Source organism: Leiobunum rupestre, chromosome 6 (genome assembly GCF_980474605.1).
Source record: "Leiobunum rupestre chromosome 6, qqLeiRupe1.1.hap1, whole genome shotgun sequence".
Taxonomy (NCBI): Eukaryota; Metazoa; Arthropoda; class Arachnida; order Opiliones; family Sclerosomatidae; genus Leiobunum; species Leiobunum rupestre.
Genome location: NC_143389.1, coordinates 66,708,621 through 66,780,709, shown reverse-complemented (window position 1 = coordinate 66,780,709; position 72,089 = coordinate 66,708,621). Strand labels below are relative to the sequence as shown.

Here is a 72,089-nt window from a genome sequence, read left to right as displayed (position 1 = left end):
TACGTTCAAGTATCTTTCGAGATAAGCGTAGATAAATGAACAAGTTGGCCTGGACACAATATGTTGATATACGGGAAAACAAATCGTCGCGAGAAATACCCTAAATACATTGACTTTTGGACGATTTTACCCTCATTTCACCCCTTAAATCCCGGACCCCGATCCCGAACCTGACCCCGACCCCGGGATCGGAGTGCCGACCTCACTTTCCTTCTACTAAAACCAAATAATTTGGATCGCTTAATGCACGGCCAACTTTGATCTCGCGCTATAGCGGCCAACCCATTCGTTGAAGTTTCTCCGTTAATCTGCGAGCAAAAGATATCTGTATGGATATTATTTTTAGAATAGTTTTTGCATTGAAGCCAATATAAAAAACTGAATTTCGGCGAATGGGTTGGCCGCTATAGCGCGAGATCACAGTTGGCCGTGCCTAATGGAGAGGTAAAATTAATTTGACCAATTTCTATTTCACTATGGGTGCTCGTATTGCTATAGGGCGAGTATATGGGTTATCTCAGTGGTTCCCAGAGTGGGACTGACCACGTGGGCAGGTTTGAAAAATCCCAAGAGGCGGAGACAAAATTTTCGCTTTATTAAGGCCTAGAACTCAGCTCGAGATGGCAAAAAATAGGGCCGTTGGGTACGACATGTTGGCGTCAACAGTTCGAGCCTGCCGGGATTCCCAAAGCATTTTCCTCGCGGAACCCCAATGTTCGGTGGTCTGAGGCCGATAGGTTATTCACCCGCTATAAATTTGCCAAAATTGGAACCACTGTGATACCTGATAGTGTTGCAAAAATTGGGGACACATTTATTCATAGTTAGTGCTATTAAGATCATGTTATTTACGTTTTTCTACTTGTATAGAGTGGTTAAATTTTATTCCAGTGTGGCAAGTCGTATTTGAATCACCAACTTCAAAACAATGGTATCCCTGTGTTGGTTTCTTATCTTCGTTGGATCCGCCTCATTTTTAGTAGCGATGGTATCGGCGTCATCGAATCCACTGGAAATGGTTTGTGTCATATATCCATCAAAATTGTTACCATCAAAACTAAAAATTGAATGCCTCAAATTTTAGCGTAAACTACCTTATATCACAGGAATATAACTTGCCTAAGAGGTTGCTAGCAAAGTTTTCTCGCTTTTACCAATAAATATTTTACTAAATACTAATGACTTAAATTAATCCATCATGAAATTTCATTTAACGCAGATAGAAATGCTAAAGTCGGAGTGCACCGTGTTCTAGTACTTAGCGTAGCTTCCTCATCGCCGTGCGAAAAGGGTTGGGATACAGTAGCGGCGCTAAGGTTTTTTCACAGGTGGGCTAATTATTTTGTGGCCTTTAGCGGGAACCTAGGATTGACCATATTTCGTAAAAATGGTGAAATCGAAAAAACCCAAGATTGAAGCGAGAAGAGCAAGGTCGTTTTATTGTTGCGGCTCTCGTCGCGTTTTCTGGACCCCCTACTGACCTTGTATCCGACCTGGAGGGGACACGTGCAAGCCGGGGATATTTCCTTAAATTCCCTTAAGCCCTTTTCTTTTCAACTTTCTCTCAATTTCCGCTCCCTACTATCTTTTTGAGTAAACGAATTGATTTTGAAAAATTTTTTCCAGAAAAACGTTTCTTGGCAATAAAACAAATTCCTAAAGATAAACAAAATTCATAAATTAAAATATGTGGCCTCTTAATTATAAACATGTGGCTCTTTTATTATAAATATATATTACATATGATGCCACGTGAACCAACCGCTCCCTAGCCTCCCTACACTCACTAATACCGCTTACCTCCCCCGTTCACGTTTTCGGGCGCTGGCTTAACCTCTCTAATAATAAGAAAATTCTGTTTTAGGAGAAGACGTTTTCCATTCATTCTATGGACAAAAGAACAAATTTACGAAATCGTAAGTGTTGCAATCTTTATTTGAGCAAACCAATAGAGTAATCTAATACCGTTTATCTTTGGGCTTTTTTTTAAAAGCTTTGTTTCGTAAGATAATTTTGGCTAAAATTTTAAATAAAGACTAAGCGAAGTTTCATAATTCTTGCCCGATAATAACCCAAAGCGAAACGCGTCGACTTTCGGAGCAGACCAAAAGAAAAACGCCATTATATTGAACATTTTAAATCAATTCTTCTTTAGGAAATTGTCAAGATTTGTATCTTTAATTTTGATAATTAAAAGCATTCGTCACGACAAAATTCTTAACCGTACCAATACTTTAAAATAGCTTGTATCCCTTGTCAGACTTATCTTACTTCTAAAAGCGCAATAATGAACTTTTGCCACTTGTTTCAAATTTTCTCGCTTATCTGATAAAAAAAATGATCATTTTATGAAAACAATTTTGTTCAGGTCAGTTTTACTCTTGTACGGGATTTTGGGGTAGTTTTTGGAAGCCCATATCTCTGAAACGAAGCGCTTTGGACCCATCATGGATTAAACACTAAAGGATGTTCCACGAGCTAAGATTTCAATGCTGAGTTCGCGTTGGCTCGGTCGTAACGTGTTTCCTCCCCCCCGCGCTTAACTCCCCTAGGGGCACCGGATATGATTTTGTAGCGCCATCTCGTATTTTTTTTAAATAATTTTGGAACTTCGTGATTTTCGTCTGCTCTTTTAGTTGAAGATTATAACCACATGGATCAAAACACGCTTCTTTTATCAATCTTAAATTTCGTTTAAAATTACAAATAGTAAATAGTGAAAAGGTTGAATCTGCAAAGCTTCAAATCCTAAAATACAGATCTTTGGAAAGTATATAAACGAAGTATCATTGCACGCCCTTTTGTTTGCCCCTGGATAGAAAACAATTTCCGGTTTGCAGGCTCGCGCCGCTAAGTGGCAAGGTTACAGAGTATTTTTGCGTTTTTTCGCTCGTGGAACATCTTTAGTGTTTAATCCATGGACCAATGCAGGTTCATTGGACATATTTTACTGATTAGAACCCATAGAACACGCCCTTGAATCTTTGACATACTTACCCCCAACATCCTGTATATAAAACATAATGGAATAGAATAATGTTTATTGTACAATAAAACAGTTTACAAAACCAACGAGTGGTTATTATATTATTTATTTCCTTCAGAGAAGAATCTTCGCATTCCCCTTCCGCATATTAAATTCAAGAACGAGATAAACCGCACCGTCGAAGGAAAATTGCTTGAGAAAATTGAGTTAGTCTGTGAAGCGCACGGATTTCCTATTCCGGCGATTCGTTGGCTTAAAAATGGAGATGACTTTGCTGATTGGCAATCGTATTCGCCTTACAACGAAGACGTAAGTACATTTGCCACAACAAACAAAATGAAGATATAAAGTAGAAGTGGCCGTAGCTTAAGAGAACGTGAAGGCTTAGAAATTCTCGCCACTATACTCGGTTGCAACCGAGGGACAGGTCACTCCTCTTTCGGGTGCATACTTAATCTGATTAAATACGATTTAATGTATTAAATCGCAATTTCATTTTCAATCCGATTAAATCACGATTTAATCTTCTAATCTTGATTTAATCTTCTAATCTTGATTTAATCTTCTAATCTTGATTTAATCTTCTAATCTTGATTTAATCTTCTAATCTTGATTTAATCTTTTAATCTTGATTTAATCTTTTAATCTTGATTTAATCTTTTAATCTTGATTTAATCTTTTAATCTTGATTTAATCTTTTAATCTTGATTTAATCTTTTAATCTTGATTTAATCTTTTAATCTTGATTTAATCTTTTAATCTTGATTTAATCTTTTAATCTTGATTTAATCTTTTAATCTTGATTTAATCTTTTAATCTTGATTTAATCTTTTAATCTTGATTTAATCTTTTAATCTTGATTTAATATTTTAATCTTGATTTAATATTTTAATCTTGACTTAATCACAAGCTAATCAGCTTAATCGTGATTTAATCGACTTAATCACGATCTAATTTTTAGAATATATTTTTTGATCGAGATTTAGTCAACTTAATCGTTATATAATGAGCTTAATTGTGATTTAATCATCGTAATCGTGATTTAATCATCGTAATCGTGATTTAATCATCTTAATCGTGATTTAATCATCTTAATCGTAATTTAATCATCTTAATCGTAATTTAATCCTGATTTAATCTTGATTTAATGATCTTAATCATGATTTAATTGGATTTAATCGATCAAGGGTGCAAATGTAATCATCGAAGTGAACTGCCCCTCGGTTGCAACCAAAGACTATACTATGTATATACGCTTCGCTAAATAGGACTGACGTGTTCAATGGCTCAACTTGCATACGATAGCAGACGCTGGTTAAAATTTTCCCCACGCTTTAGCCTCTAACGGCTGGTCAAGGCTTCTCACGTGTTTCGAAAGTGTTAACAGGTTTTTTGTATGGAGACGACTGTCTAGTAAGCGAAGGGTATATATAGTCTTTGGTTGCAACCTTAGTAATGGAAAAATCGAAGCAAAAAAAGTAAAATCGAAACACGCACCGTTTTAGGATCGACGATAGCCTGGAAAGCAAAACGTCACCGGCGTGCGCTTTAATGACGTCGGATGACGTCAGTTGTAGAGAACAAATGATATAGCGGGCAGATTTGATTGTTATTAAGAGGCTTACGGTTCGAGCACGACGGGGGCCTGCGCCGGTACACGTTTCAAGAGAATAACATTAGCAGTGTAAGAAGATGAATACTTATCTCTATGAAATATCTTCGTATTTCTTATAACAAGCAGTTGCCTTTATTTACCCGAATTCAGTTGACAAGAGCAGGCACATTGTTAAACAGAAACAAATTCGAAAATTTACATCTTTGCCCCAATTGTACTAGAAAATTTACCTTTCTCGTTTGCCTAAAAGATAAGGCAAATACAATATATCAGAGACGCCTTTGTACCTCTTAAGGTTCGTAGGTTTAAACCATCTCTCGCCTTAGGTTATTACTTTTATCTTATCAAATTAATATTAAATATTAATTTATTGACATTAAATTAGTAATTGTGTAAATTTATTTGGTTTACTTAGTAAACTGATAAATTTCAAAAAATATTTTAATATTTAGGAGTAAACTGAATACAAATACATTCGAAACGACACCAAAAAGGCTATAATAGGTTAATTACTTTATCATAAACTGTTACAATTTGTTTTCTAGTAGCGGTGCCTACCCTAGATTTTCAAAGAGGGGCCCCTAATCCTACGAAAGTTAGCCTAAGAAATGAAAATTAGCGAAAGTCTTTAGAGGATAACTTTTTCATTAAACTGAAATTTATTACAGGGAGAGTAGAAATTGAAATTTTGAGAATGAAACAGCGTATTTTTCTAGTTTTAGGGAAAAAAGGAACCCCATGTACGTGACATACCCCACCACATCCTGGAGCCCCACTCTAGTTTTTCCAAAAAGGATCTTCCCTTTAGCCTCTAGTGATAAATCTTATGATTATGTCAGTTTTTAAGTTTTAATTTTCTTTTACTTTTCACATTAGGTAGCTGAAAAATTAAACGAAACGTATATCTCTGAAATCAAAACGTGGAGGCTAGTGCGCAAAATCACAATGGGGATGGTAATGTCCAAGCTGACTATCGAATGTTTAACTGTCGCCGATGCAGGAAGGTACACGTGCATCGCCGAAACGCAATTTGAACGAGTGAAATCCGATTTCAGAGTTACTGTGGGAAACAGCCCTTCAAATATTTTAATCGGAGACCTCTCGAGCGAAGCTGCCAGTTTATTCTGCCCAAAAGGTAGTTTTTATTCATAGTCCGGCGTAAGCGAAGTTTTTCATTTTATTGGGACTCATCTTAAACATAAAAACGACAGCTATTGCGTAGTGAAAAGACATAATTTATTTATAAATACGCGCCACTAATAGTTTCGGAACCCTTCGATTCCATCATCAGATGATGGCACCCGAAACTAGTAGCCTCGCGTATTAATAAATAAATAGACTACAAGTTATAGGGAAATTTTAAAACCACCAACGTATTCATGACATTTCAAATATGTGAATTATCAACATTTGAGGTTAATTTTAAATACTTATCATTAAATCAGTAGATATCAGATAATTTGAATGACCACTTGTAAACCCTTTGAGAAGGGCGAGACCAGTCCTAGTTGGGGCAAGAGAACGAGGGGTAGTAGCGGGAGCCAGAAAGAAAATTGAAGCATGACAAAGTAAGAGGGTAGCATATGGGGCCAGAGAGAAAGAGGGGCCAGACAAAGAGGGGATAGAGAGTAGAAGGAGGAGCCAGATAAAAGGTTGGGGCAAGACAAAGAGGGGGTAGAGAGTAGAAGGAGGAGCCAGATAAAAGGTTGGGGCAAGACAAAGAGGGGTCAGGAGCGGGAGCCAGAAAGAAAGTTGGGGCAAACATTGGGAACCAGAGAGAAAGAGGGCAAAGACAAGGAGGGGATATAGGGGAGAAGTTGGGGCATGACAAAGTAAAGTGGTAGCATTGGGAACCAGAGAGAAAGAGGGAAAAGACAAGAAGGGCGTATAGGGTAGAAGTGGGGGCATGACAAAGTAAAGGGGTAGCATTGGGAACCAGAGAGAAAGAGGTCAAAGACAAGGAGGGGGTATAGAGTAGAAGCAGTAGCCAGATAAAAGGTTGGGACCAGAAAAAGAGGGGTCAGGCGGGAGCCAGAAAGAAAGTTGGGGCTTGACAAAGTAAAGGCGTAGCATCGGGAGCCAGAGAGAAAGAGGGGCAACACAAGGAGTGGGTAATATCAGCAGCCAGATAAAAGGTTGGAGCAAGACAAAGAGGGGGTAGCTGTGGCAGCCAAAATTAAAATCTTCCTATCCAGAAGGTAACCAAAATTGAATCTAATTTTTAAAATGCGTGAGGTCAGGATTGTGTCGGAAACAGTAACGGTTCTAGAATATCTTGACAGGGCGAGTGAAAAAATATCTCCATTATAGGGGATGGCAGTATCCTATGTCCCAGAATCTAATGAAACTCAATTACGTTGATCATAAAAAACACGTTAATACTAGGATTTTTGATCTTTTTATTTAATTATTTTATTTTAATTATGTTTTTATTTCGTAGATTTGGATACATTTAAACCCATTTTGTTTCTTAACCAAGTGAAAAATAATCTTAAATTTCCACAGCTGCGTTTGAAAAATCTCTTGATAGCAGATCCGGCCAATCATATTCTGGAATTTTACAGCTCTATTTCTGGACCCCACGTGGAAAACTAGCTAAATTCAAACATCATTCGGCCCTTTAATTAAATTAATTTAAATTATTACTTGTAATTCTATTTCTCTGCATTGGCATTGACATTTTCACAAAAGCTATTTTCTACATTTTCATAAATACATTGCAGTATAACAGTAAATTTAAATTATTTAATAAAAAAAAATTAATTTCCTCCAAATCGATTGCCTATTGTATTTAAATAGTAGATTTTTATTTTTACTTATTTAGATGCGGTAGGCAGTGTTCCAACTGTCTTTTCGTGGACGCGGAATATGCTGGAAATTCAAGGTCATACCGTGGTTCTGTTTTGCCGATTTTTCGATGGAAACGAGCACGAGACGACTTGGTTGGGACCGGAAAATGAAAAGATATCGAACTCTGAGAAATACCAAGTAAGTTCTCTAATGCTCATTAGAGCTCACTTTACTCGAGATCACTGTTACCTTCGACCACTACCAAAGGCGGGGATTTTTCGGTCTTCGCCGTAAATAATGTCCGCTAAATAAAGTTATGTACGTGAAATAGTATTAGATTAGGGTAACTTGCAGGTCCAGGCTGTTCGACACATTACTTCTTGGCGATTTAATTGAAGATGTTTTATTGAAGGGCCTATTTTTTCCCTAGTAGCCACAACGAAGAGGCGGCCTTTGACAATGGAAGGGGGGAAAGGAAAGAAAAACGTTGCCAATATGGCTGCGCACAGTGTGTCAGAATTTATAGCCCGGTGTACCTAGTAACAAAGAACATACCACCGGAGGCCTATCATCATAGTGCCCTACGCCAGCGTCCCCCTAGCCCGGACAGGTGACAAATCCAGCATGGGTAGCAGAACCCTACTACTGATGGTCGCACCTTTGACGCAAGCCACTCAACCCAGCAGAAGGTGCAGCAATGGGTGAACCAATCCCCACTTCGCACACAGCAGTGGGATTTAGAATGGATGCTATAGCAACTCCAGCCGACACCCTACCTACGTAGGTAAGAAGCCAAACCCTTTGGAGAGAACTCCTAAAGGGGAACGACGAGCACACAGCAGCCCAAGTAACCCGGCACAGCTGGCACCGGAGATCCCGGTGGGCCCCAAAAGGCCGGGAAACAGGACCGCCGGGCCCGCATATGGAGGCCCGCCACCCCACAGCAGGCTACCCAATCCGCCGAGGCGGCCAGTTTGCCTGGATCCTCTCCGATAGCCTTAACCGAAGTTCAGTATCCAGCCCAAACCTGACCGAAGTCGGAGGTGGAGATAGGACCATTTGATCAGAGCTAACATCTCCCAGTGCGCCACCGCCCTTATGGGTTACAAGAGCCGGAACCTGACTCCCGGTAAAGCCACCAGTTATTGCACACTAACCCATTTAGGGCCATATATATACATATATATGGCTGCGCACAGCAAATTTCGAATTAAAGGGAGTATGAACTGAATCGAAAAATCGTCTGTTAACACGCGCTATGACTAATTTTTAACGTAGCTAGCGCCAATCATCTCTAATTTCTGTTAAAACTGGTGGCAGAAATGTTAAATTCGTGGATCCAACATTAACACGAAAGTTCATATTCCCTTTAAAGGGAGAGTTTCTTCTCCTGAAGGAAATAATAAAAACATGCCCAGCAATTTCTAATTGAGAGGGAACAAAAATAGAACTTTCAATGGTACATTGAGCTCGCATACATATTGTTAGTGGAAGACGACTCATTCAAAGAAGATTCCGTTCAACAACTCACTGCGTAAACCTAATTCGGGAAATCAGATTCTCCTATCGCACTATCCTGAAGTGCAGATTATTCAGCGTGTGAAATAGAGATTGGAAATTAATATCTGCCTCCCAGAATTGCTTCCCCAATTTTCAAAACACGTGATATTTCCTTTAAAGAATCTATGAAATTAGTTATATTATTCGCTGTTTGCTCGTAGCGTCATCGGCCTACATCGTAGCTAATCCTCGCCTTAAAACAGCCGCCATGACATTATTTTACGTCACAGATCACGTGGAAAACAACGCACGCAAAATAATCACCTGACCATCATCGACCTCCTAATGTCATGGCCGACATAAAATAATTACCGCAGCCACGAAAATAGGTTAACCTACGAATAAATTTTTATTTTTCTTTTAGATAAATGCGATTGGAGATTTATCCATTAAAAATATAGTTTGGGAAGACATGGGTGGATACAAATGTCTGAAACGAAGAAGCGCCACGTTGGCAATCGGAGTGGTGTTTCTCTACCCTCTCCTCGTAAGTTATTTTTGTTCGCATTACCGCTATCTTTTCATAAGTAAATTATAAAACATATCTATTGTTTTATTCTATTCAATATATTCCATAAATTTTAAAGTAAATGAGCTCAAATTATTAAAACACTATATTTTCCATAGGGAAGTATTTTCTCTAGGGTACTGTCTTTTAATTTTTACACGATACGAGACAGCCTTAGGCAAAGTTTTACTGTCGCCACCTAGCGATTTTTTGCTAATATAAACTCACAATCCCATGATGCAAAATTTCAATAACTTGAGTTCATGTACTGATATATATTTTTCATTTTCAAATTCGCAGACTTTAACCCATAAAAACGGCTGGAAATAGCACGGATACTATTTTATGTATTTAAGGGGGTTGAGAAAATACCGATAAATATAAATAATACAAATTAGAGTACGAAGTATTATAAAAACCAAAAATAAATTCCCCGACTTTTTTTCTAGGTCTTAAAATGTCTTGACTTTCTCCTGACCTTTTTACTAGTTCTTAAAATAATTACCTGACTTTTTACTAGTTCTTAAAATAATTACCTGACTTTTTACTAGTTCTTAAAATAATTACCTGACTTTTTACTAGTTCTTAAAATAACCTGAACTTTTTACCTGGTTCTTAAAATAACCTGACTTTTTTCTAGTTCTTAAAACTCCATGACTTTTTATTGACCATTAAACTAGTTATTAGTACTCCATGACTTTTTCCTGACTATTAAACTAGTTATAAAAACTCCATGACTTTTTCCTGACTATTAAACTAAAAGTAGTTTTTATATTCCCTGACTTTTACCTAAACGTTTTACAAGTTCTTAAAATTCCCTGACGTTTCCCTGATTTTTTTACTAATTTTTAAAATTCCCGGACGTTTCCCTGATTTTTTCACTAGTTCTTAAAATTCCCTGACTTTTAGACCCATTTTAAAATTCCCCGAATTTTCCCGTTTTCAAGTATTTTTAGGTTATTGGGCAATCCTGTACTAATAGATTAGTCTTTGATTATATTGTTTTTAAGTAGAGACACATTTGGACTAAAGCTGACGATGATAATCGGTTTTTGTTTTACCTTCGCTAGTTCAAATGTGGCGCTTTCCAGTTTCTCAACACTTTCCGCGACAGTCCAACTTAAGACCATTTATAAACAACCGGACGCTACTCGAAATAATAGTCACGGCATTTTGGTGCCACCACTTTGTCGGCTGAAGGGAGTATAAACCCAGCAGGGAAAGTCAAGATTCTGTCAAAACTCACTCGTGTCGCGACACTCTAGAATTTAGTAGAATATCCTGCTGTTGTATATTTTTATGCACCTCGCAGAGGGATGGGAAATTGAAATTTTCTAGTATGTTCTAGACTGAATTTTGACAGAAGTTTGACTGTTTTTGCTAGTATTGTAGTTCCTTAAAGTACATTTTTTGGGTTTCCTTTTAAAAATACTTATCCACCCTAGACAAGTTAAGCCACCCCTCGACAGCGTGTAGGGAAAACTTGTAGCTGAGTGTAGACGTAGCTTCATTGTGAACAATCTACACTCCTACAAGGTCCTCCTACACGTTTTCAAGAAGGTGACTTAACATGTCTAATAACTCATAAAATATTTAGCGTTTAAACTAAATATTTATTTAATAAGAGCTTCCAAAGCTCTTATTCATAATTTACGAAGCACCTTCAATGCTGATAAAAATTGATAAAATATGTTGCATTACTCGACTTTAAAAAAAAACTGTCGACGTTTCAACTATGAGAATTTCTCTATGACTGCATAAAATAATAATAAATGTTCTGAAGTCCGACAAAGGGTGGTAGCTTTATTATCTATGGAAAAAGTCAATTCTTATTTCATGTTAAAAGACCTTGTTTCGTAACTTTTCTCGTTTTTCTCTTTGTTTTCGTTTAGCCTGAAAAGGAGGAAGTGTAGCCATTTTCATATTGACTTAAGTTGTGTATCTTTTTTAAATAAAATAACTTTGCTATAAATTAAAATATAATGCGAATCATGTTTCTTTCCTTTACAACTGACTAATTGGAAATAAGTTTAGATAATAAATAAAAATTATAATCAGCTAGGCACCACCTTAGGCCCAAGTCAATTAGCGACTTTTAGTGCCATGCATTTGCGAGGTAGCACCTATAATCTAGCGTCTTATATAGAGTAAATTAACTTCGTAGCTTTGGCTATGGCCGCCATTTTGTGCTGGTTTTTTTTCTCTATACGAAAAAGCATGGATAACGTCGTGTCACGTGAGACTAAAATCACTGAATTGTGAAATTATAGAAAAATGCCCAAATCTGGGCGTAAATATTGCTCTCTACTACCATGGAGGAAACACAAAACAGGTTAAAATATAATAAAATGCAAATTCGAACCTTGCCTAGCTTCACAATAGCCATAATTTAGAGGAATTTGAAACTAGCAATGTTATTTTTATATTTGTTAACCTTGTCTTTAAAATCGTGCGTCGAACTAAAAATGAAGGGATTGGGAGCAACGTTATTAATCGTCTCAACATGTAGTCATTCTCTCCAAGGATAAATAAATAAATTATGGCTTAAGCTTTACAGGAAAAAATCTTCAAGTATATCTATAAAAATATAAATAGCATAAACGTTTAATCGGTCTTTGGAGAGGGAAAACAATCGAAGCAAAGCGTGTCGGTTGAAAGCTCTAAAAAATGATAAAAATTTACTTTGAAACTTGATAAGAGGTTATCCATGGTTAGCGTTGCGCTTATAAAGGGGGTTAAAGTGATTTCGAGTGAAAGTGACGTTCAATTTTAAACTTAATTATTAATTATTAGGAAATATCAATTAAAAACGTATGAAAGTTATTAATTATATTTCTATATATATATATTAAAATTAATACACTTTAGACTGAATTACTCAGCTTTATTAGTAAATATCGTAATCAGCTTGTGAAACTAATGAAACCATTTTGTAATTAATTAGGGCATACGTATTTAAATTTGTAGTGCAACGGGTACTTGTGATAGTGAAAGGTATTTTTCAGTGCCACTACTACAAAATCTGTTTTGAATTCAGTGGTGCGCAATTCAAAACAGATTTTGGGTCTATTCGTCAAAAACGTAAAATCAAATGAACCTAGAAGAATGTTTCAGGGTTACACTAAATGTGGCAGATAAGATAATTGAATTGAGGGTTGAGGGTGCTGTATTTCGAGGGAGTTGCTCTTTTTAAGTTCCACACTATAGTGTTGCTTTCATAGTGGGCTTCCATACATTACGTAATGAAAAATATATTCATTTTCAAGAAATGGCAACCGCAAGACTCGATAAATTCGCTTTTCAGCAAGACGGCAAGGCTGACATGTGATTTTAGTTCTCTAGCCCATAATGGATCCGCATATCATTTGACCGACTAAAAATAAACACCTTTCATTTGACAGAATCAATCCGAAAACACCTATTAATACGACTATATTAAAAGGTGGGTAAAAATGATGACACACCCTACGAAATTTTAATTTATATGTTTCGTGTTTTCGGTTTAAAATCTATGCGTTTCAAACGACTTGTAACGAAATAGCAGTTTCTTATTGGTCTTTCATATAAATTCAAATTTCGCTGGTTGAATCGTCATTTATTCGAAAAGCAACAAATAGAAGCTATACACGTTAAAGCGTAATAATACGAATTAAAATTATCGGAGAATGAGTATCAAATGTTAGCATGGAAACCAGCCAAAAAGGTTTTCCACGTAACTTTCCACTATATGTTTCAATATGTTTGAAAATTGGTATATAGTTTTATTACGGCCTTTGGAACATGGTTACAAAATCTTATGTATCTGCGACTCTTAGAAAATGGCGGACTGCAATGCCGAATTTCGCATTCAAAATTGAATGATATAGTCCGATTGTTTTTAAATTTGAGAACACTATTACAAAATCTTAAAGGTATCTGACGGTTACTTCGTTCGCCATCTTGGAAAATGGCCGTCTGGAAAATATTCACCTTGTCGATAGCATTCTTATAACTATTTCGAATCACTTTAGGGTTAGATTATTAGCTTTTAAAATCTGGAAAATGAAAACCGGTGATACAAATGTATATGTATATATAAATAATATAACTCATTTAATAATAATAATATAACACATTTAATTAGGAAATGCCCAAAACTATTTATATATTCTTAAAATATTCAATGAAATATTTATCAGTTGCTGCAGCTCGTACCAAGAAACATCCATCTTTCTTTGTCCAAATAATAATAAATGTCGTTGCCCATCTCTCTAGCAAGACATTTCGAAATTAAAACACACCAGTTTATATATGTAGATATTAAAATTTAAAATCTATTAGTCGTTACATGAATAATACTTTGCTAACTAACCATTCTGGATTAATATCAATTTTTGTGAGCTTAAATTTCTTTTAAATTACCCCTTTACGAATGAGCGTTTGCCTGTAAAACACGTACACACATATTCACACTCATTTCGTGTAACTGTAGAACGACTTGCCCTAAAAACTGCGATTGCAAAAGATCTGGTCTCGTTTGCTCTGCAATGTGTGGTATGATCTGAAGTATCCCTTGGAAATATTTGATTGAAGAAGACGACGAGATTATAATTTGCGATTTGTAAATATTAGGAAGTAGCTGGGGAGCCCGACCTTCGACCGCGTCCCACATAGTTGCATTGATCGTATAATTCGTAAAGCCATCAATTTAATCACTGATATATTTAAGATTTTGTATCTCCATATATTTTCTCATGTATAAAACGACGATACTTATCGTACACCGAGGTAAAGGATTGCACCAAAATTGATACACAATATCGCGCAGTTTCCTAACAACGATCCAGTGGCGCACCCAGGATTGTTTTCTGGAGGGGCCCCGTGAAGATCAAAACTCTTTCGATTGCTTTAGTTGTAATAATTAGAAAAAAACCGAGTTTTCTAATTGTTCTTGGAGGGGGCCCGGACCTTCTGCCCCCACCCGCGTGCGCCACTGCAACGATTTGAAGGATCAAAATGGCAGGATTGAATAAATATGATTTTTTTCTGGTTTAAATTTAATCACTGATATATTAAAGATTTTGTACCTCCAAAAATAACCGTGTACCACTATAAGAAACACATTTGATCGTTTAGAACCGGTTTATTAGATTGTATAACGCCTTTACTCTAAAATTTCGAAGTACTCCTATAGACTCCTCTAAGAAACCTTTTAGACTGCTTTAGAACTCGTACTCATATCCTGCTGACCCCTTTAACGTCGTGTACCGTGTACCTCTATAAATATCAGTGTACTCCTATAAGGAGCCCCATGAACCTCTTTAAACTACCGCCAGAGCCGTGCTATTTTTTTTTGGGCCAGGGGCAAATGTTTTAGACCCCGGGCTCCACTAACGTTTTCAAAATGTTAGTGACTTTCTCCCCCTCCTTGACCTAGGGGCCCCAATCAGTACCTCATGGGCCATATACTGCCAGGACCCGGGGATATAGACCGTTCTCTATTAAATTAAAACACGTGGCCTGTAGAGAGAAAGGAAAGCTCATCGACAGTTCGAATATAAATGATGAAAAACGATACATCGCCAAAGAAAACATCATGTGCTTATTATATAGTTAATTACACAGTTTTGGGCATTTCCCAATAAAATGTTTTCTACAAATAAATGTGTTATATGTGTATCACCGGTTTTCATTTTCCAGATTTTAAAAGCTAACAATCTAACCCTAAAGTAATTCGAAATAGTTATAAGAATGCTATCGACAAGGAATATTTTCCAGACGGCCATTTTCCAAGATGGCGAACTAAGTAACCGTCAGATACCTTTAAGATTTTGTAATAGTGTTCTCAGCGTCATAATCAAAAAATTTACCAAATTTGAAAACAATCGGACTATATCATTCAATTTTGAATGCGAAATTCGGCATTGCAGTCCGCCATTTTCTAAGATGGCGGACGAAATAACAGTCGCAGATACATAAGATTTTGTAACCATGTTCCAAAGGCCGTAATAAAACTATATACCAATTTTCAAACATATTAAAACATATAGTGGAAAGTTACGTGGAAAATCTTTTTGGCTGCCATTTTCCAAGATGGCGGCCAAAATAACGGTTGTACACCAAATAAAAATTACAATACTATTCAGAAAGCCTTAAATGTATAATGTACCAATTTTTAACATTTTTGAAAACTTTCATTTAATTTATGACGTCCGGCGTGCTTGGCGGCCATTTTCCAAGATGGCGTCTGAAGCTCACGTTCTAGAGGTGGGGACTTTTAGTATATTTTTTTTGGGGTCCAAAACTACCTATGTACCAATTTTCATCTTTATGGGAAAATGTTCCGGGTCAAACCGTATCTGTCCTGGGCTAATCACCGACTCGCTGTTTTAACTTCGGCAACGCGAGAGCTATACAATTTCGGACATACGAGCGTAGCGCCGTCGTAAAAATAGGCGGAATTTTTTGTCTCTATAAATTTTGCCTACTTTTCATTCTATTTACAAGGATTTTTGTACAAGTTGAAACACGAATATTCTACCTCGATTCTACGAAAATAATTTCGGAGATGTTCATTTAATTTGAAGACAAAATAAATAAATCTTTAACACGATTTTAAAACCGGCACGCATTTCTAACCAAGTCCCAACGAACACGCGGACGAAATTTTGAATACCGTGTCCGCTAGGTGTCTCTAGTACCTTATGTCCGAATTCCCCACATTGCCAGGCCTATGAATGCCATATTTCCATCCTCCTAGATTAGACGGTTTACAAGAAAAATTAAAAAAAAAAAATTTAAATGAAATAGGCCCCGAGCTTAGGAAAGAAAGCGCCTTCTACATTCAGTCGTGTTAACTATTCTTTTGAATTTGGCAGACGACTTTTGAATTTTCCGTATAACATCGTAGTATTGCATTCACATGGTTATTTTCAAACTCGGCCAGTAGGCGGCGATACTTCTGCCTAAAAGTTTCTCTACGCGCGGGTCTATACTTAAAATTCTTAAAAATTATCCTTTAGTCAAAGTATAAGTGGTTTTACCGTTAAAGGAAAACCAGTTAAACCATTTTAACCTCACCTTAACCAATTTAATCTTTTCCAACACAGCATAACTCTCCTAATCAAACTTTATCCTCTAAGCTCAAATAACCTAGACAAAATATTAATGAATCTTTCAATATATGCCGAATGAAATAGATTATAGCATTCATTATATAGTAAAAATTTCCAATATCCAATTTTTAGTTGCCTTATTTTCAGGAAAAACGGCAATGTAAAATAATTAAAGGGCATAATCACCGATCTTTATCCTTTAGAAACTTGGGAGAAAGATAAACGAGTTTTGTTTTTTTCTTGATGAAAAAGACGATCCAGGCATATTGGAACCAATATGCCTGGATATTATTACAAATGAAATAAATTGATAAAATATCAAATGAAAACTAGTTAGTTTTTGCGTCGTCCTCCACCTAATGTTAAAACGGGCGCTACTAGCTGACGATAGCGGTGGCGCCATCGCTTATCCGGATACAAAGGGCCCCAAAAAATTACAGCTTTTTGAAAGAGATAATTATGTCTCTCTACACTCTCTGGCTTTAGGAGTCAGAAAATGGAAAACTATATCTGTACATGCGCGAAAAATGGGTGAGCCTTGATTAAAGCAATAGTCGGCTCTATCATTGCCACCTGACAATGATAAGGCCTTTATTATTAGAAATGATTCTATCCGATTTTTCGCAAAAACGATTTTACTGGAGAGCGTGGTGCCATCTATTAATGGAAAAGGAAGCTAAAATTCAAAATAGCGAAACAATTACGTCTTCATAGAAACATTGTAGAGTATTATAATAGACCTTCAATAAAACATCTTTATGAAGTGTTGTTGAAATAATGAAAACTTTTCACCCGTAAAGAGAACGCCGTGTTTTTGCTAAGCATTAATATATCAAAAGAACTACCTGGTTAAATGTAAACACTTGTTGCATAACGTACAAGTGAAAACTTTCCATTATTTCAACAACGGTAACTTGCAGGTCCTGACTATCGGAAATATTACTTCTTGGTAATTTTCTTGAAGATGTTTTATTGAAGCTTCTATTAGACAACTTATACTCTGTAGCGGCGCTAAGATTTTTTCACAGGTGGGCTAGTAATTTTGTTTCCCCTAAGAATTTTGTGGCCCTTAGCTGGAACCTTGGATTGACCATATAAGTGGTAAAATCGAAAAAACCCAAAATTTTACAGGAAACGAGAAGAGCAAGGTCGTTTTATTGTTGCGGCTCTCGTGGCGTTTTCTGGACCCCCTACTGACCTTGTATCCGATCTGGAGGGGACACGTGCATTCCTGGGATATTTCCCTAAATACCCATAAGCCCCTTTCTTTTCAACTTTCTCTCAATTTCTGCTACCTTCCTCCCGAATCTATATGTTTATGGTCTACTACCAAGAATGTATTGAAGTTACTAAGAATATTTCAGCATAGCATTAACCATTGGTACCATCCTCACTGGTGTTCGTACGGGGTCAAAAAAAAGTCGGGGTTGGGGTCGGGGATGGAAAATTCTTTGTATTTATTAAGAATAGAAAAATTATAAAAATTCCCCAATTTTACTGGTTAAGATTAGATAGTGTATCTTGTGTAAGCCAGCCTCTGAGTCTAGGGACTATTAGTAATAGATTTAGTCGATAGCTACGCCGCAACATTTTCGTTTTGAAAACGAAAACATTTGAGAGAGTTGGCCGTATTCGATCTATCGAAATCTGGCAGCCTTGCCTTCCTTCCGGCCTGTATCTCCATACCGAAAATGGCCGACGATTACGCCGCCGAAAATATTTTACAAAACTGATCGGCGGTATTTTTTACCGTTATTTTGAATTACCGACTAGGACTATAGTAAAAATAGATAAGATAGGTAGATTTTAAAATAGAGGTCTATAGCTTAGGCATTACAAGAATGTATTTATTTATACTCAGGGAGAATGAATATGTCGAGATTATTTCTAGCGTTTCTCCAATTCCACCCGTTGGGCCCCCCAGTATGCTGCTCCGTTTTAATAAAATCAAAAATACTGCAATCTCATTGGTTCTTAAAAATTACGTTTTTCGACGCGATTAACGCGGCTGCGAGGACGCAAAAAATAAGACCGCCTCCTTCCCCCCCCCCCCCTTTAGCGTGACGGGGTTAGGGGCTCAACGTGTCCGTTGATAGTTTCGACATATTCATTCTCCCTGAGTATAAATAAATACATTCTTGGCATTATAATTGTTTAAATAAGTTGTTTTATAAATTCACAAGTTATTTACAAACGTTGTAACTCCACACTCCTTAGCTGAGACTGAGAGAGTCCGAAACAATGGCAATTATGAAACTAAAACTTAAAAAGTTACTCAAGTCGGAGTCAAGCGTCAGGCGAGAGCTACGTCAGCGGCATCAGCCGAAGGTCATTCGGATTATTCTATTGTCACCCACGAAAAAAGGGAGAGGAGGAACATATGTATTTTATATTTTTAGGATTTTAGCGGGGTGCGTCGGCGCGAAAATTAAAATTACACTACGAAAACATAACCCCGAAAAATGGAAAACCCCGACTTGATTTGCGACAGTCGGGGTCGCGGTCGGGGTCGGGGTCCCCGTACGAACACTAATCCTCACAGCTTTTGTGGAGAAAGTTCGTCTGCATTTAAGGGGCATTCAAAGTCATACCATATAACAAACTTGAATGGGAAAGCAGACGAATTTAAGCTACAAAGGCTGCGAGGGTGGGAATCCGAATCCTGTAGTGCAATATTCTTAGTAACTTAAATACATTCTTGCTACTACCTTTTTGAGTAAACAAATTGATTTTGAAAGATTTTTTCCAGAAAAACGTTTTTTGGCAATAAAACAAATTTCTAGAGATAATGAAAATTCATAAATTAAAATATGTGGCCTCTTAATTATGAATATGTGGCCCTTTTAATATAAATATGTGGCCCCTCTCAGAAATGCAGGGGGGCTAAAGCCCACTTCAGCCCACCCTTAGCGCCGCTACTGCTTATACTCTACTTAGTGGATTTCAACATAAATTGTAACCCGGCCACCTGTTTAAGGCATTAAAAGTCGCTAGATGACTTGGGTATTAGCCTAGCTGATTATTATTATTAAAAATTACTATAATTTAAGTTATTGTCAAATTTACAATCGAGTTAATCAACGCAAAGGGTACTTTTATGTCCTGCCTTTCGGAGCAAAATGTAGCTTAAACATCTTATTGGTTTCGACGCAGCGACATCTGGCATGCAGGGCTTGCCACCACCCTCCTACGCATTGTAACCCGGCCACCTGAATTAAGGGCTCAAAAGTCGCATGATGACTTAGGCCTAAGGTGGTGCCATGGGTATTAGCCTAGTTGATTATTATTAAAAAAGCCACTTCACTCCGATTTTCGCGCTTGCGCAGATACAGTTTTGCATTTTCTTGCCGATAGAACGCAATTAACAACAGTTTTTATGTTTTAGCTGAACCGCAATATATTTGTGCGTTAATTACTGCAAGATGAGATTTTTACGAGCCGGTGACACTTGGTGACGCCACATCTCCAGGATTTATTTTTGTATGCCTACTCGGTAGACACTCAGGGATGCCATATTGGACTGAAAAGCAGCCAATTGGGCTTCTTTTCAAGAAAATTGGCTGGAAATAAAAGGGTTGGATGGTGGCGGGAAATTGGGATTTTCGTTTTTTTTTTGGTGGGGCTTTTTGTACTGAGAAAACCGCCAAAAACCATTAAAATTGAAATTACATAAAATAATCGTTCATCTTCGTCAAGAAAAGCTCCTGCCACTTTCGAGCCTGCCCTTACTTTGCCCAAAAAAGCTTTATTTATCAGGTCTAAGTCATGTAACTCCTACGCACATTAAAAACAATTTCTAATTTTCGTGGTTGATTTTTTGGCTTAATTTTAGGGGTTTTCGGTTGATAATCTGGCATCCCTGTAGCCACTGCAACCGATGATCTTGATCGCCCACTAATAAAGTCCTTTTGTTTACTTTTTCTCTTTCATCAAGACTAATTGCTAGTTAATTCAATAAACAGTTAAACATAACCATACATCATGCTGGAAGATTTATACTCAGCGCTCCAGTAATTATTTTCGGTTTTACCCATGGATGGATTACGATTTCGTCAATCTTTGTTGTTCTCGGGCAACGATGCTGCGGCGTGGCCATTTTATATCAGTTATTCGAAATTTATGAAGAGGCTACATCTGTGGTAAAGGCGAGAACCAATAAACAGAAGATTGCTTTGCTATTAAATGTATCACGGGAAGCCGCTATAGATGTCTTTTCACCTTCTTGACAGGTAATCCCAAAACGTTCACAAACGTAAAATTATGGACGAATTTATGTTGTTGCTAAAAAAGAAAGTGAGATCCTGTAATTTGTGAGGTATTGAAAAGACAATGATTAGGGATCAAATGGTGACTGGGGTTCACCGTCAGGTAGAAAGAAATTGTTTTGAAGGGGAAGAGCGGTAGCCTTTTGCAGCAGAATGTTGGCTGTACATGTACAAACGGTCGGTCTAGTTAGTGACTACGTTATTTTCAGAAGTCTTGTGCGCGCAATGTTTTCTGATGTTTTTGTGGTTCTTTGGCTTCGCCGGCTTTTCCCACTACAGGCGCTCTTCGATAAAGGGCCGTGACGGGTTTTACGTCTTCAAGTTTTTAAACTATGGAATTCCCGCGCCGAAGGTAAAGGTAGTCGGTATTTCACCAGTGAAGGAATAAAGTAAATGTAATAAGGTAAGTTCTTGAATTAATTAACGCATAGGCATATTTCGGGCTCGTAGTAATTCCCCTCGCTCTCGGAAATTCGTGTGCTAATGGAGCTCTATCGGGAAAGATTGGCGTAACAATGTGTGCGCGAAAAACTGGGGTTATTTTCAGTGACGGCGATCCCGTGGGGCTCGAGCCCCCACAGGGAAAAACCAACCAGGGCAGAGCCCGCGCCCCCCACAGAAATAAAATTGAGGAAAAATAGCAATCAGCTAAAAATTTATAATCTCATTGCCTTTATTTGGGTCCGAATTCAGTCTTTTTCAGAAGCTATTTTGAGAATTCAGATGGGAGTAGCATTAAGATGATATAACCGTAACATTGGTTTCAATAGATTCGTCCAAACAGAAAATCGCTGCATCCTGTACCCTATTTTACCTAAAATACCTTTGTAAAGTATGTGGCGAAGAAAGGCTTAATTATCTAGCCATGTACCAAGGTTCTTACAAGCGGCCATGTACACAGATATTTTTCGAAAGAAATCGACTTAACATTTGTTATCAATGATTCATTGACGGATGAGATATAAGAAGGAACACTTTCAAAAAAGTTTATATAGTATTAAAAATTTAGAGCTGTACATTTTCTTGCTTAGGATTTAAGTATATGAATTTTTGGATAAAAATAATGGCCCGTGCCCACACTGAAATGTTTTCCGATCGCCGCCGCTGCTCATTTTTTTTCTGGTAAATTGCGCCACCCGTTTTTTGCGGGAATGTTGTTGGGTAAAATGTGAAAACGTTTGGCATTTTAAGCCTCATATTAAAAATATTCTACAGGTTCTCCTTAACATATAGCAAGAGTTTTAGGCGTATAACCTAAAACAAATGGAAAAAGTACAGTCTTAAGTATTTTCAATTATAGACACACACACACACACACACCCTTTTTTCTGGTAAATTGCGCCACCCGTTACAAATTTTCGGTTTATAGCTTGCGGGAATGTTGTTGGGTAAAATGTGAAAACTTTTGAATTTTAAGCTTCAAATTAAATATATTGTACTGGTAATCTTTAACATATAACAAGAGTTTTAGGCGTAAAAACTAAACAAATGGAAAAAGGATTATAGACAATATTTTAATTATCGCATAAGCCTAATTGGTATTTAATAAGAGGAAAAGGAAATGCATATTTCCTAAGTGTAACAGTGATTCAAAACTCGGAACAACTCCTTCTGCGTTGAGTTTGCAAGTTCTTTCCCCACTGGTTTAAGCGGTTTTCCCCCGAGCTCTTCGGTTTCCCCTTCCATAAAAACTTGTTTATGGTAATAGTTAGTGTAGGGAGCTGTTGGCCCGCGTGGCATGAGGGCTTGCCACCACCCTCCTACGCATTGTAACCCGGCCACCTTAATTAAAGGCTTCAAAAGTCGCTAGTGCCTTGGGTATTAGCCTAGCTGATCATTACTATTTATTATATGTATAAGGATTATATGACCAGTGTTACCTTTACACCATTTCCTAAACCAAAATCGGACTACCCAAAATAAGTAAATAGAGCAGCTAAGAATACCATGTTTCATGGTAAATCATGTTTATTCTAAACGATTTGTCGGACGTAAGGGTCCTACCGAACAGTGTTGCCAATGTTCAAGACTCGAAAATCCCACAGCTCCCGGCAATAAACCACCCAATAGCCACAACCATAGAAATCTTATACTCCTATCTAGAATGCTCCCGTCTACGGGAGAACCTGACGCCAAGTCATTTTGTAGCAACGACTAATGAATATATAGTCTTTGCTTAAGCTTCAGCCAATCAGCGGCCATTAATTGACTACGGCAAGCCGCTAGCGCCATAACATGGCGGTTAAAAATAGTAGAAGCTCAGAGGATTTTTACAGGATCCATCCGATCCAAGCTCGCAGAATTCCCATAGGTTTTTGCTGGAGTTTTTCACACGAACCACTTCAACGTTTTTGGATTTTTATTTAATGAAAGTGTTAAGATTTTTAGTTTTGTTTTCATATTTACTTATTATAAGGAATATTTAAATGCCATTGTGAGGAAGATAAATAAGATTTCTTTTTGGTTCGCTTTGAAAATATTTAAGCCTAGGCCTGGCATAGGCCTAACTTTTAAAATAGCAGGCAATGTCAATGGCAGTGATGGGAGAAGCAGTGACTGAAGGTCCTTAGTATTAACCTTTGTATTTAAAGGTTATTTCACATTTAAAGTCATTAATATTATATTTATTATTATGTTTGTAGAAACTTAGATAAACAAAAACCAAGAATGTATTTATTTATATTTAGGAAGAATGATTATGTTGCGACAATCGCCGGGCACGTTGAACGCCTTTCCCCCTTCTCGCGCGGGGGGAAAGACAAAACGTCACCGGCGTTTGATTACCATCGCGTTAGGTGACGTAAATTTTAGGCAGCCAATGAAATACCGGGACTATTCGTTTTATTTTAAGCGGAGGAGCGTACTGGGGGGACCAACGGGTGGATTGAGAGAAAGGCTAAAAACCGTCTCGACATAGACATTCTTGCAAAAACCTTATGAAAGAGTAATTATATCCCAGAAAAAATACATTACACTAACGAATGACACTTATGACGAATTGACGACAGTCATTGAATTAAACAGCAACAATCATACTGATAATTGTCTTCTTTTTCAAAACTTTACCTTTTATTTAATAATATGCTTTTTGTCTAAGAAGCTTCGTCAAGATAAATGTCTCGCACTCTGCTTAAATTCAACATTCCACTGTTAAACAACATAAGAGATAGTACTCAACGAAGACCGATATTTACATAAATTTAAGTTGAAACACCTTACGCTACTTGATTGAATTAAAAAATAAAAAAACCACGAATTTAATGTGTAAGTAAAATTTTTACTTACGCATTAAATTCGTGGTTTTTTTATTTTTTAATTCAACCGATATTTTCAATGTTAAATAAAGTGCTGTTCCACTAGGCTCACTGAACTTCCTGAAGTAATTTTTACCAAATCATCAATTTGAAAGCCCGCCGTTTGTTAACATTTCAAATTGCTTAAGGAAACCCAAACTTTTACCTGTACTACGACACATTACCGTCCACCGCAAATCGTTTTCTACATGTGGAAATTAAACATCGAGGAGCCATAACAACAAACAACGCAATAGTTATTCAAAACGTTTGCATAGAGAAAAATCTTTACGAGTAAAGAAACAGTCTACCATGTTTAAAAACTACATTAAACTCGATCACGGCCCCCTGCACGCGCTCACGTGAGCGCGCGCAGGGGGCCGTGACTCGATTGACGTGGGCCAATCAAATGCGGGTTCTTAAGGTGACGTAATCTAATATCAAATTATTATTTTCAGTAACTCAAACTTGATGGCAACGAGTCGTGGCCGTAGTCACTCTTTGAATTGTGATTGGCTGATAATGACGAAACCTCCGAAAATGTAATTGGCCCATTTTGTATTTATACGGAATCATTCATGTTATAAGATTTCTATGGCCACAACCCTTTCCATTCTCGAAAACTCCGCGGATAATAGGCACTAAATTTTGAAAATTCCTGAAAAACTGGAAAATTCCATGAAAACCTTTGAATTTGTAAAAAAAAAATCCCTTTATCCCATTTCTCAAAAATAGCCCTAAAAAGTCCCACGATTTGGCAACACTGCTACCGATTGTATTTCCGATCCAGTGCCTACTGACAAGGTAAACATAAATGTGTCTTACAGGTTTTACACACAATCCTAAGGATTTGTGTGTATTAGTCTCACATACAGTGTAGCCGATGCCGCCGTGTCGCGCATATCTCTTCAACGGTTAGGGCTAGAAGAGTCAATGATATTTCCTTCGAATGTACATACATTGCCATTGATAGCCTCTCATAAAGTTTTCAAATCGGAGCCCTAGAAGTTGGGCATTTGCCCAATTTACTATTTTCGGCGGTTTCGCTTCATGTGGTAGATATTTTATTTAAAATTAAGTCCGATAACATTAAAAAATATATTATTGGATAGGTATAGGTAAGGATTCAGCGGGCCTACAACTTCGGTTACATCAGTAAATATTAAATTTAAGTATAGTTTTCAGGGTAAATTACGGGACCCCAATTTTCGCGTGTTTATATTTTCGCCTAAAAATTTACATAACGTTCCTTAATTAGAGTCCGACTTTCATGAAAGTAATATTTTTGAATAGCTGTGGTTTCCATATAACCTAGAATTGCAATTACGTTGCTTAATTTTAATTCTAAGTAAGGTTTTGTGGACAGCGTATACGTACCCCCCTCAACTTCCAACATTGGAAATACGTGTGGTTATAGAGACTTTCCGCGAATTTCTCTCTGGCATTTTCCAAGGCCGTTCTAATATGACCCAACGTAACAAACAAGTGTGACACTTATCGGAGTAATACGCTATGCTTACAACTTATGACCTGAAGTAACAAATAAGTGTGACACTTATCGGAGTAATACGTTGTGCTTACAACGTATGACCTGAAGTAACGAATAAGTGTGACACTTATCGGAGGCCGTTCTAATATGACCAAAAGTAACAAATAAGTGTGACACTTATCGGAGCAGTACGTGATGCTTGCAACGTATGACCTGAAGTAACAAAGAAGTGTGCCACTTATCGGAGCAGTACGCGATGCTTTCAACGTATGACCAGAAGTAACAAATAAGTGTGAGACTTATCGGAGTAATACGCTATGCTTACAACGTATGACCTGAAGTAACAAATAAGTGTGACGCTTATCGGAGTAATACGCTATGCTTACAACGTATGACCTGAAGTAACAAATAAGTGTGACACTTATCGCAGTAATACGCTATGCTTACAACGTATGATCTGAAGTAACAAATAAGTGTGACACTTATCGGAGTAATACGCTATGCTTACAACGTATGACCTGAAGTAACAAATAAGTGTGTCACTTATCGGATCAGTACGCGATGCTTGCAACGTATGACCAGAAGTAACAAATAAGTGTGATCAGAAGTAAAAAATAAGAAAGACACTGATCGAAGGAATCTTCGATGCTTTCAAAGTATGACTAAAAGTAACAAATAAGTGTACAATTATGTGTGGCCGTGGATACCCACACAGCACAAGCCAGTCCTAAAGTGGTCGGTAAACGGTCCAACAGTCGAAAAGTGGTCGTAGCCGTATAGGAGTTATTAAAGAAAAATTTCCTGGATAGCAAGTTTTTGGTGTTAGCTATACCGACCGTTGGGCCGACTATTGTAAAAACCTTTAATATAATGTTACTAAAAATTGGTCGGACCGGCAGTTGGTGAAGAGTGCATCGCCGACTTTTCCTTTTTGCTATCCACTGGAGAGTCGCGAATGTCACAGTCTCCCCGACTGCCCAGAAAGACGTCGGCCCGACGGCATTGAGTAAAGTTTGGGCCAGCCTTCCAGAAATGAGTCGGCCTGACGTCTTGTGTGTTTTAGTTGGGCCTACCCACAAATTGGTCCGTCCGGCAGTTTAGTGTAATTGTAAGGTATACCTAATCGATGGTTGGCCGACGGCTAACTATAAATGTTGGGGCGACTTTTCCAAAAAAAATCGGCCCGACGATTGAGCGTAATTAATGGGTTTAGTTATTTGACGCTGATTAAGGTATTCAACTGCAAAAACTAATTACTTTAAATGCGTATGACATAGTATAGAGAATTTCACATTATCATACCCTTTACAATTAAATAATTAGTGTTAAATTTCAATTTATTTGAGAATGGGTGGGGTAACCTGTATTTCACAGAGACGTATGGATATAAATTTAACCAAGGAAAATGCACCGGTGACGCTGCAATAACTGTCTCCACGCATGGCACCGTACCCAATATAACCAACTGCTTAATGACAATATCAACCAATTATACGTTGATTACATAATAATTTGCTTTTAATTATTCTGCCTAGTTTTTATAGAAGTAGTTTCTTTAAAATAATTGCAATAATTTAAGCTTTTTCCGTGTGTATGCCTATATAGAACTAAGAAATTCGGTCTATTGGCTAAGATCAAAGTGTAGTATCTTTCTTAGTTCTTTAGGCAATACACTCGGAAAAAGCTTAAATTATTGCAATTTTTGTAAAGAAACTTCTTCTATAGACACTAGGCCGTATAATAAAAGGCAAATTATTATGTAATCAACGTATAATTGGTTAATATTGTCATTAAGCAGTTGGTTATATTGGGTACGGTGCCATGCGTGGAGACAGTAATTGCAGCGTTCTACTTTCGACCAGAATGTGTTGCAATTTTGTCACTGGTGCCTATTCCTTGTTTATACAAATATCCATATCTCACTGGGCAATATAGGTTAACCTGGCTATTCTTAAATTTGAGATTGTGTTCTGTTAAACCAAAGTTTAAAATAAATGATTTAATTGAAAGGATTGGCAAAGTGAGATTTTCTTTACCATGTCATACGCATTTAAAGCAAGTAATTTTTGCAGTTGAATACTTTAATCAGCGTTAAAAAGTCAACCCATTAATTACGCTAAATCGTCGGGCCGACTTTTATTGGGAAAAAGTCGCCCCAACATTTACAGTAAGCCATCGGGCCAACCATCGATTAGGTATACCTTACAATTGCACTAAACTGCCGGACCGACCAATTTGTGGGTAGGCCCAACTAAAACACATAGACGTCAGGCCGACTCATTTCTGGAAGGTTGGCCATAAATTTACTCAATGCCGTCGGGCCGACGTCTCTCTGGGCAGTCGGGGGGACTGTGACATTCGCGACTCTCCAGTGGATAGCAAAAAGGAAAAGTCAGCGATGCACTCTTCGCCAACAGTCGGCCCGACCAATTTTTGCTGTGTGGGATATTGGTTGTGATACTGGCGTTGCAGGTTGCTGTGAATAGATCAAACCAACTTAACACATTAGAAGGATTCTGTGTATTCTGACCGTCGTACGTCTTGTTCCTCTTACTATAAAATATTATGAGTTTCATTTTGTCAAAGGGTAGAGTTTATGAAAATACAGATCATAGCTATTGCTCTTCAAATAAAATAAATAATAGTAAAACTAACTTACAACCAGGTAAATAAAATAAAGTACTGGTATATTTCTATTGTCATATCATTTTCTAAATTATCATTTTAATTCGTTTAAAGTTGAGACTATGAAAACACAGATCATAGCTATTGCGCTTCAAATAAAATAACTGAACTTCCATTACTGGCAGCATTGAAATGAGTCTACACCTGGGGAAACTCTCATGACTGGCTAAGCGAAATGCCTTAGAAATGCTAAGGAACCAAAAGCCATAATTCTAACAATGTTTGTTTTGTAATGTAAACCATTGTGGAAACCACGGGGAATGGATGTACGCGTCATCTGTGGTTTCATGCGATTCCCTAGAAAGGTAAGGGGGGAAGTGAAGTCTGAAATGTTTCAGTGGCTCCATCTATTGCGGCCTTCATCAAACCCAGGCTTGGAAATTAAGTTTTTTTTAAACTGGTCCTTTGTGACCTTCGGACCCGTATATTTACAATTATTTAAGTGTTCCTTGGGACCAGTGACCATTTGCTCTTATTTTTTACTAGCCCAATGTATTTGTCCCAATATAAGAAAAATTTGTTAACACAGTAACACAAGGCCATCCCAGGCTTAATCTAACGTCGTAAGTATTAGTAAATATTTTTTTCTTAATTATTAAAATTAGTTAATACAATCAGGTAATTAATACATTACAAGCTGTTCTGATAGTCCTGAGACTCTAGACTTACTGAAATGCCAAATTCAGTTTGAAGAAATTTGGAATTGTATTCGTCCAATTAGCATTTTCGGCTTAAACAGAGCCACCAAGCGGCTAACTTGAGAAGCTACCCAAATTTCTGGATTATCGTCTGCTACGGTCATCTAAAACATTCTTGACGTATAATTATCGCCGTCGTTCGGTTTGTAATGTCTTACTTCAATTAAAAAGATCTAGGGTTCAACGATAAACAAATACTTTTTATTAGCTTAGTAACAAAAATACTACTTGGTTCGTTCCATAACCCGCACTCCGATTGCCATAGTGTACAGGTTGTATTTTGGAAGTCACATGGTCTAAATATTTGAAAGTAGATGGCGCAAGTTAAGTTATGCACGAAATTTAAATGTTACATTCCTCCCTTTTTAAAGATATAAAGTTCTACTAACATCGTGAAGAAGTATTATTTGATTAATAGTATACAATTAAAGTTCATCAATTAAATATCTCGGTGGGCGACGATTTTGTCGCCCACCGTGATATCGGCGTTCAGCATGGACTTGTCGTGCTTCAGCGAGTTGACGGTCGACTACTTGCTCGTCCCGTCCTTGTGGCATTGGAGGTGATATTAACTGTGGAGGATGTGGTGCTTGAAGGTCATCAAAAACATCGTCGTCCCTCCCATCGTAAAGAGAAGATCCCAGAAAATGTTTAAAGAAACTCTGATCGCGGGTAATGGTGCGATGTTCATTGGCCGCTGTAACCATGGAGCCTTTTGTTTTAGTCACAATCAGAGGATCTGGAGCAAATATAGGAGAGAGTTTCCCTAGCTTTTTAGTTTTCACGAGTACGCGATCACCGGTGGAGAACGGTACTGTAGACAGGAGTAGATGTTTATCTACGTGTTTCTACGAGATTTCGCTTGTGCGTCGTTAACTCGAACTTTCGCGAAGTTTGATGTGGTGTCAGCGTCAAAACATACTTGTGGTAATTTTACTCTGTATGTCGCGACCGAAAAGGATAGTCGCCGGTGCAACTTTTGTCGAAGAGTGAGGCATTGAGCGATAGTTCAGGAAAAATTGATGTACGGAGTCGCGCCAATCGGATCGGTCTATGGCAGATGTTTGGAGAGACTTTTTTAGTGTTCTATTGAGACGTTCTACGAGGCCATTAGCCTGGGGCCACAAAGGAGTAACACGTCGGTGGCGAAATCCGAGTTCTGAGGCAAAGTCGGCAAACGCGTGTCCATTGAATGGTGGGCCATTATCACTTCGTACAGTATGCGGTATTCCAAAGGTGTAAAACAATCGCTTCAAAATTGGGAAGACTTTTTCGCCGGAGGTAGAACGTACGATTTCGACTAATGGCAACCGGGAAAATTCGTCCACTAATACTAGAAGGTAGTCATTGGTCGGTAGGGGACCAGCGAAATCGATAGATATTTGGTACCATGGAGAGTTCGGTAAAGGCGAAGGCGACAAAGGGTTCCGTTCTCTAGAGGGGCCGGTGGTTTGGCATTTTTCAGCGCAGAAACCGTGGATGGATCGATGGTTAAGCCTTTGCCGCTGATGATCATTCCAAAAAATGGTAGAGAGCTTCGGTTGCAATCACATTTCCCAGCGTTAAGTGTTAAGCCGCTCTCCGAGATAACTTTGAGCGTTTTGTCTAAGGTTTCGTCGTGGTCCGCCTGAAGAACTCCTCCAACAATTATGTCATCAGTGCAATTCAAGGTACGATCGATTTCACTGATTACCTCACGTATGGCGTGTTGAAAAACTTCAGACGCTGACGATATACCAAAACTTAGACGTTTGTATCTGTATAGCCCTCTGTGGGAAGCGAACGTGGTGATGTAGCGAGATGATGGTTCCAGTTCAAGCTGGTGATAACCACTTCGAAGATCGAGCTTGGAGAAAATATTGCATCCATGTAATATGGCGACAATATCATCTATGGTAGGGGAAGGTTGTCTTTCCCTAATAATAGCGGTATTTGCTGCGCGCATATCAACGCAAACGCGAATATCTTGAGGCTCTGACGGGTTCGAGTGCGGTTTGGGTACCAGTACTAACGGCGAGATCCACGGTGTGGGACCGGTGGCCTTTTCAATGATTCCCAGCTGTTCCATCTTCTCAAGTTCCCGATCTAGGGGCGCTCGTAATAGGTTTGATTAAGGGGTTTATGTGTAGCTTTACAATTTTTTCCTTCAGCTTGCCAATACCGTGAAATAGATCTGGATAATTCGATATAATATTCTTGGTGGAACCCGTTAGAGAATTGACGATGATGACCAAGCCAAGAGTCTCGCTGGAGTGACGGCTAAGTATAGGCTTCGTATGGTGGCCTTGACTTGGTACAACTAAGATTGAAGCGGTGATTGTCTGGTCGCGATACGACAAGGTGGTTACAAAAGAACCTATACATTTTAGAGGATTCATAGATGGGAAAGGAAAAACACCTTTATCCGTTTGAGAAAGTTCTGGGCGTGGTTTGATGTTTTGGAAGCACGTTCACCGAGGAGCCCGTATCTATAATCCAGGTGATTTTGGTAGACCCGATTGGGATGGTAACCTTGGGTGGTGCGTTATTTGATACTGTGGGAAAAATTGGCTTCTGACAATCGACGACGGTAAAGATAGTGTCATCTGATTCTTCGTAGTTCGGTGTGACGATACTGAAGATTGAGTTGTTCCACCTGATTTAGGTTACTCTTGCCTCCAAACTTGTTACCTTTGCCTTCGTAGTGGCTTTTCTGGTGGGTGTAGACGTGATTGTAGTGTGACGTCTTGTTTGCGTCTTGTTGCTCGGTACTTGAGCGGCAGCATTTTGCAAAATGTCCCAATTTTCCGCATTTCAGACAAGTCTTTTTATATGCAGGACATCCTTGCCTTCCCTTTGTATGGGGATACCGTCCACCACATAAACCGCAAGTCTGGGATGATGAGGGATCTACGGTTCAACGATAAACAAATACTTTTTATTAGCTTAGTTACAAAAATACTACTTGGTTCGTTCCATAACCCGCACTCCGATTGCCATAGTGTACAGGTTGTATTTTGGAAGTCACATGGTCTAAATATTTGAAAGTAGATGGCGCAAGTTAAGTTATGCACGAAATTTAAATGTTACACGGTTGAATTATGAAATTAGTATAGCTTGGTGTTTGTTTTTGTAATTCTAATGAATTATTAGACGTTTAGTCATAAGTTCGTTGGTTGATTATAGTTTTTTTAAACTGAAATGGCAAAGTTTTCAAAGCACAAAGGTAAATTCTTTTGATTGAGTTCAACTGATTTGAAATCACAAAATAATCTTAGGTATTTATACTTATTAGGTGTTTTTCTAAAGTAAAGAAAGTTGTGTTAATTTTTTAAAATCTAAGTGATATTTTGCGATGGATAGTTCTACGCCTCTACCAAAGGACACAGCGAGGGTTTTACGGTTAATGTTATACCTTTGGAGCTATCTCCTCAGCTTGCTTTCAAAAAGTGAATATTAATAATCAGTACTGTGTACTGAATTTGCAAGCAAATAGTCAGTTTCAACAATGGAAAATAAAACACATTTAAAGGAAATTTGTAATGACATATCAAATTCATCAACGTCATTAGCTCAAGATACAAGGTCTCCATTCAAACTAATTTCAAATGATGCCCTGAAAAAGTTTCCTTTGCACAGCACTTCATCAAATAATAAAAAGCCAAAGGAGTTTGTGAAATCAAATGTACCATTACCTAACGGTAACTTTACAAAACAGCTACGGAAATTTCCAACTAACTTCAAAGAAGAGAATATTCTAACATAACACAGTAAAACTAATGGGAAAAAGCATTATACCGCTGGGTACCGTATGTTTAAAAGTGGAAAGGTGTGTGATATTTTACAGAATTATGGAGAGCATTTCATTACTATAAAAGCAGTTGTAGAAGCTTCATACAAACGTGAAAAATACAATGTAGCAGCCCAAATAAATTACAGTGGAGACATTTTAAGAGCTTTTTGTTTTTGTAAAGCTGGTCTGTTGCGATTTTGTAAACATGTCATTGCGACCTTCTGGGTATTATTGGATAATGTTATCTTACCAAATAGTTTCATATTCGACCCTTATAAATCGAGTAAAGCCTTGTGAGTGGAACAAACCAGGAAAAATCAGAAAACCTAGTAGTGAATTCTCCAAATATTTTTTCACGAAGCATGACCCAAACAAGAAAACAAAGGCAACAGAAGCCAAAATTTGTCAAAGAATTTTGAAATTTGAATGCACTAATAAACCTGTGTCTGAACACAGTCTCAGAACGTTTGCCAAAGATCTTGAAACAGTGGAACCTGGAAAAATGTTTAATGAGATTTTGTTTGACAGTGAATGTCAACCTATACAGTTAATTAAAGATGCAACCTCCATCATTACCACTGAAATTACTAGAAACTTCAACTGATCAAAAGGGACGGTAGTCCCTATGCAAGGTCCGGTAGAGTAGAGCACCTACCCGGGCACTTGCTATATTATCTCGAGTCAGAATGAAGCCGATTTTCCCCCCTCGTATCTCAAAAACTATAGGTCGTATCAAAACAAGTGATGTATCGTTTGAAAGGTTACAGGCACGCGACAAACATATACGAATTCCATCGAACAGGGTTGAGGCGACGTTTCGTAGTAATGGGGCAAAGTAAGGCTTAATTTTTCTTTTTCTTCTTCTTCTTCTTCTTCTTCTTCCATCTTCTCCTCGCAGACCGCTCTACAGCAAAACCTACTGAACCGATTTAAATGAAATTTGGTATACAGTTTCAAATTATCTCCCATTGTGTCCTGCCAAAGGAGAAGTTCATATCTAGTATAGTTCTTGAGCTATGGTGACAAATGTGCAGTTCAGCGAGTCGGTAACGAAACCATGGAGTAATAAACACATAAGAAGTACTAAACCGGAGCGACCAGCGATTTAAAAAAATAATGCAAAAGGTTTGATGGTTGATTCTAGGTGAAAAAGTGGCGCTGTGTTCGAAAAAATAGTCTTAAAGGTTAAAATGCCCGCTATGACGGATATACTTGGAAACTATGTATGCAACATATTTATAGGTGGATTGTAGGTAAAAAGGGGCGCTGAGTTCGATAACAATAGTCTTGCGAGTGTCAGGGTGGGGGTTGTATGCCATAGGGCTTGTCGATAAATAAGTCCAGTTTATGACGTTTATGGGAATATAATTACAAATCTTGTCCTAGGGAAATAGATTAAACATTCGAAAGCTACTGATTTAAAGGTTGTTTCTAAGTGAAAGAGGTGCAGTGAGTTCGAAGTGTCTCGCCAGTGTCAGGGTGGGCAGTGTGCCACCAGAGGGCGGTAAACGATGCCAATGAGTAATAAACACAGTTCAAAACGTGTAAAGTTTAATAACAATCGTACAAGCTTATTTATGAACATTAAAAAATGAATTAAAGAGCAAAATGACGTCACGTTTAAAAAAAATTAACGTAAACAATATTTAAACGTACACAATGTTGGCGAAAGAGCTAGGCAGTTCTCAATATTCCAAATAGGTGAAAGTTCACTTTCCAATTTTGTTTACAAATATTATTTCCGCTTTGTTACGTTTGAAGGTATTATAATAACTTCGCTGCTATTGTTATAAACAAAAAGGCGTAAAATCCACCCAAAACCCATTCGGTTAAAAATTGCAAGGTCCTTTTAAACAAAAACGTCACGTCCTATATTACTTTAGGCCATAAAAGAAGTAAAATCAAGATCTGTAATTATATTCCCATAAACGTCATAAACTGGACTTATTTATCGACAAGTGATGTGCTCTGAAGTAATATCCTAGACCTTGCGCGTCCTAAGTGTTTTACTGAGTTAAAATCCTTTGTACAGCCATAAAACATTTCAAAGAGAATGGCTAATATTAGAATCGCAGTGTATCAAATATATTGTTTAGATCGAAATAATGTACATTATCTACTTTGTTTAAATTTACTCTTTTACCTTAAAACCATAATTAAATAAAACATACAAGTTGTTGACTGCAGTAATTACGTCACTGCAGTCAACAACTTGTCTGCTTTCAGTAATTGGCCAGTTTCAATAGTCGCACCGCCACCTATCGATAATGTTCAGAAATGTTCGAGTACCACTAGTACGGACAGTTTCAGTAATTTTATCGAGTGTTTTTATTTTGTCTCGGTTGGCCAAAGTGCTACTTTGAGCGAGACAAGAATTAAACCCGTGCGAACGTTTATTTCACTGCCAAGTTATGTTGAAACTCGTTTACTATGCTTTTAAGGTAAAAGAGTAAATCTAAACCGTGTAGATAATATATTTCGATCTAAAGAATATATTTACCTATAAATAAAATAAACAAATCGGGCCACGCTTTTCGAGAACGAAAGAAAACTTTAAAGTCGGGAGGTTGAAATGGTCCCGTGATTAGGTAATGCTGCCATCTACATCGTTTTTAGAAACTAATTCTTGATATTTATGCTTGCCTTTCGTCCGCTACGTTGTAAATTTTATGATTTGTTCACTCTTTATACATTCTTAAGAAAACGTTTTATCTTATATTGACCTTTTTCTTTAATTAACTTGGTAAATTATTTAACTGATATTGTATCATTAGAATCGTCACAGCTAAGCTTAGAAAACTTGTCTCTTCTAATATTAGCCATTCTCTTTGAAATGTTTTATGGTTGTACAAAGGATTTTAACTCAGTAAAACACTTAGAACGCGCAAGGTCTAGCATATTACTTCAGAGCACATTACTTGTCGATAAATAAGTTATATTTAATATTCCTTAAATAAAATTTTTATAATTATTTATGTCATATAAAGTCATTTCTTCCTTTTAATTTCATTATTCTAATATATATTACATTGGCTAGAAACAATTTTCATTATTTCTAAGCTTTCAATTGTTGGATATTTTAGGGCTTTCTGATTTTGGAAAATTTTGTGTTTTTATATCATAACGACGCCAATCTTTTAGTATGACTCTGAACTTTTAGACGTTAAAAAATTTATAGTATCATCACGTTCATCTTGAATTTTTCTTTGTCTCTTCATTGGATTGGGATTATAGCATATACCGCATTCATATAACCCATTTAGAACCACCATTACTGCAAAACGTTTGTTTTCCGTATACATTTGATTGTTTAAGACCTATAATACAATGGCTTGGTTTTTGTCTTTAAAATTGTTTCTCGCATGTATATATTTTACGTTTCATGAGCGTTCTTATAACTGTTAATTTTGTATATCTCAATTTTGTTGCTTTGTTAATTTAATAACGTGTTTGGTCTAAGGTTGGTTTTTTGTTCTATTGATATTTGAAATTTGTGTAAGGCAAAAACATTTGTACTATTTATTTTAATTAAAATAAAAAAATATTCGACCGGTTGGGATATGGCTGGAATTATGTTTTTAAGCGGACGCTCTGAATATGGCGGTATGTCGTTGAGTGCCGTGTCCAGTAGTTAAAACGCCCAAGGGCAAACTCTTCCGAGGAGAGGTTCGATTGTAAAGAGTTAGATGTTTTTAACTTTGTGTTTCGCGGTTTTAACATTGGTTCGTTCAATTTAGTAACGCTATAAAATATTCTGTTCTCTTTAATTGTGTTGTCAAAATAAACAGTTTTATTTTTAAATACTGTCTCGTCTTGGTAAGTTCAGTGCAGGCGCGTAGGATCTAATTGCATTTAGGGTAGAAAAGTGACGAGCAAGTAGTTTAGAACATAGATGGCAGGTCAAATTCAGAATCTGAAACAATTGAACTGCCCACCTAAACTTCAAAAATCGTCATACCATAGCTATTCTCCTTGAGTAGAAATAAATACATTATTGACAAAATTAAACAAATTAAGTATAACATGAAAATAACGGTTCGGCAAACGAAGGGCCGTCAAAGGTACGGTGACGGGCCATTCCAAACGGTATGTGTGTAACTGTACTCGGGCTATATAAAATTACCTGCCCGGCCACCAATGGCTATCTTTTGCCCATCACTGAGGTAGAGCTTAAATATTTAATTTGGCACCTATGGTTTCCCACACCATTTTTCGAACCGTTTTGGCACTTTCCAAACAAAGATCAATGTCCTATACGAAATCTTTCTGGTCCAGTTATTTTCGTCCATGGTTGAAACAAGGGTCTCTAAGAATAATGCAAATGAATCATTGTTTCATAGAAAAAACAAGAGGTTCTCTAGATATTATAGAGTGTTTTACAACGAATAAATCCAGATATGTAGTGACTAGAAAGCAGGATAATACGGACATATGATAAAACTAGCTGTAGAGAAAATAGCTAGGAATGGAGAGAATGTCTAATGCAATTGTCAGAAGCGTCCCTTAACATGACCAGTTATTTTTCTTAATTTTCTAAAATTGCCGCTTACATGGCCACAGAGTTGGTGAAACATTCGGCTGGGAACTACAAGTGCCTGAAGCATACCGATCCTTGCTTCCAAAAACAAGTGATACTTCAAACTCACCTTAAAATTGGCAAATTGAATAGATTTTAACATTAATTTAGTAGCGAGGCTGCCATATAATATCGAAATTGTTTTATATTAATGTCGAAATATGTTTTAAAGAGAACAGAATTATTCAAAAAGTAAAAATTATAAATATTAAATATAGTATACGTATAGTTATGTCTTGAAAATCAAAGAGCGAGAAAATTTAGATTTAGCTCGTTAACTAGAAAAAGAAAGGATTAAACAGTAGAGCAGGCTTCAATGATCGACGTGTATTTTCTATAAACCTATGTAATTCTAACACAGCGAGTGACTGAGTATAATACAATCTTGAAATGCAAAAATTTTGGGTGGCCATCTTGGAATAATAAAGTCACATGAATATAGATATTTAAATGTACATGCATGAATAATATTGTGTCATTATGCTGAAAATGCATTAAAATCATTGCGTCTTAATAAATGGTGTTCATTATCACTACCAAAAAATTATAAATTTAATTCTATTACCGAGAGTTGGGAGGCCCAAAGAAAAAAAAAGTAACGCGAAACAAGAGAACCACTCTATCAAAAGTGAATGAGAAAGAGGTTTGACCAAAAAGTTGGAAGTATCACCAACTTCCGATTTGCCGGAAATCATAAATGGAATGATTGACTCGCGTATGGCAACGTTTGCTATAAATGTTCATTTAAAGGGATCCATCACTCACAACAGGGGGAGGCATAGGGGTAACATAACATACAGACTTGCAGTGTGCTTCAAAACCAGTTTTTTTGTGACCCCTATGCCTTCCCCTGTTGTGAGTGAGGGATACCTTTAAGAACCATTTGGAAAGAGTTTTCAAAAGCAAAAATGAAGTGAAAGCTGTACAATATTATATTGATATTGAAGATAGTGAAAACTATTTCATAATCGATGCGATTCAAATGAAAGAAGCGACGGGTTCGTAAGATTGGATAATACCAGGAAAGGTACTATCACAAGCTGTTCATTTGAAGATAGATTAAAACTATAGATGTCTTTAATTATTTGAGACCTAAGCTTTTGGAGGATCGATAATAAATTCACGTGTAATAACTTAATGACTATGGAAGATAACTTCCATGACCTAATTAAGTACTATAAGGTCGTTTTGCGCATTCCCGTGGCCCATATTACAGAAAGGAGTTTCAGTTCCCTTAAGAGAATAATAACCCGTCTAAGGACTACTTTGAAAGAGTTTAAACTTTCAAACCTAACTAAACTGTCGTTTAGTCGCGATTGATAGATTTACTTTAAGGACAAACCAATAGTTGTGATCGATTAATTTGGGAAAAGCTCTAAGCGAAGAGTGTTATTTTCGATTAGGATAACTTGGAAATTATATTTACATCCGTAAAGCTACAAAAACTGTTTGGAAAAAAGCTGAAAACGTGAGGAGTCGGGGGAAATCACCAAAGGGAATCATGGAAATGTCTGGGAATTTTAATCTAGAAATTAGGGAGTGGTGACTACTCGGGAAAATTCTTGGCGGGGGTACTGATTACGCTTTAAGGCTAAATAAAGGTGCATTAGAAACTTCCACCCGGTTGCAATTTTTCCGAAATGAAATACTAAAGCCAAAAATTATCGCTACCTTACTCCCCCCCTAGAGGCTAAAGCAGACGCTATTGTTTTTTCGTCATTTTTAATAGTAAATTTGACTTCATGAATAATGATACTTATAATTTTTGCTTCGTTTGCTTATATTTTGATAAGTTTATCAAAGATACAATGTTTAATTTGTCTGTAGGCTGTAGCAGATGCTAGATCATAAGCGCTACCTCAGTTCGGTCGCGAATGAAGAATAGCAGCCATAAAAATCTTTCCCGTGATTTCTTTTAATGGCTGGCAACGTAAACAAGCACCGTATAGTTAGTGTTGGTGTTTAAGTTTTAGTTTAGATTTAGAGCGTCACTTTGGCTGTTCTTCGTCTTCGGGAGCTTAGATGTCGGTAAATTTTCCTGAAATTAGCGTAGACTCATTTCGTAATAAATATTAAGATCAATAAGTTTAATTAACTAAATTTAGTGAATTTAGTTAATAGTTATTCAACACTTACGTCAGCACGTCTAAAGTAAGTAATTTTAAACTATAATTTAATCGCAACTTCGCAAAGCCGAGGTCTCATTTTTAGTTCAAAAATCAAAACTGTGCTATATCGGTAGCCATATCAAATTTCACAATCGGTGGCACAGAATTTGTACATTTGGTTATGTACGAGCTCTTTAAGGTAAGCATTGTCAATGAACATCCTAAGGTCTGTCCAGTGATGGGCGCACTCCTCTTATTGTGAGCGGTTTTTGTAATGTTGGGTGAAGTTGAGCGGTAAAAATAATTTTTCAAGAGCGCGAAACCAAAAGTAAAAGTTACGCGATATCATCCGCTCAAAAACGAGTGATAGGAGAGGAGCAAAAATTTCACCGCTCAAATAAGAGCAACAGGAGAGGAGCGAAAATTTTGTTACTCAAAAAGTGCGTCAAGAGAGGTGCGAAAATATAATCACTAAAAAAACGGGAGAGGAGCGAAAATTTAACCGCTGAAAAAAGAGCGACAGGAGAGCAGCAAAAATTTAACCGTCGGAATAAGTGCGGTACGTACGTGGACCATTTCTCAGCAAGCGAAACATTGCACAATTTGTTTTGTGGTTATTGGCTGAAATCTGGATAATGTAAACGATATCCGGAGTACTCCTGGCGCAGGCGGAACGGCTTTGTAAATAGTTACTTTTGTTTGAAAAATCACTGTTACCCAATTATTCCCAATTAATCATTTTGCGTTACAAAAAGTGAAAATGATATCGAAAATTATCCTTAACCGAAACGCGAGCTTGAACTAGGCTAGTTTACGGCTCCTAGCCACGTTTTACTTGCTCTGAGCGTTGTCCATTGTATTCAACTGCGTAAAAACCCCAGAAAGAAGAGAGAGAAACGACGGGGAAATTCTTGAAAAGTGCCGTCTCTCAAAAATGTCAATGATGCCCACTCCCCCTATTTACTCTTGATCGTATATAAAGAAGGCTTGAACATTTAAGAAAATGACCTTCCAAGACTAGACAGAGATGGCGATACTTTCATCATCCGTCAAATCAAGAGCACGGCCAAACCTACAGCTCTAATCGGCGCGCTTTACGCCATTCAAATGAGCGTTCTAGTTATTTCTCAGACTTCTATGACGCAAACTTTCTCCACACCACCAAGAGAAAATAGGGGAGAGTGTAGCTCTTAAAACAAAAATTACCTTTCCCTTCGCTTGCTACCTTGTTTGAGGGGCTCAATCTTTTCAAACTCCCCCCCCCGCGAGTGAGAACCAATAAAGACGATCGTAAGTCATGGGACCCCAACGTCATTCTTCTCGGGAATATAGTGCTGACCGAGGTAGTCTGGGATACGTTTATCTCTCGTTTTCTACGACAAGCGCTCTAAAATGTCAGAAATTTAACCATTGGTTTCATGGCTTTTAATATTTACGTATGTAATAAATTACGGTCCTGTAACTTCCACTTTCGTCTAACTCAAAATTATATATCAAAATGACTGGGTTTAATATGATTCCTCGCGTTGCCATTTTGACTTGACATAAACCGTAAGGCAGGCAGACTACTACAAAGCTTAGCAGACACGTGACGAAATATCCATAGAAATCGGATAACAAACTAGAACGATTTTTGAAATTTTATTATTATTATAGCTTTTAAAGAACCCTGCCTTTGGCCCATGCTTTTCGTTTGGCTGACAACGAAAATTACGCCATCTGCGCCACACTGGTGAACTAACACTTTATTTCACCTAAGAGTAAATGGCCGACTTTAGCCATAGAGATAGAAAATAAGTAGAGGCCCAATGAAATCTGAGGGTTTGTTCCGCGGTGCTATCCCCCTTCACGAGCTATGCGTTATAGGGAAGAAAACACGTGGCGCCACAAACGGCCATCTAAGAAACTAAACTCCCTTTATGGCAACCAGCTGAGCTCTATGACGTCATTGCGGAATGTAAACAACGTCGATATTTCGAGAGAAAAAAGGTAAATTTACCTCTATATTTTCAGATTAAATACAATTATCAATCGTAATAATATATTTCTGATAGACTGGCATTGCATACGAAATTGTCCTTGGAAAAGGATTATTGTGGTAAGTTGTGTTCGAACTGATTTTTTCTTTTGACTATCGTTGATGTATCTGCTGACTTTTCTTAATCTTATATTTACAAGTATCCTATGGGGATAAATACAAGGGCTGATGTTGCAATTTCGTCAGTGGCTTCAGTTTACGAATCCGGAAAATTAATTTCCTGTCCATTCTGTATGTTTCTTGATTGACGTTTCATCAATAGATAATGCTATTAAAAGTTGATGATCTGATTTGTCACTCTCATTTTTAATGTAGTTAAAACTTGGAACAATTTTGTTTATCCATTCTCGTAGAGGGTTGGGATGTGGTAAACAAAGATCTTCAATCTCGTTCATTTCAGTAGATTCAAAATCCATCCATACTGACTACAAATTTTAAATAACATTAATCATGGAATATTAATTATTAGGGTATCTGAGGATGACACTTTTAACTCGAGAGTGTCGAGACCATAGAAAGTGTCATATTGGATGTCCAAAGACGTTTTTGGGAGTTTTAATGTTTCCGTGCAATAGTAGGTGCTAGATGTATCTTATTAATCTCGAGTGTCTCCGAACTGACCAAATCAATATGTTAGCTGTAAGTCCTCAATAAAGTTATTTTGGTATATACCGATATCACCAGAAGTACTTCTGATATCACTAATATTATTAAACCCTTAAAATTGTATACTTTTCTCCGGTTTTGTTGAATCTCAAGGGAAAATCCAATTTGGAACTTCACAAGCTTCAACTATTTTCAGATTTATTTAAATTTGCATAATTACTATAATTAAATTATTATAATTCATTCAAAATTGTATGTAAAAAAAAGTAATATTTCAAACTTCAAAAAATGATACTTTATTTATGATATTAAAGCCTATTACAATTTACAAGTTACAGAAACTTCCTTAAGCCTAAAAAGTTTGTTTCTCAAAAGCTCTAGTTTGTTTCCATGGTTTCCTACGCCTATTTCTAGTTCCTACAGAACGGTGTGGTGGCGCTACGTACTTCTTCCCTATAACGCATTTCACGGGGGGGGGGGATGAAATTTCCATAACAGAAAGAAGCTCTTTTTTCCCCCTGTCTGGACCTCTACTTATTTTCTATCTCTATGACTTTAGCTCGATGCTAACGTGGTTTTTTTGACATCTTTAAAGCGACTTAGGTTTAATTAAAGTTGAAGAATGGCTGCTCAAAATTGCGTAATTAAATCGTGTAAGAGTAAATACACAAAAGAAAACATCTTTTCACAGGTTAGTGTTAGAAATAGTTTTCTTTTTACCATAATTTCCAATCGCTAAGAACGCACTAGAATACGCGTTTCTTTCAAATCATAGAAAGCTAGTTTTTTTTAAATAAAAAAATGAAGAATGGTTATTTAAATATTTTAGGAGTAATTACTCAAACAAAACATATCTTTTCACAGGTTACTGTTAGAAATAGCTGTTTTATCCGCAATGATTTTGAGGGAAACCGGCGCACAGTAATTGTTTATCGCGAATATCTACGTTATTATTGTATGTACGGCTATAAACCCAATTACGAACATTAGGGCCCAGCTTTTTCCTACAAAAAATGTTCTATGAACATTTTACATACGAGCAATCGTTGTGTCGTATTCGCGGTTTTAACGTTGTACCCGAAACGTGTCTTACAATTTGGCGCCTTCGTTGACTGAAAACGCGCCCGCCGCTCTTCATGTAACCGCGTTTAAAATTTACCACCCAGCAAACTCTTGTTATTTATGCAATAAATCTCTGGAAAATTAAGCTATTGTGAAGTAGGCTGGGGCGAAAAACCAACATTGTGCGTCCAGGAAACGCCTGGGTGCGGAAACGTGGCCCAGTCCAATCCGAAACTCAGCGCACTTTGAAATTTTGAAATCGGATAATATCTTCAGTCTGTTCTTTGAGGGTGAAATCTCGAAATTTCACTAAAAAACACTAAAATTTAAGGTTTTGCAAAAATGGGCTTAAAATCGATACCGATACCTTCCAAGGGTGACTTTACGATGAAAAGTCATCAGAGGGTACTTAGAGGTCCATACCGAGTCGCCAAAGTCACCCCATGCCAATCCGCATGGAGGGGGAAATGGCTCATAATTGCGTATTTTCGAGTAAAACGCTTAAATACTTGTGCGGTCCCTGGGTCACCTCTACACTGAAGCTGGACCCCCCCCCCCCGGTCGCTGGTCTCCGGTCTCCTTCTCCTCTCCCCCTTCTCCTCCCTCTGGTCGAGCGTTGTCGAGACTTGTCAGAACCTGTCAATGGCTCGTACTGTCGGCTCACGCCTAATGTTCGTTCACTCGCAGGTGCTAGTCGACGTTGTCGTTATAGTTTCTTCTTCTCATTGTCTCGTCGTTGCGTCTTTTGGTGGTAGAGATTCTGGTTCTGCCTGCACGCACTCCCCTCTTTGGTTTCTATGCCACAGCAAAGAGAGACTTTGTGCAGTGCCCTATATTTGGTCCTCCAAAAGATTTTGGTCCGAACGTTTTGCCAACGAGGGCTGACGTTCTGCGATCTTGTCAGGAGGTTCGAAGGCAAAAGGGCTGTCTTTGAGAAAAAGACAAGGAGCCTTCGTTCGGAGACATTGCCGACGAAGTCCATTCCAAACTAATAGTTATTTGGGAATCTGCTTCTACCCCAACGGTCTCAGAGCAGCGCATTAAGGAATGTCTCACAAATCTTCATAAAAAATACACTACGTTGAAAAATTTATTGAAGAGTAAAACAACTTCCCAAAGTAATAAGGATGAGAAAATCACCGCCTTCAAAGAGTACTGCTCTGAATTATTTAACATAGCCGCTTGTAAGTGCGTTGACTTGTCTAGGTGCTCCTGTTCCAAGGAAAAGTAGGTTCCAGCCATAGAGCATGCCTTCTATCTTGACCAAAGAGGTAAAAGACTCATGGGAATCGCCAGCGTAGATGTCTCTGAAACAAAAAAAAGTGCATAAGAGAGCAGAACGTAATGCAAAAAGAGGCAGACTTGAACGGGGAGAGGGTGGGGAAAGCGTTCCTACTGCAGCGGCCTCCACATCTTCCTCTACGATTGATATGGATAAAGATTTAGATTCCTTCTTTGAGGAAGGTGAAGGTGATAATCCTAGTCCTGAAATTAAGGTAAAGGTTGATACTTCTACCAATGATGACGATTTTCACGACATACCACGCAGACTTGTGCAGAGAAAATCATCGCAGGCCAGACTTGACTTATCTGAAGCAGCAGTAGTTGCTCAAAGATATGGTATAAGTCATAGATTAAAGTAAGATAAGGCGCGAGAAAATTAAAACAGGCTCCAAGTTGAAGGAGGAATCACGCCATGGGGATTCTATTCGTGGCTTATACTTTGATAGTCGAAAAGACGAAATATTGACAGCCTCCGGATTTATTAAGGAGGAACACATATCTTTAGTGGCCGAACCAGGTTCTAAATACGTAGGCCATGTCGTCACACCATCGAGCCATGCCCAAGATGAGTGTGATTCTATTTATAATTACGTAACAACAGAACTGAATGGAGGCTTCGATGCAGTGGTAGTCGTGGGCTGTGACGGTACAAATACGAATACGGGCTGGAAGGGAGGAATTATTCTTCTACTAGATGAACGACTTGCAATGGGTTGTCTGTCTATTACATTTCAATGAGCTACCGTTCAGAAGTCTTTTCGTATTTATTGACGGACCTACCTCTGGTCCGAACAAATACTCAGGGCCAATAGGGGGACAACTTTCAACTTGTGATATCCTGGATGTTGTAAAGTTTAAACAAGTTGCAAGTGACTTACCTGAGATTGAGCCCACTGATCTCAGCTCAGATCAAAGGTATCTTTATGAGATATCAGATGCCATACGGTCCGGAGCGTGCTCTCCTGAGCTGGCCTCCCGGAAGATAGGCCCCATCAACATGGCTCACTGGCTAACAACTGTAAATAGAATTCTGAGATTAAACATATCAACAAAAAGACCCACAAAGAAACTGCAAGTATTAGTTGAATACTTACTCACAGTATACGTACCTCAGTGGTTCCACATCAGACGGGATAAGTCTATCGCTGATGTGAGTCGGCACCTCTTCCAAGCAATCAAATTGTTAGGCTTCTTCCTCTGAAGTACCGAAATGTGTTAAACACTTCCATTCAGAGAAACGGCTTCTCTGCCATGCCAGAAAATATACTTCTTGGAATGGTAACCGACCCTAGGCTTACCGTTCGCCAAGACGCACTCACCAAAATCCTGGAAGCAAAACTTAAGCAACAGACAACTGTTAGATACAATGTTGTACCAAAAATTAATTTTGGAGCTAATGATTACACAGAAATGATTGATTGGGAACAGACAGATGTTTCACTTACCGTACCTCCAGTTTTAATTCCTATAACAGAGGATTAACTTACCGCTAAGCTATCTATGGCCGATGGCTTGGTACCAGACTGGGACTTTACATCTTTCCCTTGTCACACAGTAGCGGTGGAAAGAACTGTTAGACTGGTAACAGAGGTGTCCAGACAAGGCATCGGTCCCGACGCTCGGGACCGACAGATACGCGCCACACTTCTTTCTCGAAAGACGGTCAAATTATTTGACACTAAGAAAGACTTTGTGGGTGAAATTAATGAATCTGAGACTTAAATAAGCACGTTCTACATATGGTTGGTTGGTTGGGTAGGGCGTGGGTGGAGCCCGATGTGCAGCCACCTCCACGTGGTGGGCTCTGGGTCACTCGAAGTAGTAGAACTCAGTGAGCTAGGAGCTGCACAAGTATTTAAGCGTTTTACTCGAAAATACGCAATTTTGAGGCATTTCCCCCTCCATGAGGATTGGCATGGGGTGACTTTGGCGACTCGGTACGGACCTCTAAGTACCCTCTGATGACTTTTCATCGTAAAGTCACCCTTGGAAGGTATCGGTATCGATTTTAAGCCCATTTTTGCAAAACCTTAAATTTTAGTGTTTTTTAGTGAAATTTCGAGATTTCACCCTCAAAGAACAGACTGAAGATATTATCCGATTTCAAAATTTCGAAGTGCGCTGAGTTTCGGATTGGACTGGGCCACTTTTCCGCACCCAGGCGTTTCCTGGACGCACAATGTTGGTTTTTCGCCCCAGCCTATTGTGAAGGTTGTGTGAGATAAAATGATGGGAAAGTCGGAATAATGGGACACTTTAATTTAAGTTCATATTTACTGCCGTAAGGATTAAATTCACAAGATCAGTATCAATGCTTTGTAAAGAAAACACGACACCGATGAGACTGTTCGACATGTAGAACGCGAGCGAATCAAACGTATAATAAATTATATTTAATACTTTAAATTAATATATACATTGTGTATTATTTCAACGCTAAATGTAGAACCAGTGTGTCAGAATTTATATCCCGGTGTACCTAGTAACAGAGACCATACTACCGGAGGTCTATCATCATAGTGCCCTACGCCAGCGTCCACCTAGCCCGGACAGGTGACAAATCCCGCACCTTTGACGCAAGCCACTCAACCCAGCAGAAGGTGCAGCAATGGGTGGACCATTTCCCACTTCGCACACAGCAGTGGGATTAAGAGTGGATGCTGTAGCAACTCCAGCCGACACTCTACCTACGTAGGTAAAGAGTCAAACCCTTTGGAGAGAGCTCCTAAATGGGAACGACGAGCACACAGCAGTCCAAGTAACCCGGCACAGCTGGCACCGGAGATCCCGGTGTGACTCCAAGAGGCCGGGAAACAGGACCGCCGTGCCCTCATACGTGTAGGCCATCCTACAGCAGGCTACCCAATCCGCTGAGGCGGCCAGTTTGCACGGACCCTCTCCATTAGCCTGAGCCGAAGCTCAGTATCCAGCCCAAACCTAACCGAAGTCGGAGGTGGAGATAGGACCATTTGATCAGAGCTAACATCTCCCAGTGCGCCACCTCAGAGCCAGTAAGAATATACTTGGTTAATACCTTATATAATCCTTTAGCAAAGACAGTTGCTCTAAACAAAAGTACATCTAATTTTAACAGAAACCAACTGAAAACCTACTATAAACTAAGTATTATAAATAGTTAGGCCTATGCGACCAAGGTAAAATTTCGAAACAAACAGAGCTAGCTAGGTAACATATAATTGCATAACATTAGCTTACAAGAGTGACATAATTAGATAGCAAAGGCTAAGCCTAACTAGCGCTAAATACCGTAAACTATTTTTTTAATAATAAAGATAAGTTACAACAATTATTCAAAAGATATGCTGTATTTACCTTTCGAAAAATATGAATCCGAAAACCACATCTGGCTTTGTACTTACAGCTAAAACCGTTAATGAAAGTGGAAAAGACCACTAATGAATCAACAACACCTGTAAATGGTTATTTGCATCAGTGCGTACGTTATTCACATAGTAGACCTGATCACTAGTTAAAATAAGTTTCGTGCGCGCGGTGTAGATGGTGTTAATGTCGTTTAAGCCAAGAATCTAATCGGTGGTCTGCCAGCCATTAGATTAAGCGTTCTAGTTTGTTATCCGATTGCTATGGAAATATCCCTTTGATCTAAATTTCGTAATTGAAAATATAAATTTACTTTTAACACGCCTTTTGTTTATAAATATAATATAACATAAATATATCATATAAAACAATCATTAGCTCGGTTTTAAATTAAAATTAAAAACGAACTATTTTTTGAGCGCATGGTAACAAAAAACGAGATACCCATGAAAATGTGAAGAGGCTTCTGCGGGAGGGGGGCGGACAGTTATTCTTGATGATATTTTTGCCCCTCAAACAAGGCGACGCGCGCGTTCGGCGAAGAGCTACACTCTCCCCTATTTTCTCTTGACACCACACAGTGTTTCAAAGAGCCCAAATTTTGGCGAAAATTAAAAAACGGTCCGTTACAAATAATACGTACATTTTTATAATAAGGAAATAATGGAGAGTGACGAGGCACTAAATGTTTTTAGCTGCGACTCCTAGCGGCGAAGTTACTTTCCATGAAGGAGCACAAGGTTTTCGTTGGTGTAATTTGATACATCTTAGCGAAATTAGAACGTGGAAAAGAATTCACAGTCTTACGTTATTTCAAACAATATTTAAAATTAGTTTAAGGGTTGTAAAAAGCCATTTTGGAGCATGTTAACACGCGATTTATTCCGAGAGACGCGTGTAGATAACGACAATTTTTTCAAAGTTAATTAGTAAACGTTACAATTAGTCCATTTAATAATTTTATTAAGTTTCCCTTTGCAATCTTTGGAGAAAGTTGGGTTTAAAAATTTATAGAATATTAGCGAAAAGGTAGGCTAAAACCATAGATATAGGAAACGTATATAAAGGTCTAGATTAAATATTTCAAAGGGAGTGAATACGGAGGTGACAGCTAGCAGAAACGCGTAATTTGGCAGGCTATCCTTATAAGGCGCTATCTATCGGTAAGAAAGCTCGTGTTATCGTCGCGAGAGCCATTGTCTCCCGATTAAAAATTATACTAAAAGTCACCAACAGATGGTGTCTAAAGACTACGGCCTGTGGAAAGGTCAAGCACTTAGTAGTAAAATGCTAAGGTGAGTTCGCGCTTTTGGTCACGTGCCTTCCTCGGTGTCTGCTAGGTGTCATTTCCGTATTTCATGTTAGGATTAGACGCCCCGAAATTTATCTAGACCTTTCTATATATTTCTTAAATCTAGGGCTAAAACCAAAGTTCGTAAAAAAGGGTACTATAAGGTTGCCTCGATCGCATGGTTTTTTATCAAAATATTACGCCTTTTGCGTTGCTAGCTAAAATTGTGACGTCATCCAGATGATATCGTATTGAAAATCAACGGAAGCTCATCTGGGTGACGTCATCAATTTTAACTCGGACAAAAATTTTTTTCAAACTTCTTCTTGGTCGAGACCCCTTGGGCTAAAACTGCCATATTGGCTATAAATTGTACTAGCCGGCAATTAAAGGAATGTTTGATAAATTGGGTAAAACTAATTTACAGATGGAAATTAAAAGTAAATAAGGTTCTCTGAAAGAAAAAGAGTAACTTTTTTGGAAAATTTTTTCAATATATTTAAACGTATTTTACCTTTTTAGTGAAAGACTATTCCTAACAAAAAGAAAACGGGGATAAAATAATTTAGTTAAATTTTATAATCTTAAATCAAGAATGTATTTATTTATACATAGGTTTTTAGCCTTTCTCTCAATCCACCCGTTGGTCCCCCCAGTACGCTCCTCCACTTAAAATATAACAAATAGTCCCGGTATTTCATTGGCTGCCTAAAATATACGTCACCTAACGCGATGGTAATCAAACGCCGGTGACGTTTGGTCTTCCCCCCCGCGCGAGATGGGGGAAAGGCGTCAACGTGCCGGCGATTGTCGCAACATAATCATTCTTCCTAAATATAAATAAATGCATTCTTGCTTAATTGTTATAAATTTATCTTTATCGAGAAATATTGCTTTTGGTTCGAAAGGTTTTAAAGCAAGTGAAATAGCTTTTTTCTCAATGGATGTCGCTAGCCTCAAAATCAAAAGGCGGTATTAATTGGTACGTCAATAACATTAATAACAGTTATTTTAATCATTCGTTTTTACACGGGTTATATAATTTAGTTTAAAGTCTACTTAATAAAGTATAAGTTATCTAATTATAATACTCTACAATGGCTCTCTGTGACGTTATCATTTGGCTATTTTCAATGTTAGCTTCCTTTGCCATTAATAGATGGCACAACGTTCTCCACTAAAAACGCATTAAAAAAAATTGGATAGATTCATGGCCATCTCTAATAACTAGGGTCTTTTCATAATACAGGTGGCAAATGATAGAGCCGACCGTTGATATTATACACGGTTTTAAACTGGTATCAGTATTTATCGAAGGGCTAACCACTTCCTAAAATTCTGCACACCGATTACAGTCATATTAAATTGAGTACAGCCTTTTGCAATGCTAATACTGTAATCAGTTTCGTAATCCCATTAGTACCGTCAAAGCTACAAGTTTGTACACCGATTGCGGACAGTTAACAACCTCTCGGAATTTATCTGAGAATTAAATCTTTCTATTTACTCTAGCGATAACCGGTGCAATTAGATTAAGTTCATAATCGTTTCGAATATAATTATGTGTAAAAATTAGTTTTATCAAGTGGTAACACTAATTTGCGCAACGGTAGAACTATTCTGCTACAATTATTTCTAGCCAAATTTTCGCTAGGAATTTAATTATTAATTTCTAAATTTTAAAACCCAACTTTCTCCAAAGGTTTCGAAGGGAAACTTTATAAAATTATTAAATGGACTAATTGTAACTTTTACTAATAGACGTTTAAAAATTGTAGTTATCTACACGCGTCTTTCGGAATAAATCACGTGTTAATATGCTCCAAAATGGCTTTTTCCAACCCTTAAAGGGGCTCCAAAGTTCGGTGGCTAAAAAAAAGAAAATTGAGCATGCTTTTCATTCTCCCCAACCCCTCCCTCGGCTTTGGCAGAGGCGGGCAGAGTCACCCTTAAATTTCGCACGTTACTGACTTTACACACATTTTGCCACCTTTAAACTAGTTGTAACTATTGTTTGATATAACGTATGACCGTGAATTCCTTTCCACGTTCTAATTTCGCTAAGATCTATCGAATGACAGCAACGAAAACCCTGTGCTCCTTCAGGGAAAGTTTTTTTTTTATTCAAGGAAGAAAGGGGTGATTGAGTCTGAGAAGACCGCGAGCCCGGCGAAACACCATCCGATTAATCAGGGCGAGATATGTGTAACGGCCACGCCAACGGGGGGATACGTGGGGACAGGGATGGGGACACCCGTGGCGGAAGTATTCCGACCACCCGTTGGGGAATTGGTAGTCGTCCGCACACGACCATCCACAAACTCTGCCTCCCGGACTCCTGGGATTACAGGAGTGAACCACTACTCCCGGCTTCAGGGAAAGTTACTTCGCCGCTAGGGGTCGCAGCTCAAAACGTTTGGTGCTGCGTCACTCTCCATTATTTCCTTATTATAAAAATGTCCATATTATTTGTAACGGACCATTTTTTAATTTTAGCCAAAATTTGTGCTCTTTGAAACACTGCACCACCCTTCACTTTCCATTGAGAAAAGGAAAAAAGTGATTGTCGTCTGCTTTCTAATGGTAATGATATAATTGAAATCTTAAAAGTTGTATCTTGATGATGTTAAATCCTTATGCTAGATATTATCATCTTTTATGGTAAAGTTATAAATGATTGTTGGTTTCTGGCCTTAAAAAAAATTTCAATATAATATTGTTAATTGTAAAATTTTTACATTGATGTTTTTTCTTAAATAGGCCAAGGTTTGAGCTTAGAAACTTAAATTGTTTGTGTCCAGGGTTTCATAATTACATAATGCTCAATATGCCATAACAAAAGTTTATATTTATCTCCTTTGGGAATCTTTGTATTTGTAAACATGCTCATTTGAACAAACCAAAAAATTACTAAAAAATATTATTATGAAAATCAGCTTTGCTGAAGGGGATATCCCTTAATAAAGACCATATTATTATTATTATTATTATTATTATTATTATTTTCCATTTCTTAATTTTGCAGGGAGTTAAAAAAAATAGGTTTTACAAAAAAAATATCAACAAAATGAAAAACCTATTCCAGACTGTATTTGAGGGATTTTCAGTAAACAGTATTGTATAAGGTTTTAACGTGGTGTGATATTCCAGCTGATTTGGTTAATTTTACTGTTCTGATATATCTTAATATTTTATTTATGATAAAATCCAGGTGGTAAATAGTATGGGAAATTGTGGATTTTTCCAACCTGGCCAATGTGACAAATAGTGGACAGTATATTTTTACGGGGAAAAATTGCAAAAATTATACAGCAGAGGGACTGATTTAGATATTTCAATCTACTTCTACTTTTTAACTATTTTTTGTTGTATTATGCAAATTTAAAGTATTATGTATCATTTAAAATTTCAATCAGACTAGTTTTGTTTTTAGCTTTTTACATGCAATATTCCTTTACTAGCCAATATTGTTTGGTTTTTCTATATTTTCCACTATTCACTACTGGCCTGGACTTTAATGAAAAAAGTCACCTTTTGGCAACACTGGTATTTTGTAGTTATGTGACATACACAAATGTTTTTCGTTCTTTTTCACAGATACCACTGTACATGTAGCACTGCGAAGATGACCATGGTACCAAATGGTGCTGAATTCTTTATTAAGGATGGACCTGAAAGTGGTAAAAGACTTTCAACAACGTCTTCACTTGATTCATGGGATACGTTTTTAGAACATGATAGCGAAGGTTCACAAAAACCTTTAACTTTACCAGAATCATATAATGGTACAAAATATCCCACCGCTTCACGTTTTGCTAGCCCTTTGTATCTAAAAGGAAGTAATACAGATACCATGAATCAGAAAATGAGTTCTAGTAATCGACATGTTTATAATAAAATCGCTGTGAGAGAAATTGGCCAAGGTATTTCTACGAGTACTTCCCCTAGCAGTGGAAATATAAAACAGTATCAGACCAAATCGAAAAACCATGAAATGAGTCACTCAAATTTTGGTACTGGAGCTACTAAAAGGAATATGAAATATTCGAAAAATGTTTTTAATGACGGAGTTGCCATAAATGGAGAAATGAATTGTTCAAGAAAAATTCCAAAGCAACAGATATCAGGAAAATACAACTCTTTGCCACCAAATTCGTCTCTGCTTGATAAACAACCTTATTCAAAATCACCAACTGTAGTTGACCAGACAGAAAAAGTTAAAAGCAAGCTATTATCTGTATGGAACAATGTCAAATATGGTAAAATTTTATACTTGCATATATATTTCACAGGCAGATTGTTTTTAGTAAAAATACTTGTAGATTCAAATTTTTTTTAAAATAACTAACAACCACTTCAGCAACAGTCAATGATTTCGGATAAATTATTATGATATGATAATCAAATTGCCTAGGTCAAGCGTTGGGGCATATTCTTATTCGAATTGAATTATTCTCTTTTCCTTTCTATTTCCAAGTTCTGGGAATGGTACAATTAAGAAGCAGTTGCCTATAATCCAAAATCATGTTTCAAATTTAAGTATGAAATACAATTCCTAGTGTTTTGAAAATTAAAACTTTGAATTTATGAAGAAAATAACTTGAAGAGTCACTTAGGCAGTCTTAAAAATAAGGTACTGGTATCAGGCAAGGTCCAATACTGTTTCTTTCAAGCTATTACAAGTTAATGAAATGCAATAATGTGGTCTCACCTGGACATATTGACCAGTTTATAATTGTGTGCCAGTTCATTTTAAATATTTTTTAATTATAAGTTTTAGTTCCATATACGTATAATTAACTAAACGTAACTCCCCATAGCTTATGGCAAGGTTAATTGAGTGAGAGGTCAAGCAGCATTTGTAACATTTCCTAACATCCCTCAGTATTGAATATTTTATTGCGTTGACCTTTATGTGGCTCTATGAAAACTGTAAAGGCTAATTGTAAAACTGCTTTTACCATCAAAATATTGACAAAAAAATATATTTAACAATATTCCATCCTTATTTTAATGGAAATTTTTTTATGTTTATTTTTTTTTCATAGGCTGGAGTATTTCAACCAGATCCAATTTCAGTGTTGAATCACCAACTGTACTTCTTGGACGTGTGTATCATGAATCTGACCATGGTAAGCAATGTAATACTTCTACTTATTTTAGCAAAGCTGGAAGAATTTTTCATCAAATGTGGAATTGTATTGGGCTATATGTAAAAACATTGGGGGCTTCACTAACTGGTGTCTTCTAAATCAGCTATTGTAGGTCATTGTTCATATTTTTTTTTTTAATACATAAAAGGCCACAGAATCGTTTGACTAGTCTTTAAAAACATTTAAAACTGTTTATATTTAAATGAAAAGTAAATCAATGAAAGAAATTACTAATACCAAAAGTGACATAATTACAAAAGTGTGACAATCCCTGTACTTTCGTATGCTAAAGGTTTAATGAATGCTCGACTCGAGATCGACCACATAAAAGACTATTTATTGTCTCCTTTCTGGATCTTTTTTAGTCTATGGTATTATATTGTAGGTAGATGGCGATAGCATCTCCACAGAATGACGAAAAATCAAAAAATACACTAACTTTGACCAGTGCTACTTAGTTCCTCCGTTCCTCACTACAAGGCGTTATTTGTTGGTTTTAACTTCCTTCCCTCCCCGAGGCATACTTTCTATTCTCCGCACCTAACTTGTATTTCGCTCGTAACATTCATTAAGAAATAGGTCTAATTGACACACTTTTGGTAATTGTCACTTTTGCTAAAACTTAGATCCCATAAATGATTATTTTGAATGAAATAGTCCCAAAATGAACTTTATTCCTGAATATTATAATTTTAATAGATTTATTAGGAACATCTTTTAAGTACAATACTTTTTTACAAAAGAATCCTGGATATTTCACCGTGTAACCTTAAATTAACACAAAAATAATTTAAACAATTACAAAAAGTAATTGGAATTGTTTATTTCAATAACTTATTACTTGCTCAACTCTTGCATTGATTTTAAAGAAAGTGTTTTCCTTCTCCCCCTGTTAAGTTTTACATTTATGCGAACTATCTTTATGCTTGCAACTGAAAATAGTTGAAGGTTTTTAATTTAATAAAATGAATTTGCATAATACTTATTTAAGGAAATTAAAAAATATGGGATGTCAAGTCTGGGAAACTATGAAGAATTGGAATGTATGGGAAAATATGACGAAAAAACAATTTATTTGGTTATTTTAATTATGATGACCCAAGAAATGTTATTTCACTGCATTTGTTTTTAAATTTTATATAATTTTGTTCATCCAAAACTACCTTAAAAACCAAGAGTGTATTCAGAGAATATGATGTTGCAATTGTAGCCACTGTTATCAGAAGGTCTTACGTCTAGAAAACTAAACAAATTGTTATAAGATTGAGAAAAAACAAGTATTAAATTACTAGTATAGTTTAAAATAATTGATGATTTAGATTTCAATATGTGGTCATAACATATTTCAAGGACCCTCCCCCTATAACAACTAGTAACGCTTGTACAAAGTGCTTCTCCCCTATAGTGCATTTCCTAATGCCACTGGTTCTCATAATAACTCTATTTACTAATAATACATTCTTGATATTTTACAGTTTTTTGTATGTTTGCATTTCTTCAAACTAATTATTTTTTTTTTCAGATTTGACTAGAACTTCCAAAATGGAAAATGTGGTAGTGCTTGGTCGACCAATGAATTCACCTAAAGAAAATTTTAAACTAGACTTCAGTAGTCGAATTTGGCTGACATACCGAAGAGACTTTATTCCTTTAGCAGGTTCTAATTTAACTACAGATTGTGGATGGGGATGTATGCTTAGAGGAGCTCAAATGCTAATGGCCGAAGCTTTGGTTTGTCATCTCTTGGGCAGAAGTACTTATCTATATATAGCTTACTTAGACAGGGGTTGTACACTTCTGCAAAATCTTGTATGATCTGGAAATCATAATTATATTTTGTGTTATAACTTACTTGGGCAATTTTAGTAAAATGGTTTGTACAAGGTTTTGAGTGTTAACCCCTTAATGTTTAATTCACCTAAAGAGAACTAAATTAAAACCTTTGTATTTTAGGCTGGCGGTGTACTAGTACTCTTCAAACGGAAAAAAGTGAAATGTATCACAGGACCATAATTAAGTGGTTTACTGATTCCCCATCTAGTTTGTGCCCACTTTCATTGCATCATCTTGTTGATATTGGTCGTCAGTTTGGCAAAAAACCTGGAGATTGGTTTGGTCCAGCAAGTGCTGCACATATAATAAAGTAAATACGTATTTATTTAAAAAGACAATTAACAACTCAGATTTTGAATAATTTTTTAAAGTGTACACTTTAAATTATATTCTGAAAATCAAAAAAATTTCATGGTCATTAGTGTAATGTTATTAGTTGGAAATATCTACCTGTGAAAATTGACTCTGCTTTTTCAATGTGTTTTGTAAGAAAATATTGTGAGGTGGAAATACATCATTACAGTAATGATAAATATGAAAGTTATTGTGGTCCATGATTTTAAAAGTATAGTTAAAATTCCATAAGAATAAAAGAATTAAACATGGAAGTTTATTTCAATTTTAAAAAAGTTGAATTAAAAGTTATATTGTTCAATTTTTAAGAAATTTTAATTATCATTACAATAGTTTTATAAAAGTTTGAAATTTTAAATTAATATTCTTACACATTGTAATTTCTATACTTTACAAAGGTAATTGAAGTAAATGATGTGGTAAATTTTGAGCCATCTATACTTCCATGGTTTATTGTAAAATTATTGCACATTGGAAACGTGCAAAGATATAAATATTATATACTTCTGGTATTGGTTACAGCTTATTGCAATATGTGTAGGGAGCTGTTGGCTCGAACGCGTGGCATGCAGGGCTTGCCACCACCCTCCTACGCATTGTAACCCGGCCACCTGAATTAATGGCTTCAAAAGTCGCTTGACGACTTAGGCCTAAGGTGGTGCCTTGGGTATTAGCCTAGCTGATTATTATTAGTTAGCATGTATAGGATGCTTGAAATAATGTTTCTTCCCTAATTCTCTTGAAGAAGGTACAGAATTACAGATAAATTTGTTTTATTAGAATTTATAGTTTAGACCTTAAAATATTTCTTAACCAAGACCCATTTCAAAAATTCAGCCTTTAATGCAGGATTAAGTTTATTGTAGAAAAAAAACCGCATTTAACATTACAATGCCTTTGGCATCATATTGATAGAGCTTCAAAAATTTCAGATTGGCTGTTGAAGACGCCTCAAGGACTAATCCATTATTAGATAAAGTGTGTGTCTATGTAGCACAAGACTGTACAGGTAATTAGTTTATTGTTATCCATCATTTGGTTAAAATGAATTTACTTAACATGTTTTCTTTTAATTATCAACAACAATCAAACGAAGTATGGTATTCAATATTCAATTTTAAGAGGAATAAGTATACACAGGCAAAAAAGCAACTATAGATTACAGATGAGTTGGGCCGGCTAGTTTTAAAGCCTGAGTAACTCCACAGACCTGATTAAAAAATATAAAATTGAAACCCAACCCAGCCCGCTAAAATTATCTTTTTCGAAAATCCAACCCATCCCACCAAATTTGAAACCTGACCCAATAAACTAGCACTTTTTATTTTTATAGCATACGCTTGTACTAAAGCCCGTCTTTAGCGGTCCCAAAAATCATCTCTACTATAGATGGTACTTTTATGTCTTACCTTAACACGCTCTCTGTGATCTATTATTATTATTCCCAATGTTGTTAAATAAAAGTACCATCCTAATAGTTATTTTTAAAGCTGAAACTCTTATTATAAATCTTTTTGCTTTTTTTTTGTTTGGGTTCCCTACATTGACCTTTTAGTAATGTTTGTTTCTAATTTAGTTTTCCAAATTGTGTTAACATTATTTTTTTATTTTAATAATGCTAATAAGCTATTTTTATCAAATGCATTGGAACAGAGGCTCTAGGTGCTTTTCATTGTAATTGTATAGGGGGATTTAAACCACATAGGAGGGTTGGGGCTAGCCCTGTCACAGGTCACCACTAGTGTCCTTACACTAACTATTGCTTTAAAACTTCTGAAACTTTTTAAACATCCATTTTCCCTTAATTTTTCTTGTGCACATGGAAAATCATTTAAATTGTTTTTTATAGAAATTATATTATATTTTGAGTTATCAAACACTTGATAAGAATGTTTTTCAAAGCCAATAACATTAACAGTGTGGGGAGCTCAATCCTTCTCTTGATTATGGCCTATATTGTTCGAATTTAGACATATTACCCAAACTTTATTTATTTATTTTTTTAAATGCAGGATTTTTAATTAGAACTCTTTGTACCTATGCTACCATTATCAGTTTTCCTTAGGTTTTACCTTATGGAAGTGTTTAAAATTATTATTGAAATGTGTTTTTTGTTTCAAGTGTATGAAGATGATATACTGAATTTGTGTACTTCACCCTCACATTTGTCCAAGTTTCAAACTTCGCGTTTATCATCTATACATAAGGAAAATGTTGCTACAGAAATAATTGAATGGGCGGAGGTTGTTCACTCCGATGCTGAAGATCGATTACCAACGCCTCCGGTATCACCTTTAACAAGGACCTGGTCCAACCCATTAATTAATTCTTCTGATCTACAAGATGGAAAGTCATTGGGTCTTGAGGGTGAAAATTGTAGTTCTATTCCAGCTGATATGAGACCTCTTAAACACATGCGAAATGTTTGTCTCGGAGACAAGTGGAGAGGACTGATTATTTTAGTACCAGTTAGACTCGGTGGTGAAAAACTAAACCCAATTTATATTCCTTGTTTAAAAAGACTATTAGCGCATGAGAGCTGTTTGGGAATCATAGGTGGAAAACCAAAACATGCTTTATATTTTATAGGATTCCAAGGTAGGTCTTATTCCATATTAGAGTTATTTATAAGTAATACCAAAACTAATTTATGCAAGGAAGAATCTGGGGACGCAGTTTAAAGCTCTGGTGTTATCAGTTATACCAATGCACCACCACATTTCAGGCACCATCTTGATTTTAGGTGTAGAGCATCATCTTCTGAAAGGAATACGACACATTATTCATTAGAATTATCAAGGCCCCCCGAAGTTTGAATTGGGCACAAGGCCTAGGGCCCATGTATTCAGCACTAGACAACGAAGCGAGAAATCAAAAGTAGGATCTACGCTACCTGGTAGAGAAAAAAAGCAAATCCTTCCCCTCACCCATGCACCAATACTACCTCTTGCCATCTATAAAGCAGTTTGCGGTAGCATGCATTGGGGGATTTGTGCATAAGTTTTGGTATTTCAACACCAGGTAGATTCGTGTAGCCAGTTTTGCCAGTCATTAACCTAACGTTAAACTCTATTCGTTTCAAACTTAGGGGAGCCTTGATAGTCTTATGGTATTATTATATTAATTATTATAAATGTATTTTAAATACATTATATTTCTTACTATTAATTACATTTTGTATATTTTGTTTTTTATGTAATATATAATGTAATTTTAATCATTAATTAATAGTATAAAAAGTTAGAGATTGGGAAAATTTTGTGTTTGTAAAAATTGCCATTGTTACTAATTTTGATCTCACTCAATAGATGGAGCATCTGAGTCTTCTAAAAATAAAAAAAAATGGTAGAACTATATGGAAACTAAAACCGAGTTGTTTCCCAGTTCTCTCTTACGTAAATTGGTTCTTGGTAATACCTGTTTAGTATTGTTTTAGTAAATCAAAGATTATTTTTATACAGAAATTTGTATAAAAGATTAATTTGGTTTACTGAACTAATTTTTATGAGATTTGTTTGTGGTAGAACATACATTGTAAAATATTATTATAACTTGTATTATCATTTATACAATGAATGTTTGTTATTACACCAAATTTGATAACCTGGATTATGCTATTTTTTTATTCCCAGCCATTAGCTTAAGCAGGATAGTGTGGAAAATACTTGTCTTAAAAGATATATTATATTTCTGGTATCGCCTTTAGTGGGAGTGAAAAACCTTACAGGATGAGGTTGCCGCAGGGGTAGGCTACGCAAGGCTTTAGCCTGCTTTTTATTTTACTTGTGGGCCCACGAATCAATTTTAATAGGCCCCTCTTCATGTTAGTTTACGGAGACCAAAGCCATGCAGCCATTTACCTTCTGAAAAATAGTAAAAGTCTGAAAGAGGACCTACTTTCAAGAAAAAATATTTGCCTTCAGCTCTTCAAATCCTGGCGCCCCAACTCTGTTTGGGTTATAAACTTACATTGTGATATTTGGTATTACACTTATGATAGTCCAATTTCAAATTCTACTTAGAATTGCCATAATGTGTATCTGCTTGCCTTTGTGTAAGCTGTATGTTTAATCTTCATTTTTTTAGGTGACAAACTAATACACCTAGACCCTCACTACTGTCAAGAAACTGTTAATTTATCAGATTTCTCCTTAAACGTAAGTATTTTCATCTATTTTATGAGCTGATCATTACCTTTGTAGTGTGTTTGTTTGGTTATGAGTTATTTGGCAGTTGGATTTCCAAATTAGAAATTTAAATTTCCCCCATTTTCATTAAATTATTTTATATCTCTTATGTGTTAAATGTTTCTTTTTATCTAGAGTTTTCACTGTACAGTTCCAAAAACCATTCCTGTATCAAAAATGGATCCTAGTTGTACTATAGGATTTTATCTTAGAACACGTGAAGACTTCCATGAATTTTGTACTAGCATAACTCCAGTAAGTGTACATTTTTATACCTAACATTAACTAAATGGCATGGAAATTAATCATGGTAATATTATAAGACCTTTTTAAATTTGAAGTTCTGGTCAATTAACATACATGCAGCCATTAATTTAAACTGCTTAGTTTTTTCTGTTAATCTATATTAACAGTATAAATAATTTCCGGACTTGACCGAAACAGCTGTGTTGTTTTAAATATTGAATCTGGCTTATTATGTTAAAATTAAGTAAATTTCTTTATTGAATTTTTTTTTTAGCTTCTAACACCAGGAACAGAAGATATGGAATATCCAATGTTTGTTTTTAGTAAAGGATGCAGAAAGAATATTTTACCTGATTTAAATTCCCTGCAAGATGAATTGCAGTTTATTTCAAATAATAGTAGTTCAGACGATGAAAGTGATGCCTTTGTTCTTCTGTAAATTTTAAAAGTATGGTCAATATAACCTTTTTATTTATTATGCAAAAGAAAGTAAATAAATAGTTGAAGTTTTAACTTTTGACTTCTTTCTAATTGGTCTTGGAAACCTTCACCAAAAAGTGCATTTGAACCTTTTTGACAAATGCCCATTACAGAGAAGTTCATGAGTAGGAACTCTCTTGCCAATTAGAGTGAGGGATGACATTGTCTGCATTAGAGGAAATGTATCTTAAAAATTTGAATCTATGCCATAGTTTCTTCAGTTATTCGTTAATTTTGATCTCTAGAATGCTATTTTGCACATTTTTTCCTTAATGGCTCAATTTAATTATTAATCCACTGCTTATGTTTATAAATCGAGGAAAAAATTCATAATGGTTTGCTTTGATATTTCAAAATATTGAGGTTACAAATTTCAAATAGGCTACAATAGTCAATATAGGAATATTGTCACAAACATTCCAGATCATTTGCCACAGACGCCTGGACTGAGTTAGAATGGATGAACTTAAATCAAAGAGCAATATATCACACGCTAATCCTTATGTATAAAATTTATCATAAAAGTTGCCCAGTCTACATTACCAACATATTCATACAAACACTCAACACTAACCACACCTATTGCACAAGAACTTCGAAAATCAATTTCAACGTCTCCACGAAAACCAACAAATATAGTGAGAAATGCCTTAGAGCTAGTGGTATCAAGCTCTGGAATTCACTACCCCTAACATTAAAAAACGAAGATACGCTCTTAGCGTTCCAGAGAACTCTGAAAAAATATATATATGATTGTCTTTAATTTAATTTTTTAATTCAATGGACCTCTATGTAAACAAGTTACAAACTGATAAGAGATATCCAATAAAATAGCTTTATTATTATTATTATAAGACAAGTTACTGTTTTATCCGACGAGGTTTATTTATACTTTTACGATAAAATACACTTTGATACAAAATTACAAAATTGACGCGTGACAAAACTAAAGTCGCTGAAGGACGAGGGGCTAGATTTTCTCAACCTGAGTCTCTCCTCGTTAGACTTGGCTGGCTTTTACAGCCAGGACTGATATCGGCAAAATATCAACACGCCAATGCGTGTCCGTTTTTTTTTGATATTCTAGACGATACCTGGAAACTATAGAAGTATACGCTAAGAATGTCTAAGGTTCCATTGGGACCAATTGGGTAGAATAAATAGAGATCCAAACAATTCTGAGATGCGCGGGACACGTTTTATTTGAGTAAGAGAATTCAACTTTATCCAATCGTGTTGGCGCCATCTGTTTCTATAAGCAGACACTTTTCAAAAATATATTAAGGTTTATTTTTCCAATAACACTATTTGATTAAGTTCATTTACTAGGCCTAACTCTCCAACTCACAAATACTGTCCCGCAAAACGGTAGGTCATGGAAAGAGTTGTAACGGATCCGGTCACCGGATGGCGTCCGTGTCCGTTACAGTGAACTCTCCTATTTTTAAAAAAAACATTTTTAGTTATTTTCGCTATCAGCCGCTAGAGGGATAGCAGTCTAGCGTGGCCAGTATAAATGTCCTGCGCCACGCGATTTCATTGTCTCTTTCTCCTTGTCTCGCCCGGAGATGGTTGCCCGTGAGGATTCCGGGTCAACGTTTTGTATCCCCTCGTTGATATGGTTTTTAATCTTTGCCCCAAGAGTTCCCTTTGTATTATAAAGGTTTCCCCGAGATATATTATGGCTGAATGAGGTAGTTCTGATGTTATTGTAAGTGTATTTATTTGTCTATTTATTAAACCTGTTTTTGACCGAATCAACTCGTGTGGTGGTTTTCATTTATAAGACTGGCTTAGCCCGAACCCTAACTTGTAACTGCTTGCCCTAATCGTGTTACATCCTTAATGGGATACGATTTGGGAAGGCGAAACAGTTACAGAGTGTTTGGATCTCTATATATTCTACCTCATTGATTGGGATGGTGATAGCACGGCCCACTGCACGTGCTTGCTCCGCGTGCGCTCTGCTCGCGACGATAGCGGCCCAGGCAATCGCTTCAAAACAGCGAAAGTCTAAGGGCGGGGTGACTAGTGCCTAAAATTAAAATCTTTGAAAAATGTGAACTAATTTTGCACTGAGATGTTAGGGGATCTTTTATGAATTCCAACAACAAAAAACAAAACAAAAAACCATCGGGCAAGGGTCTGTCTTTGACAGCACCCTGCTCTAGCCAGGGGAAGGGTGTATCTCAGGATACTACCCTCCCTTCCACAAGTTCAGGTCGTGGGTCTGTCGTGGAGGATACCGAGCCCATGGTGCTAGGGTCTGCCTCTGGCAGTACCCAGCATCAGAAGCCGGAGTCTACCAAAGACAGTACCCCGACGGAGGGAAGCAAGGTAAGTGCTTCTAATGCTCGTACTCGCAAGAGGAACAGGCGTCGTAAGACAAACAAGAAGGTGGCAGACGACTCTCCAAAGGGTGCAGGTAATATCTATTATGACCATAATTCCGTTTCTCCTAGAGCTTGTATTTTGGTACGCAAGGACATTCATGCCCTTCCGCTCTCAATCTATCACTCTAGGGACACTGCAGTGGTTAAAATCATTTCCCCTTCTGCTGATGGGAATGATGAACTCACGCTGGCTTCTGCTTACTTTCCCTACGATGATGCTCTGCCCCCACCATCACAGGAGGTGACCAATCTGGTCAACCACTGTGAGCGGTCGGGAAAGAAACTCATTATAGGTTGTGATGCAAATGCTCACCATGTTATCTGGGGCAGCAGTAACTGCAACGATCGTGGTGATAAACTAATGGAATATGTGGTTAGTACGAAACTCCATATTCTTAATAGGAACAATGAACCAACTTTTGTTACTCGTAACAGAAGTGAGGTCATTGATCTCACGCTGTGCACAGAAAATGTCGCAGCTCTTATTAATGACTGGCATGTGTCTAGTGAACCATCACTGTCGGATCACAGACACATTTGCTATACAGTCAGGATGAAAGTGGTTCAGGTTTGTACCGAACTTCGTAATCCCAGGCGAACTAATTGGCCTGGTTTTAGGGATGATCTAAATCTTCATCTGCAGGATGATAAGCCTAGGCTGTCATCGGTGCTGGATTTTGATTTGGCTGTTGATCGCATGCAACATGCCATTATCGACTCCTACCACCGTAACTGTCCGGTGAAGTCTGCCAACCAGCCAAGGCTAGTTCCTTGGTGGAACCTTGAGATTGGCAGGCTTCGCAAAGAGTCTAGGAGGCTCTTTAACAATGCTAAGAGGTCGGGTGACTGGGTTGCCTACAAGCAAACCCTCACTGCGTACCATAAGGCCATCCGCGAGGCCAAGAGGGACTCGTGGAGGAATTTCTGTGAGAATATCTCTGATATTCCTAGTACGGCAAAGTTAATGAAAATTATGGCCAACGATAAGACTAAACATCTTGACACTATCAAGTTGAAAGATGGCAGTCATTCTTCGTCGGGTAAGGAGACACTAACTCATATGTTAGATGTACACTTTCCCGACTCCAGAATTACAAACAGTACTGATTCTGACCCCCTTCCTATTAGGATTGCACGTACCAAAAGGGAGGACTGGGCGGTGGCGAATAAAATTGTCACGCACTCGAGACTTATTTGGGCTATAAAGTCTTTTAAGCCCTATAAGTCTCCGGGGCCGGATGGGATACTTCCCATTCTGTTGCAGGAGGGCATTGACGTTGTCTGCCCAATGCTGAGTAGAATCTATAGGGCTTGTATTGCCCTTGGATATATTCCTAGCACCTGGAAGCTTTCTAGGGTGATCTTTATTCCGAAGCCAGGGAAATCTAACTATCTCGAGGCTAAGGCTTTTAGACCAATCAGTTTGACTTCTTTTTTTCTAAAGATTTTGGAGAAATTGGTAGACAACTATATTAGGGGAGAGGTTAATTCTCATATACCTCTCTCGACGGCTCAGTATGCCTACCAAAAAGGCAAATCTACTGAGACTGCCCTTCATGGCATAACCAATTGCATTGAAAGGGCTATTAACTTTAAGGAAATAGCATTAGCTGTTTTCCTTGATATTGAGGGCGCCTTTGATAAGGTGTCCAGCGCAGTCATCATGAAGGCTGCTAAGCGCTTTGGCATTAATGACACTCTGTGTCTCTGGCTCAAAGCTATGCTGACGAATCGTGTGGTGGTATCCTCCCTGCTCGGTGAATCCCTTATGATCTCCACCAGCCGTGGTTGCCCGCAAGGTGGTGTTCTATCACCTCTGCTGTGGTGCCTGGTTGTGGATGAGCTTTTGGTGAGGCTAGACAGGGATGGGTGCCGCTGCTTCGGCTATGCCGACGATATCGCCATCATCTTTACGGGAAAATTCCCCAACACTACTAGCGATTTAGTGAGAAGGGCTCTTGCATCAGTGGAAAAATGGTGCAGGGAAGTTGGTCTTACGGTTAATCCTAGTAAAACGGTACTTGTTCCTTTTACTCGTAAAAGGCTGCAAAACTATTTTAATGATATCTCCTTATTTGGGACTATTTTGAGGGAAAGCACGGAGGTGAAGTACCTTGGTGTTATTCTTGACAACAAACTAACGTGGAAGCCTCACCTTGACTGTGTAGTTAAGAAGGCCAAGATGTTACTTTGGAGGACTAGAAGTGCAGTTAGCAGGTCATGGGGGCTTAGCCCTAAAGTGGCCTTCTGGCTGTACACCATGATCATCAGACCACTGCTCTCTTATGCTGCAGTGGTCTGGTGGCCAAGAGTCCGAATTAAGACTGTGCAGAGCGATCTGCGCACCCTTCAAAGGCTGGCTTGTGTCAGCATCACAGGAGCTATGAGAACAGCCCCAAGTGCTTCTCTAGAAATTCTCCTGAACATTCTTCCTCTTCATCTTTTTATAGAAGAAGCTGCTGCTATGGGAGCCTATAGGCTCAACCAGAATGGTTGGTGGAAGGCGAATACTTGGGATAATAGCCACACCAAGATCTTTCGGGAAATTTCATGTCAGTTACCTGTATATCTCATGGGTTCTGATTTGATGACTACGAAGCTGCATTTTAGTAAGTCCTTCAATACTTATTTTCCGAGCCGTACAGAGTGGGCCAATCATAGTACCCTCGGGGCCAGAGGAGAAATCGTCTGGTTTACCGATGGGTCTAAGACCCGCTCTGGCTCAGGTTCGGGGATGTATTGCCTTACTAGCAATCTCGGCTTCTTTGAAAGCCTTGGTGTCTATGCTAGTGTTTTCCAGGCGGAAATTGCCGCTATCTGCTTCTGTGTTGATTTTTGTCTTAAGAAGAAGCTTCATGGCAAGGTTATCCAAATTTATTCGGATAGTCAAGCAGCCCTCAAGGCTCTCAACCAGTTTCAGGTCTCTTCAAAACTGGTTTACAGCTGTTTGAACCTCCTCTCGGAGCTAGGCACCAATAATAAAGTTCAGCTCTATTGGGTTCCTGGCCATCGGGGGTACTATGGTAATGAGAGGGCCGATGTCTTAGCCAAGAAGGGGGCAGAGGCTGGGTTCTTTGGTCCTGAACCTGCCGTTCCTATCCCCTCTAGCATAGTTCGCGGCCTTATCTCTAACTCCATGACTGACCGTCAACTCAAGCTTTGGCTTGAGATGGATGGCCAAAGGCAGGCTAAAGAGTTTATCTCGGGCCCCTCTAGGCAGAGAGCTAAGGAGCTGCTCTCGCTTTCCAAATCTAATATCAGGTTGGTCATTGGCCTACTAACAGGTCACTGTCTCCTTAACAGACATCTTCACCTGATTGGAATCAGTGATGATCCAATCTGTAGGGCATGTCAGGCTGAGGAGGAAACCGCCTCTCATGTGCTTTGTAGGTGCGATTACTACGTGGCCCAAAGATTCGAGCATCTTGGTATGCATCAACTGGAAACTTCTGATTTCTATAATATGCCGGCCAAGAGGATTCTCCGTTTTGTGTCGGATATTGGACTTTTTAAGTCTTAAGGTTCGGGTTTTGCACAATGGACCTCTGGTCGACGTGCGCGAACGGGCATTCCCAAAGCCCTTCACCCCTTCATCAATAATAATAGGGGAAAGATAACCAAGTTTTGGTTTTTTGTATATTATTATTATTAGCAGATAGTTAGTTTCGTGATAAATGACGTTAGTAATATTTAAGTTAATTATTAATAAACAAATTTTTTTGTTGAGATTTTTTAAAGCTAAATATTTCACGGAATAAATTATTAAAAATCGGCATTCCAGCTAGGAGAAGGCGCTGGCTAATGGTACCTACCGCTTCATCTTTATATAGAGGAAGTTGCAATTATGAGTGCCCATCGGTTACTGCATAATGGTTGGTGGAGGCCTGCTAATTGGGAGTGCAGCCACACCAAATTGTTTCGGCAATATTCTGGTCACTTACCGATCTTATTGATGGGTTCTGACAACATGGCTACAAAGATACACTTTGAAAAGCAGTTTAGTGTTTACTTTCCAAGTCATTTAGACTGGTCTGGCGACCCAGTGTTTGGAACCAAGACTCACTCAGGGGTGGGTGCTGGAGTTTATTGTCAGACTAAGAAGTTTTGGCTTCTCCGAGAGCCTTGGCGTTTTTGCCACGGTTTTTCAGGCTGAGATTTCAGCCATCTGCTTCTGTGTAGACTTCTGTCTTAAAAAGAAGTATCAGGCAAGACTATTCAGATTTTCTCGGACAGTCAGGCTGCCCTTAAGGCTCATAATCAGTTTAGTGTTACTTCTAAGCTCGTTCTTAGCTGTTTGGATCTCCTTTCGGAACTGGGCACCCATAATAGGGTTCAACTATATTGGGTGCCTGGTCATAAGGGGCATCATGGCAATGAGATGGTCGACACTCTGGCCAAGGAGGGTGCGGAGGCTAGGTTCTTAAGTGCTGAACCTGCTATTCCAATACCCAATGGCCTGGTTCGCAGCCATGTGCATGGCGCTATGACTGAGAGGCAGGTCAGGCTTTGGCTTGAGACGGAGGGTCAAAGGCAGGCCAAGGAGTTTATTCCTCGGCCTTCGATGAATAGAGCAACTGAGTTGCTTTCGCTCTCTAAGAGTAGTATAAGGGTGGTTACGGGCCTACTTTTAGGCCACTGCCAGGTTAATAGACATCTGCATCTGATTGGTATCAGTGAGAGTCCTTTGTGCAGGGCATGCCTTGCAGAGGAGGAAACTTCCTCTCATGTCCTTTGTGTCTGTGATTCTTATGCGGCTCAAAGGTTTGAGTACCTTGGTATGCATAGATTGGAAAAGAGTGGTCTTTCCAACATCCCGGCGAAGCAAATCCTGTTCTTCGTTTCTAAGACTGGGCTTTTCCATGTTTAACTGGCTGGGGCTGCACAATGGACCTCTGGTCGAAGTGCTAGGTTGGGTCTAACGCAATCATCCAACCTTTACTACTACTACTATTTTACTAATAGTACCTAAAAAATATAAACAAACGAACACGTGTTTCATAGTTGACCAACCAAGGGAGATGGACCAACCCTGGTTTTTTGGCCAGCTTTTCGTTAGGATTTAAACTTAAAGATTATTAAGTGTAAGTAGTTGTAATTAAGATATTTTCTTATTTAGTTAATTATTATTATATTAAAGTCGTTTTCCATTGACAACCAAATTTGTCGATGGATCTGTGGTGTTTTCAGAGATGCAATTTACACTGAACTATGAATTGAAATGACTATTAATTATTTCCAAATAATAAGTTTATTGAGTGCCTTTGAAGAAATACATGAAAATTATACACCAAAGGGGCTGATTACAAAAGAATTGTAAGTGAAAAGCTGTGGATATTTATCAAATTTCTTTGGAAATGCTACTGTTCTATAGGAGATGGACATAGTTGAAACTCTATTCTTTTTTAGAGAATTGAATCAAATGCTGGATAATTTCGAACAAATCAGTTTGAAGGCTTCAGAGTGGGCTGGAACATCAGAAGAATCAGATAAAATTTATATAAGAAGAATATTTACTGAAGAAGGGTTGTTCCCTAAGAATTCTGTCAAAATGTCCTGCCTGTGTTTGGAAGAGAAGAGTTTTCTGAAGATTTCACCAATGCTATTCCATGTCTGAACAACAAGACAAGAGGCACCAATATGGCAAGATTGAAAAAAAAGGCAATACGTAGATTCTTTGCCTCTGAATCTATGTTTTATGCAGCGTTGCCATATTTGTCTGACCGAATTATTGTGCAATGGATAAAAATTTACAGTACAACGATAGAAATTATGGTACCAATATAAAATATCAAGTGATCTGGCAACACGTGAACGTGGGCTTAATTATTTTGTCGCCTGAAAAGGCTGAAAGCAAAACTACGTATTATTATTATTATTATTGAGTGGGGTGGCAAGCCAATGTCCATTGTGCATCCCCAAACTGGGTGACTTAAATAAGTCCTATTGCCGACATAAAGCTTAAAATCTGCCCGGCCGTGATATTAGAGACGTCATACGTCTCCAACCGATGCATACCCAAATGCTCAAACCTCTGGGCTGCATAGTAATCGCAGCTACAGAGGACATGTGTGGCAGTTTCCTCCTCAGCTAGACAAGATCTGCAAATCGGGTCATCACTGACCCCAATAAGCGTTAAATGTCTGTTAAGATGGCAGTGGCCTGTAAGTAGGCCAGTAACAATCCTAATACTGGACCTAGAGAGCGAGAGTAATTCTCTAGCTCTCTCCCTAGATGGGCCAAGAGTGAACTCTTTGGCCTGCCTTTGACCCTCAATTTCAAACCATTGTCTGAGTTGACGATCCGACATAAACTTGGAGATTAAGCCGCGTACAAGCCCTCGGGAGATGGGGAGAGCAGGTTCTGGACCAATGAACCCAGCCCTCGCACCTTCATTGGCCAAGGCGTCGGCCCTTTCGTTCCCAAGATGCCCCTTATGCCCAGGTACCCAACAAAGTTGAACTTTATTGTGCAACCCAAGAGTGCAGAGGAGATCTAAGCAGCTAAAAACCAGTTTAGAAAGAATACTATACTGGCTCAGAGCTCTAAGAGCAGCCTGGCTATCTGAATAAATCTGGATAACCTTCCCATGATACCCCTGATGTAAACAGTGAGCAACACAGGAGCAAATGGCAAAAATTTCAGCCTGAAATACACTAGTGTGTATCCCTAGGCTTTCATAAAAGCCGAAATTATTAGTAAGGCAATACATCCCCGCACCAGTGCCATAGTGTGTCTTAGACCCATCAGTGAACCAGACGATCTCTCCTCTGGTACCGAGGGTCAAGTGACTCCACTCCGCCCGGCTAGGGAAGTTGACCTCAAAAGGTTTACTAAAGTGGAGTTTAGTAACCATCAGATCAGAGCCCATTGTTAAAATCGGCATCTGATTGGACATATCTCGGAAGAGCTTGGTGTGGCTATGCTCCCAATTATTAGCCTTCCCCAGGTCTTGCTATTGCACTTCTAGTTCTCCAAAATAACATTTTGCCCCTCTTGACTATGTAGACTAATTGGCCTAAATGCCTTAGCTTCCAGGTAATCAGATTTACCAGGCTTAGGTATGAAGATCGCTTGAGAAAGCTTCCAGATGCTAGGTAAATGCCCTAGAGCAATACAAGCCCTGTAGATTCTCAGCAGCATAGGGCATAGAATATCAATGCCCTCCTGTAAGAGAATAGGAAAAATCCCATCCGGTCCCGGGGACTTATAGGGTTTAAATGACTTTACAGCCCATATAAGTCTGGAATGCGTGGCGACCTTATTCGCCACTGCCCAATCTTCCCTTTTGGTTCGATTGATCCTCAAAGGGCGATTGTCAGTGTTACCATTGCTAGTGAGCTTAGAGTCCGGAAAGTGTACATCTAACATATGTGTCAGAGTGTCCTTACCGGACGTGGAAAAACTACCATCTTTCAACTTAATGGTGTCAAGATGCTTAGTATTATCATGTGCCAAAATTTTCATTAATTTGGCCGTACTGGGAACATCCACTATGTTCTCACAGAAGTCTCTCCATGAAGCCTTCTTGGCATCGCGGATAGACTTGTGGTAGGTGGTGAGGGTGCGTTTATAGGCATCCCAATCACCCCCCTTATTTGCCCTATTAAAGAGCCTACGAGTTTCCTTGCGCAGCCTGCCAATCTCGTTGTTCCACGAAGGCACTAGCCTTGGCCGGTTGGCAGGCTTTGCCGGACAGTTGCGGTGATAGGAGTCGATAATGGACTGTTGAACGCGTTCAACAGCCAAATCAAAATCCAACACCGCTGACAGCCGTGGCTTATCACCCTTTAGGAAGAAATTTAAGTCTTCCCTGTAACCGGACCAATCTGTGCCCCTAGGGTTACGAATAGTGGTACAAGCCCATACAGGTTTGACCAGAATATTGAAGCAAATGTGTCTGTGATCCGACAAAGACGGTTCGTTAGACACATGCCAGTTCTTGATTTTATCTGCGACATTTACTGTACACAGTGTTAGATCAATGACCTCACTTCTGTTAGAAGTAACAAAAGTTGGTACATTGTTTTTATTCAAAATGTGAAGTCTGGTACTAACCAGATATTCCATTAAGTCGTTACCACGCTGGTTGCAGTCTGAGCTGCCCCAGATTTCGTGGTGCGCATTAGCATCGCAACCGATGACTATCCTCCTCCCCGAACCCTCACAGTAGCTGACCAGTCTGGTCACCCCCTGCGAGGGAGGGGGAGAGCATCGTCGTATGGTAGGTATGCCGATGCCATAGTAACCTCCCCACCTTCTATGATGAGCTTTACCGTGGCAATATCCCTGGAGGTGTGCACTGAGAGCGGAAGGGCATGAATGCCCTTGCGTGTCAGTGCACAAGCCCTGGGTGTAGCAGAGTTATAATCATAGAATATATT

The 72,089-nt window shown here is 37.8% G+C and overlaps 2 protein-coding genes across 6 annotated transcripts in view; both read left to right on the top strand.

The window, feature by feature from the left end:
• ImpL2 (Ecdysone-inducible gene L2) overlaps positions 1–11,448 on the top strand; it is an 18,214-nt gene extending 6,766 nt beyond the window's left edge. The window contains exons 2-8 of the mRNA XM_090178800.1: positions 892–1,018; positions 1,865–1,916; positions 3,105–3,295; positions 5,478–5,736; positions 7,426–7,589; positions 9,316–9,438; positions 11,352–11,448. Of these exons, the coding sequence (XP_090034926.1) occupies positions 929–1,018; positions 1,865–1,916; positions 3,105–3,295; positions 5,478–5,736; positions 7,426–7,589; positions 9,316–9,438; positions 11,352–11,372 (900 nt within the window). The 5' untranslated portion in view covers positions 892–928 and the 3' untranslated portion in view covers positions 11,373–11,448. The remainder of the gene's footprint in view (positions 1–891; positions 1,019–1,864; positions 1,917–3,104; positions 3,296–5,477; positions 5,737–7,425; positions 7,590–9,315; positions 9,439–11,351) is intronic.
• Positions 11,449–20,744: 9,296 nt separating this feature from the next.
• Atg4b (Autophagy-related 4b) lies at positions 20,745–61,348 on the top strand. 5 transcript variants are annotated; one of them, XM_090177093.1, is made up of 10 exons: positions 20,745–20,782; positions 52,660–53,321; positions 54,111–54,194; positions 55,738–55,968; positions 56,169–56,358; positions 57,335–57,411; positions 58,524–59,000; positions 60,489–60,559; positions 60,725–60,844; positions 61,110–61,348. In XM_090177093.1, the coding sequence occupies exons 1-10, from the start codon at positions 20,760–20,762 to the stop codon at positions 61,272–61,274; spliced, it is 2,100 nt and encodes a 699-aa protein (XP_090033219.1). In that variant the 5' UTR covers positions 20,745–20,759; the 3' UTR covers positions 61,275–61,348. The 5 variants fall into 5 exon arrangements, with proteins under 5 accessions (XP_090033219.1, XP_090033220.1, XP_090033221.1 ...); XM_090177094.1 differs by lacking the exon at positions 20,745–20,782 and adding an exon at positions 51,583–51,645; XM_090177095.1 differs by lacking the exon at positions 20,745–20,782 and adding an exon at positions 51,651–51,723.
• Positions 61,349–72,089: the final 10,741 nt, after the last annotated feature.

Coding starts and splice junctions, on each gene's coding strand:
- Atg4b (XM_090177093.1), top strand. CDS start 20,760: ATGTCTTTTCACCTTCTTGACAG. Junction 20,783..52,659: donor TCTTTTCACCTTCTTGACAG/GTAATCCCAAAA, acceptor TCTTTTTCACAG/ATACCACTGTACATGTAGCA. Junction 59,001..60,488: donor ATATTTTATAGGATTCCAAG/GTAGGTCTTATT, acceptor TCATTTTTTTAG/GTGACAAACTAATACACCTA.